This window comes from Orussus abietinus, unplaced genomic scaffold (genome assembly GCF_000612105.2).
Source record: "Orussus abietinus isolate OABI.00-Male unplaced genomic scaffold, Oabi_2.0 scaffold706, whole genome shotgun sequence".
In the NCBI taxonomy this organism is placed as follows: domain Eukaryota; kingdom Metazoa; phylum Arthropoda; class Insecta; order Hymenoptera; family Orussidae; genus Orussus; species Orussus abietinus.
Genome location: NW_019394888.1, coordinates 21782 through 85111, shown reverse-complemented (window position 1 = coordinate 85111; position 63330 = coordinate 21782). Strand labels below are relative to the sequence as shown.

Sequence of the window (63330 nt, the reverse complement as noted above, 5' to 3'; positions counted from 1 at the left end):
ATCGCGCGACCCTGCCCGTGAGCAATCTCCCAACTGATCTCTGTACAGCGACAAGCGACGGAGCGATGAAGACCGAATAAAGCCGATATTTCATTAGCGCTGCAGCGACAAGCGACAGAGAGACGAAGCGCGAATAAGGGGTTTTGATTGGCTGCAGAGAACGTATGGCGGAAGTTCCCGATGGATGTATAAAGGCTAATTTATACGGTGCCAGTAATTCGTACGAGTCACTAAAACCGAGTATTGCTCGTATCGGGTAAACTGCCATTCCAGTACTGGAGTGGAGTACTCGCCCAAGTGCTAATGCGAGTCGAGGAAATAGAAACCGATCCTATTTTCTAGCGCGAGTTGTAACCAGGGACATATGAATATGTGACGGAGCCCAAAGTCCCATCTTGGACCAGGGGGGGGGGAGCCAACGCGTCGGAAAGGGAAGGGTATATTGGTTCTGATTTTTCAGCCTCCTGATTGGCTCATTGGCTCGTAAGAATATCTTACGTCCATGGATTGGCTCTAGACAGGGGCGCGTAATTTCAGAACCACTCTACACTACCTTACCGTTGGTCGTACGTGTTCCCCCCTTACTTACTGTAGCACTCGCACCCCTGGCTTGGGTAGAATTCGAAAATTCTCGGTAACATTAAATTGGAGAAGGTAACTGTGAAACATATTGTAAGTTACCGGGAACATTGAGAATTTAAAAGAACATTAATTTTGTTATTTATACTTTAGGTTTCTTCGTTTAAATAACTTTTTCTTTTCAATAAACTTCAAAGTTCAAGCCATAGAGTAATAATTACTATTAGAAAATATTGATTATAGGGTCGTATTTACCTCCAGCTAAAAATATTCACGTATCTACAACTTCACGGAAAATTCCATGCGATTTATTTCAAATGAACTGATATTTCATTCTGCGACGAAGCGAATGGGAGGTTTTCATTGGCTACGGAGAACGTACAACGGAAATTCCCCTCTACGATGTTTCTCTATAGCTAATCGAAACCTCTCGTTCGATCTGTTGGAAAATTCAAATTCTCATAATTTCTCGATAAAGAAGGCTTTGGAGAAATTACCGATAAGTTACCGGGAATTTCTCTTCGTTTCTGACTTAACTTACTGGATTTAGAATTCTAGGCTTGGGCTTCGTCCATATATTCTTACGTCCATGGCTGTAACCCCCACCATGCGTTTCACTCTACTATCTTGTATACCAGACACGTGTAGACGCGTTTTTCGAGGGCGGCGTTGCGATTGCGGGTATTGATTTAATTTTGTTAAATTCAACCGGCGATGGCAATCGATAATGTGTTTACGGGCGAGAACTAAACTCGGGGGTAGGAGACATCCCGGGATGCGCTCCTTAGAATTAGGCTTTTTGCCCCTGGGTGGAGTGTGAGAGAACCGTGGAGCGAGTGTAGTGGAATGAATATGGTTGTTCCTTTAGATACAGTTAGGGAGGTAGGATAGTTGTCCGGAGTGAACGTCTAAATGCAAGCAGGCAGGAGCAGGGCGGGATCTCTTCCCGGGGGTTTGGGGGAAGATCCTGGACCTGGGGTACTTATCCATCGTTCGCCCCTCCAGAAGGGCGAAGGATGTCCATCCTATGACATACTCGCGATTGTGACAATTTTCTTTCAGGAATGAAATTAATTAGATCGCGCTTGAGAATCCGGATAAATGTGCAATACGCCCGGACTGTGCATCCTCGGATCGTAGGTCGTCGTTTTGCTAGCTTTTAGATTTGCTCGCGGGGTGATTTTTATTTTATACGGAAAATCAGGGGATTGCCAAGCATTCGAGACGTAGGGGGCACTGTCCGAAAAGACTGCAAGAGACGGAGAGACTATTTGCCGAAGCGGCCCTTTAAGAGAAGGGCAACTACGATGGCCTTCCGTTCTTTCGAACAGACAGCCATCCCTTTTTGGCCACATTGTCCCTTCTACATTTTTTCATGTCACTTTTTCAGGATTGACGGAGATTAGACGGCGAACGATCATTTCGATTATATTTTATCGATTCTACATTTAAATGGATTTTTTCCTACTTATTGACATGAAAAATACCAGTTTAGTAAATTTAACGAGATCGATCTACCATTAATATTCTTGACTTTTAGTAACTTATTCGCTGTCTAATCTCAGACTTCCTCGATTTTTTTAAATGTTCTGTTTTACTTGTTCTTTTGTGCCCCTTTCCAGGTTTAGGTGGTTTATGACAGGATTCATTGTTTTTCAAGTCATCATGGGTGGTTCATCGCCGCAGATCTTGCTGGACTTGGTAAGAGATGTTGAACGATGTTAAACGATGATTGTCATCACAGAGATGAGTTGGAAGCAGAAATGAGGAGGGTCCCTGAATTGGGCTGCCATTGGTGGGCATCGGATGGCAAGGGCGTTAGCCGTCCACATCCTCCACCGGGAGGCCGCACAGGACGCAATCACGCAACCCTGCCCGTGAGCAATCTCCCAACTCATCTCTGTAAGTACTTTGCATACTTCAGAAGTTTGTCATTAAGTGGCGCTAAACAGTCATTGGTATGTCGCGTGATTAGCAAATTTGTTACTTACGAATTTATATATTACGATACGATACTGAGCAGAATATTAAATAAAAAATATGGGAAAACATAAACTAAGTATTTTTTCCAATATATTTCGGTACAAAGATCGAGGAAAGGAGAAGCTTATAAATGATGATAGATATAAAGAGAGATTCTGAACTTCACAGAAGTCGTTCTTAAAAGTTCATTTATTACTAAAATCATGGCGAAGTCTTAAATGATACCGAAGTAGAGAAGAATGACAAAGAGAGTAGTCGAGAGAAATATAGAGGTTGTCGTAATAAACGCTATCAAGATGTTTCTTCGTTTTCTGGCTGATCTCAAAGGTCCTCGGAAATCCCTGTGCACCTGAAAAACAAAAGTATTCGTTTACTGATATCGATTATGACATCGATATCATTGATTAAAATAGTAAAGAACAGAGGACAATAAATGAGCCGTGCACAGGCAAAAATGATTAACACCACTTTCAGAATTTCCTTTTAATTTTAGAGTTAAAGCACTTGGTTAATGCTTAACTATTTATATCTATCAATTGTCTTTACTTCTGTTTGCGGAGTTAATCGATTTGGCCAATAATCGGCTCAAATGTCAAAATACCGTGATTTGTAACGTCTGCGTTTTTCTGACTAGTTCTTCCAGTCTTTGACCCCTGTCCACTAATTTTTGAACTCCTTCCATGAGAGCTTTTCGAATTTCCGCGAGCTCGCATTCTAATCTGGGCAGTACATTCGACTCCAAATGATTGTGTTCCTCCTGAGCATGAAAGAATACATCTTAGTAAGGTGGTAGACATTTTTACGTATTTTTTAATCATATCGGTACACGTTTTAAGAATTAAAATACCATCAGCTTTTTCAGTGGAGCCGAGAGGTCGATGATCGAGAGGTCTGAAAATTTACTGGATAAATCTGCAAAAATTGGTATTTCCTTGTAAACGCTTCTAACTCTGTCCAAAAAAATATGACAATACGAAGCTTGACGAGGAGCCGAGGATGAGCATTCCGGACTGCATGTTAAACATGCATATCGAAGCTCGCTTATGACAATGTGCACTGTGTATCTGAAAAGATTTTTTATTAATTTTTACAAGGAAGCACGTTTAACGTGAATTTTAATATAATAATCTCTCTCGCATACTATGTAGTCCTTGTCCGAGTATTACTGTTCCATCATCCATAGATGGAATTGCACTTTGACACTTTTTCTGAATCACGGATGGTATAAGTATCTAGATCCGGTAACTTCATCACGTTGAAGTTTCCGAAAGGACATACATATAATGCTAAAAATACGTAACATATGGCATATCATACCGCAGTGAAAACATTTTCTGATAAGAAGGATCATTGATCTACATTAAACAGTACTTTTATCTACATTAAACAGTACTTTTCCGTTTTCTGACGTCATGGAAGACGTCGATTTTCACATGCTGCCATTTTGGATGTTTCCCGTTCAGGGCAAACGTGTCAGTTGTCAAAACTCAGGGATGAGTTAGTACTTTTGTATCGTTATGTTTTATATTAGAACATAAGTTTTTCCTTACTTTCCCTGCTCCGTGCTGAATTTTTCCTCCGAAGGTGGAGCACTTTCGATCGCTGCTAGAGCGACATTACGATAGGTCAGTGCCTGGTCCACGGGATGATCGGCGACGATTCTGTATCCTGTTTTTTCCCAATGGGCGACCATAGCGTATAAAATCTTTCCTTCCATGATGGTCTTCGTTTCAGGACGGATACCAGTAGAATTCCTTGAAGAAACCGTCCACATTGGTCTGTCCAAGTGTTATTCCTTGACAAGTCATTTCTGTATCTTTCGTATGAACAAACATGGTCTGCGATAGGCCGTCTCGGTTGTGGGCTGTTTATTCTGACCACCTTGGTATCAGTCGTGACCAGTGAAATAGATTTTGATAACGTCATCATTATGCCCAAGAGTTTCTCTGACAGTTGGGATGACTAACGAAATCAGTTTCGAGGACAAGGTCGAAACGCAAATGTTACGTCAGAATTTGACAGCTGGTCTGGAGCTATTTGAAATGCGTTTCATAGAAAGAGGTCGATCGCGTGCTTTTTTTTTTATAAAAATAATTTATATTTAATTTAATTAAATCGTAATTTTCTGAGATGTCTTTGACCTTTATTGATAGATACCGCGAGCAATCAGTCAACGGCAACTTGGTTTCTGCTGCGTTTAATGTCAATCGCATACTTTTACAAGGTTTTACTTTACGAGAAAGTGTTGTTAAAAGATAGCCGAGTATTTATATAAAAATAGTTTTGATTGATTGAGAACTATCAGGACCGGCAGATAGCTGTCATAAGACTCATTTGGACTCATTGTTTAACACGTTCCCTGCCGCGTGGGGCGTATGCGCCCCACGCTGAACTTTCCGTTCAAGCCATTTGGTATTATCATTGTAAAATGAAGAATTTTTTAAAAATTCATTATGCAGTCAATTATGGACATCTTAATACTATTGCTGATGCGCTCATTTGATCGTGGGGCGTATACGCCCCACGCGGCCTGAACGGAAAGTCTTCAAAAAACGGTCTGGCAGGGAACGTGTTAATGGTAGCCTCCTAGCTAAGACTTACACACAAGAAGGAGTAGTTATGGAAGGCACTATCGGAAGACTATGTTCGAACTTCCATCTAAGACATTTTTGTATTGTCGAAGAATGTTAAACACATAAAAATATTCTTGTCTTCTAACATTGATTTTTTGTATAGCTTATTGGTGACGTTAGAGAATATATTAACGTACACAATGTTTCGTATTTTAAAAAAGAAATGTTCGATGAATTAGTTTTAATCCAGAATAATAACATGTCTAAACACTAAAAGATCGCGAATTGTTATATAACCTTTTTATTCTAATCGTTTCGTATTTGATATTTGATAATTGGTCGTCATAAGTTCTTCACGATAAATTGAAAGAATGACTTTATATCTAATACTACAATGATATAGTATGTTTAGGAACGAAACAGAATTCGAAGCGATATTCAGTGCACTTCAGCAAAGCCATTATTTTCGAGCCATCGTGTGATTCTTTGGAGATTTATGCAGAGCCATCGAATACTGTTTTCTGCTTCTTCGATGGCATCTTTCCTTGCATTTGCCCCCGCACCTGCATTAGGGTATTTCTGGAAGAAGGCCTTTGCCTAAAACATATATCACTTCTAGTATATTTCAACATGTATTTAGTCTTAACAAAACTGATGGCTCATCGAACACACCTCTTCGAGTTTTTCTTTATTCTTGAAGAGAGCCACTGTTGATCCTATCGTAAGCCCCATAGACAAATCATTCAGAGTATACTTTTCCACTAAGTTTTCCCAACCGTGTCTAAAAATAGGAGTATAAAGTTTTCGTTCGTTTAAATATATTTCCACAAAATTGTATTCAGTCATCATTTATATATTGTAAATTTTAATACTACCTGAAGAAGTTCCACACTATGTCAAGACCAATTGGATTCAGGGCGATTTTGAAGAGGGCTTCGAAGAAATTCTGTCGCCGTACCAAGTTTTCGTTTGTTATCATATCCAAATATCTGTTAAATAAAATTTTATATTGTCGGTATTTGAGGAAAAATTTACGTGCAAAATAAACTACTAACCTGATTAGAAGTTTACGATCTCGAACGCTGGCCAAGCCATTTAATAGCCTCTCCTTTTCTTGAACATCAATTTCCAAAATAAAAAACTCCCACATCTTGTTGAACATCTTGTTGGTGTCATTTTCAAGTGAAACGAGGCCTACACTTAAAAATAAACGTTTATCAAACTTAACTACCTGCTCTGAAGCTCCTGAAATTTTAAAGTGCATATGAGCCGTTTATTTTGAAACTGGCGTAAGTCTATTTTTCAAACAGATCGAGTTAACTACCTTGATAGTTACATTTTTGCACGATCTTTTCATTCCGAAGCAACTTGTTACTAATATATTTTAAAACATTAAGATTTTGTAACACGAAAATTTGCTGGGTTAATGAAGTGATGAAAAAGTTTATTTTTAAAGTCGTGTAAGTCCCATTGTGAGAGTTCCAAATGGATATGGAAAATATTATGCAACAAAATTTTATGAGATCTCAGCTTTATATTTAAATATCAAAGTAGCAGTTGAATTATCAATATGCAATGAATTTGTTATAAACAATTTAATTTCAAATTTCACTTTCGATCCGCTAACGAATTCATACGGGTCTCCGGATATGCCATTGTAATTTTCAGCAATTTGTTAAGAATTTGTTTATAACAAATTAAATTGCAAAGAAACTGTATAAGAATATTGAATATATTAAAATATCCCAGGAGAAAACTTGTGAATCTTCGAGTATGAATTTCAATGTAAAAATCAAAACTGACGGTGAAAGAGTAAATTCGTTTAAAATATGTTGGATGAGATTTTTGAGAAGCGATCCATATAAGTTGTTCTACAAAACGACAACGAACGAGGATGCACCATTCAAAACATTGGATTTATCACCGCAACGGGGAAACCCGAAAAACTTTAACAATATCAAGTTGGCACCACTGTACAAAAAAACGAGACCACTCATAAACCTAAAATACAAGGACTTAATGGATTTATTACATTATATACCACCTGCACTCCATAGTTATTTTAAATCCCTCCCGCATACACAAACTGGAGAAGACTGAATAATAATTAATAAAACAATATTAATTTTAACGTAAAAATTATTTAACAAAGAATAAAAGTTGAATATTTTTTTGATTTTATAACATAAAAGTGTATACATTTATTTTTATTTCAAGGGAAAGTTACTTTTCCTAAGAACTTGAGCTTTCTTAAGAATTGAAAACGTCGTTTCATTGATTTTGAAAGTGACGTAAGTCCATTTATAGCCATCAAAAATATATTATTTCTTAAATAATGTTAATTATGCTAATTGGGATGGGATAAATTTCACACCCTCAGAAAACCAAAAACATTATTCTACTATGTTATCTATTGCCCATATTTTTAAATTTAATCCAATGCAAACCCTTCAATATCTCGATTCGAACATAAATGGACTTACACCCCTTTCAAAATAAACGGCTCATATGCATTTTTTCACTGGAAGAAGGTTAAAATCCATTTCATTCAAGAATCATTTAATCGTGAGTATGTAATTTCTGTATTATTAATACGGATATAGGTAACCACATTTGCTATATTTACTCACCGTAAGAATAAACGATAGATCGAAGATCAGGATGAGGTCGTCGCGTGCCGTTACTACAGATGAAGTCGTTTAACATATCTTTTGCAACTTTAAGGCATCCTTTATGATCGATATTACAAGCTGCCTTTAGAATCACAGTCCGTAGTTGCCTTTACAAAACAATAGAAATTGATTTGTACATAGCTCAAATCAGAACTACAGTAACCTTTTATTCGATAAATGATAAAAAAATCAATTTAAATAGGTATCATAAAGAATTTCAAGATTTAAAGTGACCTTTATTTTTTCCCTAACTTGACATTTTTGTTTAAATTTGATCAAAGGGAAATGCATGGATGCAATGTCGGACTGACCTTGCGATCAAAAGATCATTGTCATCAACTTTCCAACCAACTTTCTCGTACATGGCGTCAAGGAGGGTTTGCGCATAGCACTGTATGAAAAATATAAAACAGTTGATAAAAATTAGACTAAAGAAGATAGCTATAAATATAATGTCACCTGGAATTGAGGATGAATTTCTGTTCCTCGAAGCAATCTATCCGCATGAACGATCCAATTGACAGTGACAACCCAAGGCTGAAGAGATGTCTCGTCAAACATATAAGTTGTGAGATTCAGAGCTGCACAAAAGTCGAGATGAGTAGCATCAGCCAAAAGGAAAGCGTTGTGAAGCAAATCGGCTCTATCAAGGGGATCCAGGACCTACGATGAAACACAAAATCGCTTTTATAGATTCGCGATGTTTTCTCTAATTTTCAGAGATATTACACGAAAAGAACAACAAATAAATGTAATAGCATAAAAGATAACGGAACCTTGAAGTCATTGATAAGGAGGTCACTAAAGGACCTCCATGCTTCCTCCGTGTAATTAACAATATAATAGCCAACCGAGTGATGATTAAGTTTGATCCACTCTACTGGATCCTCCAAAATTAATTCAGCTGTAACCCATTAGAAACACTGCAATACTTTCAAATTTATCAATTTATCATTAAAATTGAACTCTGGAACTAACCACAGGAGTTGTTCGCCAAGAACCAGCCGAATTGGACCTCGTCCTCCTTCCTATTGGTTACGTATTTTATAGGGATGTCCCATATCAGCCTATACGTTAATACGAATACTTGTATCAGATTATTTGCCATATATCTTATGCATGTGCGACAAGAACTTACTGAGAATTATTGGACTCGATTCCTGATCCAAAGAACCTTTTTTGCGATAGGCGAAAGTTCGTACCGGATGGGGACACATTGATCACAGGAAATCCAGGAAACTTAGTCCAAGTGTCCATCAAATGAACAATGTTAACTCCTATATGTACGTTTCCTTGAAGGATCTCAAGCAATTCGGCCGTGGAAGCGCTACCGAATTGGTACTTCTCCAAGTAATTCCTAATGCCGAAGACAAATTTAAAGTTGCCCATGGCATCCTCCAACATCCCAATGACCGCTGCACCCTGAAGAAATCTCGAGTTTGGCTCACATTAATGAATATCTCTTTTTCAGTTGGTCGCACCTTTTGGTAAGCAATGTGATCGAACATTTGCTGGATCTCGCTGGGGTCTTCTGATCGATGGACGATCGGATGTGCGCTTTCCTTGCTGTCGTACTTCATTGTTGAAAATTTCGTCTCCAGAGCAAATGTATCTCTCTATACAAAAGAACGAAGCTCTGTTTTGTCAAATAGAATTTGTTAAACACTACGACACAATATTGGATTTACTGGGAATTTAATTTCTAAGATAATATTGAAGTGATATTAGAGAATCGATGATAACGTGGTCGAAAATTTGGTCTCTAGGTCGAACATGTCTCTCTGTACGATACAACGAAATTTGTAAGCACTATGCCCTTTTTTGTCAAATAGAATTTGCAAAACAATTGAACACAATATCGGATGCCTTTCCTGGGTACTGAACTTCTAAAATTATTTTGGGATGATACTACATCGATGATAACCTGGTTCCAATCTGGGAAGATAAAATCCACGGCGACGTGCTCCATAAAGGTGGCGAAGCCTTCATTCAGCCAAATATCGTTCCACCATTTTGGAGACACCAGATTTCCAAACCACATGTGTGCGAGTTCGTGTGCCATCGTAAGAGCAACACTTTTCATGTTCCCCGAGGAACTGTGACTCTTGCTGTATAGTATTTCCGTTTCCCGAAAGGTGATCAATCCCCAGTTCTCCATGGCTCCCGCTTCGAAATCGGGAATCGCTACTATATCTAAATTTCGAAAATTTTCTTCACGTTATCCTTCACTTTTACATCGTTTTCTGCCATTTGCTTCAAATGAACTCATGGGGATAAAATAGGAAGCTAATACCGCAAATTTATTTATGTAATTAATATTTAGGTAATTAAAAACATTACAAAGAAAGAAAGAAGTACCAAAATAGAAAATCGGCTCGAGTCTGATTATACCCGAAGAAGGCATGAAGATTAACAATATATCCTGATACCTGTAAATTATACATTATTACTCGAGTTTATATTATTGTTATTAGTTTCTTGCAGAAGGGAGACAAAGCTAATTTTAAAACGAAAAACTCTTGTTATATTAGACGGCCAGATAAGGTGTATCTTCGAAGAAGGGCGTAAAGTGCATGAAATTGTGAGAGGAAGACTCGATACAGAAAAATGTATCACGTATCCTGCGAAACAAATTGACTTTCTCTTAATGCATTCGCGACCGCTGACGTGAATTCACGTCTTTTCAAATTCTATTCTTGGTGGCGGCTGACGTGAATTCACGTCATTTTAAATTTTATTCCTGTTTGCCGCTGACGTGAATCACGTCCCCAGTGAACACTGTTATATAACTGTTAGGTAAATGTTACGTTTTCGAAACTAACATGTTATGTAGCATAAAAGTAACATGGAAGTTAGATGTTAGCTATTATTTCCCAGTCGGTAAGTTATGTTATGTAACATGTTATATTAATGTTATAATTTCAGTTGCCTTAAAATAATATTAATTTTTCATACATTTAATAAAAAAGATCACGCAGTTTTATCCAGAATTATATAATTTTTTACTTTTAATTATTTTTTGGTACTTGACAATAGTTAGATATTAAATGGCAAATCAGACTTTCAATGAAATTATGTAATGAGAAACTATCTGATTTTACTTAAAGACAATTAGGATTTCATTCGACTAGCAAACAATGACCGATAATGTATGTGCGCGTATGAATTAATGTCACATTTTTTCATACGAGTAGTAAACAAAATATGACATATATTAATCTTGTGACATTTGACGATGAATTATGACAATGACGATGACGATGATGTAATAAAATAAATGACAGTTAGCACCAATGTAGTTCCGTTTTGTTATGAATATGTGCTGTATATACACAGTAATATCAGGACGGTAACATAATTTAAGATGAGAGTAACAAAGTTACGCTACATTTATATAGATATGATAGTAACAAATGTTACCTCCATGTTACATAACCGTTAAGTTATTGCATTGTAACAAATGTCATGTAACTAGTTAGCTCTATGTTACGTAACTGTTAGGTTATTACATCGTAACAAACGTTATGCTATTTGTTAGTTTTAAGTTACGTAACTGTTAGGTTTGGTGTTCATTGGGTCCGAGACGATACACGATACAAGTTTGCGGCAACCAATTTCAGAATGTCATTATTTTCGCCGGTACTCAGTATTTGAAACGGAAAAAATTTGCCGGTCGCGAATGTGTTAAGAATATGGAGATATCGACTTCGACATATTGGCCTCGGTCGTATAAACTGAATATTATGAGTCCATTCATTCGAGGTGATTAATACCAATCTTCGGAAGCGGATAGTTGATCCCAAAGACGTTCATGTAGAATTCCATTGCCTGGGTGGCAACGTTCAAAGCAAATTGCGTCTTGTCCTTGTCAGATTTTCTACTGTAGACACTAACTGGAATGTCTGCACCATTGAGATCGGTAACGCTGGATGTGGTAGCTACAAAGTCGCTGATGACGAAAGCTACCAGGTACGTAGACATACGTAAAGTAGCTACAAAGGTGGCTATCGATAAATCGCTGCCTTTCATAGGTTTCTCGACTTTCTAAGATAAAGATAAAGATAGACAATTAAAAGGAAACCGATACGTCGCCGCTACGTGCGCTGAAAGTGAAACTCCTTTGTTACAGAGAATTATTAATTGTTGGGTTATTAATAATAACTCTTAACACGTTCCCCGCCAGACCGTTTTTTGAAGACTTTCCGTTCAGGCCGCGAGGGGCGTATACGCCCCACGATCAAATGAACGCATCAGCAATAGTATTAAGATGCCCATAATTGACTGCATAATAAATTTTTTTTAAATTCTTCATTTTACAATGATAATACCAAATGGCTTGAACGGAAAGTTCAGCGTGGGGCGCATACGCCCCACGCGGCAGGGAACGTGTTAATAACAAGTATTATTAATAATATCTCACTAATGCTAATAAAAACGTTTATGTAGACTCTCTCGGTATCAATACATAAAGATGAATGTAAATGATAATGAACTGTAAAAGTCAATCTTACGCAAACTGTGTCAATACGGAAATATAAAGATAAATGCAGGTAGTAAGTAAATGAAAAAAAGCATTTGACTTTCCAAAATGGTTTCCTTTTATAACATGCAAATTTACACGTACTATCGTGTCATAGGAAGTTTCATACCAAAAAGATGCTTTCATCTCAGAAATCATATCGTTAATGAAATCGCGATAACGTTCTTAAACTTCCTAATTGAGTAATTTATGAATTACCATTAGTGGCATATTTGAGAGTGCATGATAGTCACCGCAAGAGGAGAAAACAATCCGCACGTGAAATATCGCTTTCAAATTGGGTTCGTCGAAGCAGGGAAAAGCTTTCCTTGCATAAACAGGCTCAAACTGTGTCACCGCTAATTTCCTGCGGTATAAAATACAGTTTCATAATCGCGTAATTAGGGCAGGTATGGGGAAAGAATAAGAATTTATTCAACCTTAAGTCTTCATCTTTGTCCCTTCTATAAGTGCTTAAGTAGAAGCCATTAATTTTGTTCGTAAGTGACCCACTGTAGTTAATTCTGAGCGCGAAATCGCCTTGGATTTTTTTTGTAACTTTTATGATTATCATGTCAAACTTGTCTACGGGGTAAACTGACTCTATTGGAATATCGTGGTCCAAGTCGGTCATCTCGTATAACTTCGTAGACGTAATCGTTAAGTTCTTAGAGTGAAGGGCGATAAAATTTCTTGCCTGGAAAGGAAGAAGTTAATTAAAGATTTGGTATATAATTTAAGCGTAAATTGTAACGTTACTACACCTTCTGCACACAAAAGTCGATTTGAATGGCCCCATGAAATTGGTCTTTGAGGAAATCCGGAGAAATTGCGATGATGTACTTCGAGGGGATAACATCTTCTGGTAAGCGACTCGATATCTCAATAGGGTCGGAATCGTTACAGTTTTTCTTGCGAATAGACTTGGAATAGTATTTTAAGGATTTGTTCATCTCCGTGCAGGGTGTAAGGCTTAAAGATAGCAGGGTCCACGGCAGTACCAACAAAAAGGGAATCTTCATAGCTGCTGGAAATGTTCATTTCTAAAGAAATGCAATTTTGACGCGTATTGTCTGACCTTTGTAGTCATTATCTACTAGCGGTTTCTTCAAGTCTGTAATGAATTTGCCACGTAAACTGGTATAATAATGACTAAAATACAAGTTCCTTCATTCAAGGTATTAATTTCAAGAATTGCTATACACGTACGTTAAAAGAAATCCACGCAACTAAAATTCAATTCGAAATTAAAAAACATAATTAACGTAAGAATATATGTAGCGTTTTTACGCACCTGTTTGTTATAAAAATTCTGAAATGCCTTAATTAGGTTAAGGGTGTTAATTGCATTAGATTTCTGCGAACCAGTCTTAAAAACATCGACAGACTTATTTTTCAACGAATCTAGGTCTTTTCTTATTGCTATGTATATTAATCGGAACAATAATTGTTATTTAAATAACCGTTACGGGGTCAACGTCAACTGTGACGTGACGAGATTCCACGATATTGACAGCGTTTCTCAAAAGTGACGCATGACAGACGATTATATACAATTTCACTCTTATCTTCATATCATTGTTACTTGGGAATATCAGAAACATGTTTCAGAGAAATCCTTAAAAGACGAAATAAAAGACGTATTATAATTTTCGTGAAAACGTGTATTTCTGACACAAAAAACAACAATTTACCCGAAATTTCATCAAATAATAAAATCGCATAAATCGAAGGACAGATTCGATGGCATCTAAAGTATTTTCTGCATAAGTGTTGTAACACGCGTTATCATTTAATTGAATTTAGATGCACTTAGCGCAAGCTCGATGCGGATCTGCGTCCACGACCTACGACTTCCCATTGACGCGGTCCAAAAAGAGCGAATCCCGGATTAAAGTGTCACGAGAATCGGAATTTTTTACAAATGTCCGTCCTCGGTCAAGTTCGATGAACGATAGCAATCAGTGACGTGACGAGATTAGTACATTGCACATGGACCGTGAGGCAAGTGGGCAAGCGTGGGCGACCAGACTCGAGGGCGGGCGGTTTCGATTGGTCGGTCGCGCAGGCGCTGGCGACAACAGCCAATCAGCGAGCGCGACCGACGTGACATCATCGACGTCAGCGCTTCACCGGCAGAGGTCGTCTAGCGTCGCAAGGCGTCCTTGTCAGAGGTTTGTTGAAAAAATCGTCGTGAAATTTCTATTCCAGTAGGAAGAATCGCCTTCGAAAAAAAAATTTTTTTTCTTTTAAAGGGTAGTTCACCCCTTTAGAGGGATGCTCCCGTGTCGGACGGTACCGTTTATGGACCCAACGGACACGAAATATATTCGCACCGAATTTCATGTGAATCCGTCTAGTGTTTATATAAAAAACACTAGCCTTGATTAATATTCATAGTGTCAAATAGTGGTTTCTCGAAAAAAACCAAAAGCACGTAAATTCTTTTTTAATGCAAGCATTAACGATATACAGTTTTTATTTCGATCGGATCATTTGTCGCCGAAAAAAAAAGAAAACACGATTGATAAGGGTAGTTTACCCCCGTTGAGGGGATGCAACCGTGTAGGGTGGTATCGTTTCTGGATCCTCTTTACACTAGATATATTTATGCCAAGTTTCATTGAAATCCGTGGAGTGCTTCTATGGAAAGAAAAAAAGAATCGATTGTTTCATCAAACTTTGAGGGGTTGTTTCACCCCCTAGATATAAATCCTAGCACGTAACAAAAAGTATGTGTCCCTTAGATTTTCAGGTTCTACAACATATGTAAAAATTATCAAAATCGGGGTGGACCACTTGGGAATGTTTCCTTGTTAGTGTTAGCTATTCGAGGACGATTTTAAAAGCCGAAAATATAATTTTAAAACGGTTATAAGCTTGCGTGAATAATATTTGTTGTATATAATATTATTAACGTTCAGTTAGGGTGGCGAGAATGCAGTCTTTAGGTGGTGGAAACCTCCTGCGTCGCTCGACTTCGTTATTAGGCGCATGTATTTTCGGAAGATACTACGAAAATATGGCGGCCCGTTTCGGGTTTAAGTACGTTCTTTCTGCTGCATTGTTGTTATTTTTAGAGCCTCGGAACGACATGAACGGTTTTAAGGACCATGCACCCGGCCTCTTTCGCCATTTTTGCAGATTTCAGTTCGGTCTACAATGGACTGCCAATTGCAGCGGATGAAGAGGTTCTTGTTTCGTGTCCTTCGGGAGGTCGTGTATGTACAAGTGCATCGCGAACAATGCATGCATACAAATAAGGATTTCTAAGCGCTGGCGTTCGTCTGCATTTTGGTGCGCCTTTGGATTAGAGTTTGCGATTTATTTGCCAATTAGGTACACCGGCCAAAATCCGGGAACTTGGAGTCGTTTTTTGAACACGCTTAGACGTTAACGCGAATTTCTTCATACCAGACGGCATGTGTCATAAGTCTTTGGTTGCGTGTATGATTTGGCGCTGATTCTTTATAATTCAGTCCAAATCGCGTGACAAAATTCTCTTTATCCCGTTCACGCAGACGACGTACTCTCACAATTAGCAACGGTCCCCTAGTGATGGCAAAGGGTAACATCGAGAGAAATCTGACAGATAAATGGACGTTATGGATGAGGAGAAAACGGATTTTCCTTCCTCGACCCGCTATGATATATAGGGTAAGTCCGGGATAGTTGGACCATGTTTTTTAAAGTCATTTTTTCTGAAACTTCGCAATGTCTAGGATTTGGTATATTTTTTTATAATATATATATATGACCTTGAACAATAGTAAGCACTTCTCCAGCTGTTACACTAATCACACCATGGAACCTTTATTAAAACTCTGTGACTTGAGGCGCCTTTTTAAAGTGGTTTTCAGTATGCCAAACGCTTTTGCTGCAGCATTAACTCCCATTTCCTTATTCTTAACAGCTTTGACTGCATTTTTCAAACTGTTTTCAGACCATTCACCTCTCCCAAACGTGCCTTTTCTTTTATAAAATGTAGGCATTTTTCTATAACAGCAAAAAACCCGAACTTATCAGGATACGCCTTTATATTTAAAATAATTTTTTTATAAGTACCATTCCATTTATATAGAAAGTAAAGCCCTAATAGGAGATATGGTCCCCCTATCCCAGGTTTTTTCAAGTAGTCCATTTATCCCAATTGTCGGGGATAGATGGACCAGCTTCCCGTCCAGACAAACAACGCTACCAGCATGCCATTTTAGGTTAAGATTGTACTCAAGTATACACTTGAGTTATAGGATTGATCTTACGTCGAAATCATTTAAACTAACTTAACCACATATCAAATAAATCCAGTATAACATATTTTTCAACTCACCAAAAGAAATAAACAAAGTTTTTTTCTAAAATACGCATGAAACTCACGAGCAAAACTAAGCGTGGTTCCGTCTACTCAAGAAGAACAACTTCAGACAACGACTGCAGCGCTACTGTGACAGACCAGCAAATATTCGACTAGTCCGTTAATACCGGTGGTCCATATATCCCGGACTTACCCTACATTATTTCTTGAGTTATATTTTATTATTGTAATGTAATAATATATTTTCGTATAAACTGATAAAGTGGGCTTCTCAATGTTTGGGTCTGTATAAATTCTACAGAAATTAGCGACTCGATTGCAGCGCTAGATTTAATCGGACCCGTTTAATGTAAAAAATTAAGTAGTATGCTCGTGTCAAAGTAAATGCATGGCAACGAAGAACATTTATTCGCATACAATCAAATGTATTTGCAAGTAGAAAATCTATTAGCTTCAGAGTTCCAGGTGTATTCGCGCTAATCGCGTATTGGTTGGGAAAAATGGCCGACACGGTTGATAGCGCCATTTATAAATGTCACGTTTTAAAAATAAATAATGCGCAAGGCTTTACAACTTACTTGATTAAATAAATATCCAGCAAGTTGTATAACCCAGTGGGATGAAATACCGTAAGTGATTACGAAATAGGAGGCTCAGATTTCCGTCGATCGTTTCTAGTTTTTCCTTCTGCATAGAGAATGGGAATTTGAAACGTTTAAACAAGAAAAACGTATGTTTTAATATAAAGGTAGACCTTAGAACGGTTAAACTTTTCATTTGCCATATTTACTGTATGAAATAAGAAATTATGTACGGTGAAATGAACCAATGTGAAACGAAATTAGTAAAGATCGGTAATTCTGTAGTTGGTGTGTTATTTCGTTTCCATGCTGATACAAAATAAATATTTTTATAAAAATATATATCATCAACGAAATGTATTTGCATAATAAATAACATGCGCGTAGACGGGACATAATTAAGACATAGGTAAATATGATCTTTTAGATGATTACTCACGATATTTTTGACATTTGAAGATTTCTATTACCTACACATGTATACTCACTTCACATCATACTACGATTACTCAAATATTTACATGTTACTCTGAATCGCTAATTTCAGAAGTACTACATAGTAATAAACCTGTAGATTGTTACACAATACCTTCCACTAATGTAAAATACCAGATTACAAAATATCGTTTCATTTAAAAATGTATAAATTACAAAGTATTAAGCTCCGTTCGTTCTTCTGAGGAAGAGTACTTAAGAACACCACTGTCACGACTTCGTGTCTACACAATTATCCACTGTACGTTAGGAAAGTTCTTGTTTGACCCACGAATTGTAAATATTTCTCCTAAAACTAATACAAAACGTTTTTATATTCTAGTTTGTACTACTTACATCTACGGTATAATATGCTGAGCGATTTGATAGAGAGAAAGAATCTCTTTGACCAAACAGTGAATATTCGAAATGACTCGGTTACATAATCATTTTCCTGAATCTGTAGAATTTCTCTCGCGAGGTAGTTTAGAGAACATATGTTGAACATCGCGGAGATCAATTGCAAGAACATGATGGACAGTAACACCCATGTATAAGTAACTTATTTTGTGCGTGAATGGTTTCACTTCGAATCTATATCATACAAAGTTCTCTAGAAACGAACACAATTGTACGAATAAAGCGCAACTGTATGGTTTACCAAGTTTACTTAAAAACACGCGTGGAAGTTGATAAAGTGCAACAGTTTGTACATCCATTACTTATTCTGCAGTGGCGAATAGGAAATTGCAAAAACCTACACCAAACTACTAAAATACTGTTGAACTTGCAATCGAACATGTCATTTTCTCTCTGGAGGCATAAATACGTTTAACAAAAGGAAGCGCTCCAGCTCAAACAACTTATGACATAATGACACTAAGAATTGTGCAGCTGTTCGTGGAAAGTTAACATGTGAAGGTGACTCAAAATATTCCGAAGTTTTTCCACGGATTCTGGAGACCGGTATAAATGTATATATTGATTAGTTTCCACGTATTATGACTCGTATACTACATTTTTACGAAGTATGATTTTACGTGTCTATAATCTTATGTTCGTGTACATTTAGTATATTATGCGCATCGTATCTTATTGTCCTAAGAAAAATTGCAGGGTGGGTAGCAATTACCATTTTGAGAAATTGTAAATTGATACGAAACCAAACATGCACGTTTGTTAAGTTGCAGAACATTTACAAGTTCCATACTACTGTTTATTATAAATTAATACGCAGAACAAACGGTCGTAATGACAGCCTATAACAGTTGTCTCTTCAGTGCACAGTTACTATGCACCAAATTAATAATGGGAGAATATAACATTAAAAGTATTAAATTCTCTTGTGTTATTACAGCCATCGTTCGCTAGCGACCAAATAGTGGTAGTAAGTAATATGTGATGTACGTATTGAAATATTTCAATTTCAAGCATTATAAGAAACTGATGTTCCTTCTTATACAGTCATTGAGTACGTAAAACGCGTACTAAACTCCGCACTTCATCACGGCATAATCTGTTGCATTTTTGTTGGGATGAAACGTTCAAAACCAATTTCTGGTAACTACAGCGAGGCCAAGCAAATATAGCGTTTTCAAAATCAACGCTTCATTTCAACGACACATTCGTCAGCTTAATATACTTTGAATCGAAATATTTCAAAGCATAAATCTCTAGGAATGTCTAATATTAAATCGTCGTATAAGTGTAGGACCTGCGGAAAAAATTGGCACCGGGATGAAATCGAAACTCGACATCAAGAAATGTCTGAAGTACATAGGTTATACGCTTACAACCTCACAGGACAATTCCTAGATGGAGTCTCCGATTCCACATCCTCATTTTTGAAAACTGACCGTCCCAAGTCTTGATACGTTTCATTCTCTTTGGCTACTATTCATACGGTCGGGGATCACTTTCAAACGACGTGGAGAAAATGTTCACAATTAGGAGCCAACGGCAAATCGTGGTTAAACGTATCTTCTATTTTTTGGCGTTTTGCGACACCTTCGCCTTCCAAAAATTGCAATCACGCAAATCGTTACCGTCGCCACCAAAACAGCTGCTACCGCCCAAACTGCTTTGCTAGTATTCATCTTTGGTTCCTCCTCACTTTCGTCATCCATGTCAAAAGATTTTGACAGATTTTCATAAGAGTTTTCATTAGTTGTCGTAGAGTTTGCAGCTTCGACGTTGCTCGGCTTATCCGCTTGCTCGTTGGTTACTGTTTTAGAGTCGGATTTTAAGTCAAGTGGTGGTTTAGTTTGCGTCTCGCTGCTTGGAACTGCTTTTGCTGTTGTCGTTGTTGTCGTAGGTGTAGTGCTTATCGTCGTTGTTTTTGGAGCAAGTGCTTGTTCGCGATATATCTGTTCCAGCCTCTGAAATTCCCGTTCTTGATCCGCTGTGATGATTTTCGGCAGATCTTCGAGCTCGTCATTCGCCCTTTCAATGTATTCTTCCAATGGTAGGAGGAATGAAAGTAGGGATTCTACCGAGATTTCGTCCAGTTCTAGGTGCTTCTGTATAAGATCCATCCAATTCTCTACACCACCATACTGAATCATTTTTCTGCACAACAAGAATTGCAGATATTAAATATAAACAGGTTAAAAGATTGTAGGGAACTTACTTGGAGGTCAATGAGTTAATTATGAAACATTTAGCCTTCGCAACACCGTGATTATTCTGCTGATTTCTCGGTTTACTGCGTAGTAAATCATTGAACGTTTCGCTATTTAGATGCGTCTAACAATTAACTTATACTTACACTAGGGCGTGGTTTGGACGATTTGCTTCGACGTGACTGTATCGAACTTCCGTGGATTCCATTATGTACTCATACAACTGGAATGCGAGAATCGTCCCGACCAATTTCCTGCAAAAACATATCCATTTAACTTCTCTATTTTGTGTAATTCATCGTTTGAAATCTACTGAAATTAATCACCAATTTTACATTATTAAATATAAATTTATCATGGAACGAAGAAGCACAGCTTATGGCACATACGTACAGCCGAAAAAGAAAAACGTTTAGGCTGTTTATGAAACGTGTTCAATTGGATTGAAATCTAATACGTACGGAAGATAAGGTTTGTTACTAATGATGTAACTGTCATCCAGAAAAGTGGGTGGATCCAGTGAGTCAGATGCAACGCCCTCGTATTCCGACCTTTGATCAAATTAATCACCTTTTAATTTCACGCATTTCGCAATATTTTTATTCTTTTCAATACTTCAGATTACATTTTTACAAAAAGACCTACCTGTGTCTCCACCAAGAATCAATAAGATCATCAGAACTGATAGTTTCATTTTCTAAAGCATTAATTCTCCACAAATCCGCGGACAAGTAATAAGCAACAGATGGCAAAACATCCAAAGCTGTGATCATCAATGACAACATCTGTAATTCTTCGGTACCGTTGGTGCTCCTGATTAAACCCAGAGATTGCAGTTGAGCAGGACTCACTGATAATATCGCGAATAATTGGGCCATAGCTTCCTCGAGAGCTGTTTAGAAATGAATGTTAATTAATATGATAATAACTAAAAATGTGTAAATACCAAACTAGAGAAAAACTATAGAAACATTTACCTGAATATCGATTAGCAGTACTTAACATTGACGCATGATCTGCCATCATTTGGTTCACCAAGATTTTTGCAACGTTCTTATGAGCATCAAGGTAATTACTGATGGATGCTTCAGAACACGTTGAAACTCTGAAATTACATTAATATAGTAATTACATTAGTGTTATGTATATGAATTCATTATGAAGGATATTATCATATTAAAAAGATTTCATTAGGAATATATAATTCCAGTGCAAAGGTTAATGCAGCATTATTCTCTTGCTAATCTACTGGCCATCTGATCAGTACACATAAAATATCAAAAGAAATTTTAAATTGTGTATACGTACCGCATCTCTCCGTCTCGGCAAAAACTGATTAATTCCGATGGACAAGTGCCGTTAAACTGACTGTTTTCCCAAAACTCAGCTTCGGGTACTTGATTTAATACAGCCGATCCAATAGATGAGACCGATTTGTACAAAGTTCTTCCAATAAGTTCCTGAAGATGTTTCATCGAATTAATCAACAGAAACTTAGAAAACAATTGAGTATTATTACACCCAAATGTCTGCGGTACAAATCACTGATAGAAACCACCAAATGTAACTCTTACCTTTTTCCACAGATTTTTCCGTATTTCATAGGTCAGGTTAGATTGGGGCATCAAGTTCATTATATTCGTCCAGTCGAAACCTTGTAGAGATCCTGTCGAGCATACCCTGAATTAACTTCCTACCGTTTAATACAATGACAAACCACGGATTCCATTCTCTTACCGAGTAAATAAGCCGGAACCGTGTTGTTTTCCAAAGGAAGTCCGTATTTCTCAGAAAGCCGCGACCGCACAAAACCTACGATCTTCCCATGAAGGCTTAACAGTTGCCTCCACTGTTCCTCGGCGTTTTTGTACCCATTCGGATAACCAGACAGCAGTTCCCAGTAGCTTCTCTCATCGCTCATACCTTAAACGATAATAATCGGTAAGAAAATGAATCATTTCAGCAGATACCTTGCTTATACGATTAATGCTAAACAAAATAACGCAATACACCGTTGAGAATGTATGTTTTGACGCGGAGTGACAAGAGCATCGTTAACCCGTCTCAATAAAGTTTCACAATGACCAGCAATGGGTAATCAACACGGCGAATAGAACTCGAATCAGCTCAACGAGAGACGTATCTCTTTTCCGGGTTGAAGTGCAAACTGTCCTGCGTTATGTTGGCCAATGGCTCGTCTTAGATTGATTCCAGGTCATGGAAGCACGAACCATTAACTTTGGCAGCTTCGCGGACCAGGGTCAAGCTTCTAGAGAAATTAGTCGTAATCGGTGCCAGCTGACTGTGCCAGGAAGACCAGGCGGCTCGTTTCTCTTTGACCGTTCCGCCGTGAAATAACAAACGCTCCACGTCTGCAAAGGAACGAAAGGGGAGGTTAAATTAGTCTAGGGAACTAAATTAGGCTCGTGATTAAGATTACCATCTTTCGGACAGTTATCGCGAGCCTTACCGTCCCTCGTGAACTCCTTCCCCTCCTCCGTGTACCTGGCGGTCCTCCGTAGGAACTCCGCTTCTCCGATGAAAAGGACCAGCTGAAATCGAGAAACGGCTATCGTGAGTCTAGAAGAGGAGAAAGAAATGGAGAAAACGAAATTATTCCCGAGCTTACCGATTTCCAGTCCTCGTCGTTCAACAGGGCATCGCCTGGTTTCTCGGCCAGCTCGTGCTTGTACTTCAAGGATTCATTGGTCACGTTCTTGATGGAGTTTTCGAGGATCTCCTGAGTTTGGTTCTTCTTGAACAGGCCATAATTCAGCTGGGCAGTTGTCTAAAATCAGGAAAGGCGATCGCTCAAGTTTGGACTGAGAAATGATCAGACGCTCTTAAGAGTTCGCAGACGACTCGATGCGTCCTTGCGACTTTAATTCACTTTTCAATGGCCCGATTAAGGAAAAGTGAAACACCCTTCAAATCAGTCGATTCGAATACAACACTTTTTTTTAAGGGTATTAGACCAAACCGTCCGAAAATTTGACACATCACTCCTGATCATCTAAGAATTGTCCTGACACATTCAAAATTTGGATTTTTGAAAAGAATTTTTTAACTCAGCCCAGACCAGAACCAAAATGGCGTCGAGCTCTCATATTTCGATCGACATATAATTATCGAAGGCTCCGATATGAGAATCGAAAGGGTCAGGGCAATTTTACGACAATTTAGAACACTCTGGTAGTCGATAAACTCGCATTTGAACGGGATAAAGGCAAAAAAAGTGTTGTATACGCTTCTACGCTAAAACGATGGTAATACGAGGTCTCGGAGTGAAAATTTAATTGACCTGGAAATCACAGATGGCGCAGGGGGTCCCTTCGCAGTCAATTGGGGCCCCAGAAAGCATGAATCCAGAGGATTTCTAGAATTTTACTTCGATTTCTTGATAATTATTGTACGAAAACGACAGGTGGAGTACGCCATTTGGTACAATACCCAATATAATTCGATACAGCTGTCAATATAAAAACGAACGTCGGCAACGTAGGCATTTAGAAATATCTTCTTTATCGACGTCGATCAAGTTCCTCGACGTGTTTCACTTCACCTTAAGTCGGGAAAATTCATTCGTGGAACTGCTCGATATTCTCACCCAATTATCGCGGCTTCTGTCGTCCATGTCGTTGACGAATGACCACTCGGCTTTGGCAGCCTCCAGGCAGGCATCTTCATAAGCCAGCTCGGTCATCTCGATGAACGACTCGACCTCAAAGTCCCGCAAAGCCGACGAGAAGACCAGCAGGCTCAGGATTGCGCACGTCCATTTCGGTAGCATGCCTATGACCTGTGGTCAACGAAGAGCACGTCAATCGGAATCGATTACCCCCGATAAAGCGACGCCAGAATCGTACGCAACGTGGAATCGCCTATAACGATCCGAACCATGGAAACCAATGGAAGGTACCGCCCCAAATAATACGTCCAATCAATGATCGGAATTTACCGGGATTCACGGTATATCTCCCTCATATTTCTACGCGATGCATATTCAAATTCATCGTGATTAATTCCATCTGTCCGGTTCATACTTCCAGTATAAAGCCAAGGTAACTCGAGTCATGAGAATTGCAAATTCATAAATACCGTAATACGTGCCATCGAGAACAATAGGATTTTGATTACATGAGTCATATTCCCGTACCGACAGAAATGCAAATGCGATATTAAATATACGTATGCGATTGGACTTAGTCTCCTTACAGTATTTTTTTCTCTCCAATTTTCTGACTTAACGTCTACGTTATAAATCAATGCGATCGTCAAATTATTTTATCTAGGTTCTAATAGAGGCATTATCCAGCAATTCAAATGCGATAATGATAAATTGTGCATTTACGACTTTACAAGGAATAATTATAATACTTGATTACTCGAGTAGTGGAAGCGTTCAGGCAATCAGGCTGATGTTTTGTCATGAAAAAAAAAAAAGTACGATCAAACATGATAAGCAAGATAGATCATGGAGATAAACGCATTCTCTGATAACCCGAAACTTGGAAAGCTGCAAGCGTCCTAATTTCACTAATCGGTAAATCGATGATTCACGGTAGAAATTAAGGTAAAAGTCCGAAGATAACGTTACTTGAGAATTTTCACTGATCTGCTTATCATGGTAATACCGCAAGAATTAATGAAAGTGACGCAAAGAGTCCTTAGGATGCATCGAATGCTGTTTCACGAGATCCCATGTTTTCTGGTGGCAACCAAAGCCGTCGGTAAATGAATTAAATCATGCACGATCAATGGCGCCTATCGGCAGGAAAACGTGACCACCGGGGCATCACTTTCAATTACGACTGGACAATTAAAATTAACCGGCCATTTGATTCGATCGAATTTGCGAATCGCCGACCTGCGACTTCGGTTGAGCTCATTATCAAGAACGAAATCTGACTTACAGACCAGTTTTGGTATCCTGGCACAAGGTCCCGGGGGTCAGGAATATAAATTATCGTGTGCAGAGTGTCCAGGGGAAGCAACGAACGCACTTCCTGCACCGAGGGGGAGGATTTGTTGCGCACTGGAACCGGGGTCACGGATCGCGACATAACTTTTGCATACAAGGCGAGTCTGCACGGGCGATATTGTTCTCGGTTTTCTGGAAAATTTACAGGCACGTAAAGGCATCGCCGAAATCGCCCGACAAAAAGAAGTCTCCCTTCACCGCGGGTAACATTTAAATTTTTTACCATAATTTCAGGTACGTCAACCGAGGCTACTTTACTGACAAGGTACGCGAACCTGGCAGGCGGGGTAAGTTACCTTAACGAGCAGGGAGTAACGATCACCCGAGCCGCAGGGAATTCAAATTACATCATGCTGATCGATAAATCGCATTACGCCGATAATGGTGCAACCAGCATTCAGGAGATGGGTGTACGTGCACCCTGCTTCCGTAGCAATAATTACCGGAAATTCAGTTCCCGTGCAATATCTGTGTTAGGGGTAAACGCGAGTAATTGAAATCCGTCAATGCCTTTCCTCGTAGACTTCCACTGATTTGAATCCAGTGGAAAAATTCCCTTAACCATTGGGAAAAGTCCATTCCATTTATTCATTCGGTGAAATTTCTGGATTACATTCTAGACTCGCGTTCTACTAAATTCACGTCCTTACCTCGAGTTAATTTCTTCTTTTTTTTTTTTTTCTAATATTAATAGTTCTCATTGCTCATCCTGGGTGTATTCTCCGAATTTATTGTAGCTCCGTTAACGTCATATTCGACATGGATACATGTAGAAGGATTTATACATTTTTCCTCGACTACTCCACCGGTAATGTCGCTTGCATCCCCCAGGGAGGCCATTTCCTGGCATTTCCCCTCGTCGCTACAATTTCGCTAATTTCTCCGGTTCGCCGAGCACTTTGAAAGGACGTTGGGGTCTCCCGAGGGATTTCTCTCCCTAGCCCGCATTACGAGATCCCTCCCGGTCCCTCTGTTCCCTCCGCAGCTTCAACTCCATACACTCGACACTTTCATCCCGATTCAAACCGGGTTTGATTATCGCACTTCCAGCTGCCGACTATAGGAATTACGTCTTAATTCGCCGAGATTGCCCGGTAGGTTAAGGTGAAGTGAAACACCCTTTAAATCAGTCGATTCGAATACAACACTTTTTTTTAAGGGTATTAGACCAAACTGTCCGAAACTTTGACACATCACTCCTGATCATCTAAGAATTGTCCTGACACATTCAAAATTTGGATTTTTTAACAAAATTTTTTAACTCAGCCCAGACCAGAACCAAAATGGCGTCGAGCTCTCATATTTCGATCAATATACAATTATCGAAGGCTCTGATATGAGAATCGAAAGGGTCAGGACAATTTTACGACAATTTAGAACACTCTGGTAATCGATAAACTCGCATTTGAACGGGACAAAGGCAAAATAAGTGTTGTATGCGCTTCTATGCCAAAACGATGATAATACGAAGTCTCGGAGTGAAGATTTAATTGACCTGGAAATCACAGATGGCGCAGGGGGTCCATCTGCAGTCAATTAGGGCCCCAGAAAGCATGAATCCAGAGGATTTCTGGAGTTTTACTTCGATTTCTTTATAATTATTGTACGAAAACGACAGGTGGAGTATGCCATTTGGTACAATACACAATATAATTCGACCCAGCTGTCAATATAAAAACGAACGTCGGCAACGTAGGCATTTAGAAAAATCTTCTTTATCGACGTCGATCAAGTTCCTCGACGTGTTTCACTTGACCTTAAAGGAAAAAGAAAGGGAATATAAATTGCAAGACCCAACGTTACCAAGCAAATATCAATAATTCTGAAAAACCCATAAGGATGTTTTCTTTTATTCTTTTCTTTCCAAACGCGTATAAATCTCCGGGGCTGTAAGTCAATAAGGCAAGCTAATAAGGTCAATTGGCTGTGAAAATCGCGGTTTCGCCATCAGAATCCGGTAAATTGCGCTAAAATTACCTAGCGAGTACCGCGCTCACGGTAAGAGGTTGTACGCGTGAAATAAGTACGCGTACGGTCTATGGACGGGCGTAAACATGAATTGTTTCTTTTTTTTTTCTTTTTAATACAGTAGTTATGGCAAGAGCTTTCGATGTTACCAAAGGAAGCGTTTAGCCTTTACTACGGTGTTTACGATAAGATTGCGATTGAGCGATCGGACCAGTACTCGCTAGCCTCAATTCTTACGCATGTCTTGACCTTAACGTGACGCAAGTCAGTTAAAGCGCAAGGTTGGCAAGTAACGAGAATAAAACATAGAGGTGTAAGGGTCTGCGATAAATACGCCGGAGGAATTAAAGGCCGAAAATTTCGTCGCCGCCGCGAGCGCGATAACCTTTTGCCGTGTTACTTGTTAACTTGGAGCCCTCGTAAAATCAGATATTCCGCTTGATTTATTCCCGCGGAATAATTTATAAGGAAGTTTCTACAAACCAAGGGATTTTTAAGGAATGCCCATCAATAATGTATTAAGGTGAAACACCCTTCAAATCAGTCGATTCGAATACAACACTTTTTTTTAAGGATATTAGACCAAACTGTCCGAAACTTTGACACGTCACTCCTGATCATCTAAGAATTGTCCTGATACATTCAGAATTTGGATTTTTTAACAAAATTTTTTAACTCAGCCCAGAGCAGAACCAAAATGGCGTCGAGCTCTCACATTTCGATCGATATACAATTATCGAAGGCTCTGATATGAGAATCGAAAGGGTCAGGACAATTTTACGACAATTTAGAACACTAGTAATCGATAAACTCGCATTTGAACAGGATAAGGGTAAAAAAAGTGTTGTATGCGCTTCTATGCTAAAACGATGGGAATACGGGGTCTCGGAGTGAAAATTTAATTGACCTGGAAATCACAGATGGCGCGGGGTGTCCCTCTGCAGTCAATTGGGGCCTCAGAAAGCTTGAATCCAGAGGATTTCTGGAGTTTTACTTCGATTTCTTGATATTTATTGTACGAAAACGACAGGTGCAGTATGCAATTTGGTACAATATTCAATGTAATTCGACACAGTTGTCAATATAAAAACGAACGTCGGGAACGTAGGCATTTAAAAAAATCTTCTTTATCGACGTCGACCAAGTTTCTCGACGTGTTTCACTTCACCTTAACGCATTACCAACTCGAAATGCAAGTAATCACTTCACGTTATGCGTTTGCATGAAAGTCGACGGTATGGGGGTAAGCGCGTGCCTTATGTAGAGCAAATAGAGTAGATAGAAATTTTATCTACTCCTAGGCAGGGCGATAAGGAGAACGTTTAAAACAATTCTCGAGATATCCGGGAAAGAGGTACTTTTACGAATTCTTATATTCTTTTTACTTCGAAGAAGTGGAGTGGTTTCGTTATTAGGCGTTGTTAAGCTGAGGTTTCGGAGAATTCCAGGTTTTTACAACGGCTTTGACTCGGTTTGCTCATATAGAACACGTCATACGGAAGACGGTCTCATCCAAGCATGAAAGTGGACGCGCCGACGTCACTTCGACTGCTTATTCCATTGGTCGGTGCTGAACGCGTGACAGTCGTGTCAGAATTCAGCCAAGTATTCTTTTTCGCAGAATAAACCGAGCTCCTCGACTTTTAAGCCACTCTACCCTGGATGATAAAAATATCGTTAAATTTCTAAGGAATCTTCGGTGCAATTCCCCTAGATAAGTTAATTTCTTCGGAAACAATTCGTGTCATCAAAAGGAATAAATTCAATGCAATATTCCCCTAGCGAGTCTACTCAAAACGATAAAAAATTGAGGAAGTAGTTTACATATCTAAGTACTCTTCTGTTTATTTAGCCGAATAAACTGATTTCATTGGAAATATCTTATGTCAATGGGATTAATGAATTAGCACAAGTGTTTTACATTGTATGATCGGTGAAATTGTAAACGAACGTAACTTGCGAAACAGGATGTAGAGTTTATAAGTCAGATCAATGAATCTTCTTTACGTGCATTTTCATTTCCTAAGTAGTCCATATCTAGTCAGGCATAATAAGATTATCGCGCCAAAGGCTTAGAATTGCGACTGAAGTTTGTTGTTCTTTTTCAAGGGATTTAAAACAAACCCATCAGTTTTCTTGTCTTCCATGTTGACACCGTGAAACACCTTACGCAAACGTAAAATGACTTTGTAAGTGATAAATTGCTGGGAATGATTCACGTCCACCTTTCCATTATAAGCTCTCTAATGACGAGACTAACTGTTAATTACTACTGTTATTGGAATATGACTTTGTAAATTCAAACTTCATATCTGCCTTTTCTTGTAGCTATGAAGAGGAATTTTTGCATATGCTAGAATACTTTGTAATATCGGAAAAAAAAATAAGAATAATAAGTTTCTTCGTTAAAACCTTGGAATAAAACCAGAGGTGGTCCGATTGTAAGTGTCTGCTATATATTTATAAAAGCATTACAATACAATGTCTTATTTTTGGAACATGTAGATGTCTATCGAGTCATAGGACGAGTATTCAAAAGAGAGAAGGAATCAACAAGGAAAATGCATATTACCGTTCTGAATGAATATTTAACTACAGGGTAAAGAGTACGTGACCGGTGTGTAAAAGTGTCTTTATTTTAAATAATATATTCCTACCACGAATGAATGTTTTTCATTTTATTTGAACTCTTAATCTAACCCGTTTTTTTTCATAAAGAAGAAGAAATAATATATAAAATTCAAAAGTTTTCAGTAACTTTCATGTGGAGACTCTGTTATAATGGTTCTTAGTTTAGCGTTAGTTGAGATACACTTAAGTTTTACTACCGTTTTTGTTCTCACTTTCTCTTGTCCAGTACTTACAATGGTGAAAACTGTTTCACTCCCACGCTAATACTTAACGCAAAATGTCATTTTTTTTGTTTTTTTAAGTGAACTATTATCTGTTAACCATTCTTGACGTGGATTGCAATTAGAAATAATAAGGTGTACTACCGAAAATGTTCGATTACGTGGCCATTCAGAATATAGTTCGCACATTCCCAGGACTGTTATTTCTTCTCTTTTATGTCAAATCTCACGGCACCTCGCAATCTGGAGTAAACTTTAGACCAGACATCATAATCAGTGAATGCGTAATTCACAAATTGCACGATGTTTCACGGAATTCTCTTGTACATTGCGCAATGGATGTCATCGTACGAATGAGCAATCTCGAAATTCAGACTTTTGATCAGATGAGTCAGCGAGAGAAAAATTCAGACTCGGATAAGAGAAACACAAGGAAAGAAGAAGCGCCGAATTTTACGTCAGCTGATTTATTTCAGCAATCCAATGTAACTAAAAATAATTGACGTGGGAAGTTGGGCATCAGTTCAAGCGTGCAACATGACGATATAATGTTGCACCCGCGACTTTGGAAAAGTTCCATAAACAAATTTCTCGGTTTGCACATTTTGAGTCTGACTCGCAAAAAAATCATCGGCGAAAAATTAAAGTTAATTCAAATAATTATTCCGGAAGGAAAGGCTGAGTGACCTTGCATGACGTCAGGTGTTAATAATCACATCAGAGAAGGGGTGTGTTCGCAATATTGCTCACATCCTGCAATGATACCTGCTTTGTTCACTGACCCCGTAAATGCATAATGGCATACTGCTGTTGCAAGTACCTATAAACAGCATTCCAAAAAGTTTTGCAGATTTCCGCGATAAAAAAGAAAATCGGGGGCATACAAATTTCATTCCCTTTTTTCATTTATTGACCACGTGGCGAAGACAACAAACTTCCGATATTTCCGTAACATTTTTCTACTCGAACTCAAATCCGGAAACAAGTCGTTAACACGCACACACATTACATGACATGAAACTAATTTTACTCGATTTGAAGATCAGCCAAAATCGAAATGCTTCCCCGGATAAACACGTTTGATATTTACAAATAATTTCGAATACATATTTTTGCAGACATTTCCCTCCTTTATTTTTCAAGCCATCCCTCGAGACTATCCATCCCAGACAGCATAAAATATTTAAAGAATATAGAAAAGAAGTTGGAAAACATTCCTCATGTATATTCGACATTGGAATGATATTTTAAGTACAATATTAGATTATGTACATATGATAATGTTTCCCAGATATGGTCCAAATATTTAATGTTTTATATATATACACAATATTGGTTCAGCATGTCATTTGAAATATGGAATACTATTCTATAAATACTACAAGTGTTAGAAAAGGTTTGTAATATAACATTGAAATACCAAAGTTAACAATTATTTTATACATTTTCACATACACCCTTATTTTAAAAAATCAAAACATGCTAAGTAATTCGTGCGATAATAATAATACATTATTACTCTATTTTGAAAGCACATACGTGGACCAATTCTTTAAATTTATATTCCCTGGGTGAGTACTTTATTTATACCACAAAAGGATAACTTATCCTTTTGTCCACAAATCAGTGAAAAATTAGTCACTCCTAACCCAGACAGCATAAAATATTCATAGAATGTAAAAAAGATCACGCCATATTATTTCAAACGAAATTAATTCAATGTAATTTCGAAACAAAAAATACATGACTTAGTCCACTTTCATAATTATGGGCACATATCTAAGTACTCTTCTGTCTGGGATTCATCTTTTAACCGGATGAAACGATCTCTAACTTTTTAGAATAGTTTCACTCTTCTCCCTTTTGCCGCGATCTCTATGCCATCCTCTAAGGCCATGACTGTGAATGGCTGTCAGCCCCTTGACCATGTGGCGTTAATCATTCCCCATGACGCTCACGTTTCACGAGCATTTCCTAGAACACTCGGAGAAACTCGACTTCATTCACGTCGAGGGGTAATTTCCAGATAGGCCCGGTATTCATCGGCTTCGAGGGAACGTAAAGGGTTCCGATAAAAGGGTCTGTGGCGGTCATAGCATATATATATTAGAAGTTCTTCCTTCGACACGGGCCTTCGAGAGCCCAGCGGTTACGCTCACCGCTCATACCATGTAGTCTCTCGGGTTCAAATCCCGCACAGGAGAGATTTTTCGGTGTCTAAGGCAGGGTCTGCCTGATAGCCTTACTGACGAGTCCACACACAGGCAGACCCGGGACGAAACACAACAAACAGGGCACACACACCATCATTCCACACCCTAAGCTCAAAGGTCAAACCGACCCAAGAGTAACGCCGTAAACTGTGCGTGCATGACAATCGCATTGCTCAATGGCACCTCGTGTGAAAGGGAAAGGAAAAATGGCGATCGTGATCTTCGTATTTACTATTGTTGCCATCGTCCCGCTATTGCCGGTATTTCTAGCGCATAAGGACGTCATTACAGTGCCTGATGTGCAACGCGGCGTAATCGCTGCATCAAAAAGTGACGCGTGAATGAGTGAGGCAATAACCTGCTCGTAAAGTATTTTTTACCTCCGAGACGATAACAATTACACCTCCGCTTAAGATTCCAAAGAAAGTGATTTCCATTTTTATATGCACGGACAATAGGCAAAAAGCTCTAAGACCATGTCATATTCCGTTGTTTATCCCCTGGATTTAATCTGAAATTAATCTCGTCTCGATAATCCACAAATGACAAAACATCGTCATTATTGCATGTATAATTACTGACCTAAGCCAGTACCATAATTTTCCTCCGTGCAACTTGGCAAAGCGATCGTAATCAATTTGACAGCGCACGTGCGAGTCAATAGCCTGAAAACATTCTCGAGTACATTGATAGAAAATTACGTAAAGAAAGTCCGGGAGTTATCAGCGGCGCATCGTCGCTCGCTCTCTCTACCCCAGGGTTACAGATTAGAATGACATCACAATGCGAGGCACGTTGTCATCAAAATCCATAAACACATGCAACGAAGTTACAGTAGCTCGGTCACGTTTCAACATTTTTTTCTCCGACCCATAATGGCCATCGAAAGAAAAAGTCGTTTTACGAGTCCACGCTAAGGCGGGTAAGGCACGAATTACGAACGATAATAGTCTCTTCGAGTGTCCGCGATAATCGGCGCGATAACCTGTCTTATTTCGTCGACAGACCTGACCGGTGTTGTCGCTAATAAAAAAGAAATCATTACTGAATTTTCGGGGATTTCGGAACGAGTTTATGGGAAATCGGGCGAGGAGGGACGACGAGTCAATTTAAATGGCCAGCTCGCCTTACCGTTGATTCGACGTCGATTTTCGAAGATTCCGGCGGGCCCGTTTTCGAACCCGCGGCCCGCGTCTTCCGTCCTGCTCGCCGGCTGCCCCGCTATAGGGAGGGAGCGAGAGAGGCTTCCAAGTGTGGATTGCCGCTCCGATTTGTTGCAGTGCCACTCTGCCGCGAGCCAACTTCTGAAAAACCCGATAAAGGGCACACGAAACGCTGCTGTAACGTCCGCCGGTTTATCTCGCTCGTACCCTGCGAGTGTTCGTTCAAAGTTCAAGCGCTCCGAATTCCCTCGTATCATACCGCACCGACACACGACACGCGACACATCTCGATGACAATAGGACGAGCCGGACTACCACTGCTCACCGCTGCTTACCTCTGCATGAATGCTTGCGAGATCGCTGATAGAGAGCTCCGCGACGCGTCCAGTGCTGCGCCCTGGTGGTGTTATTGATACTAAGCTGACGTGGCGCCATCTAGCAGGGCGCGGGTTAACCGCATAGCCACTGGTCGGAACTCGCCGGTATTGCTAGCTGCGAGCAGGTTTGGGTAGAGTTCGAAAATTCTCGGTAACATTAAATTGGAGAAGGTAACTGTGAAACATACCGTAAGTTACCGGGAACATTGAGAATTTAAGAGAACGTTATTTATACTTTAGGTTTCTTCGTTTAAATAACTTTTTTTTTTTTCAATCAACTTCAAAGTTCAAGCTAAAGAGTAATAATTACTATTAGAAAATATTGATTATAGGGTCGTATTTACCTCCAGCTAAAAATATTCACGTATGTACAACTTCACGGAAAATTCCATGCCATTTGTTTCAAATGATATTTCATTCTGCGACGAAGCGAATGGGAGGTTTTGATTGGCTACGAAGAACGTACAACGGAAATTCCCCTCTACGACGTTTCTCTATAGCTAATCGAAACCTCTCGTTCGCTCTGTTGAAAAATTCATTTTTTTCATAATTTCTCGATAAAGAAGGCTTTGGAGAAATTACCGATAAATTACCGGGAATTTCTCTTCGTTTCTGACGTAACTTACTGGATTTAGAACTCTAGGTTTGGGTAAGTAAAATATCTTAAGTAATTTACGTAATGTTTTTACGGTAAATTACTAGGCATTTTATGTCACGCGTTTTGTACGCGATGTAAACTATTTGACTGGACTTCCCTCTTACCAATTATATCTTCATAAACCTAGATACGTTAATTCCGAATCTTAAGGTAGGATCTGTATTTTTTCAGGATACTACTTTTACATTAACATCAACCAAGAGTATTTTTATGCTAAGTGTGGGGAAATATTTACATGTTGATGCGTATTAAAAGACGTTTACACCTTGCTGAGTACCGTGTCTCGAACATACACAGTAACCGTTATATTAATCACATAATTTACTGATTTTCTACGTTCTTTGCGGTAAATTATTTAATTTACACAACATACGTCGAAAACCTTAAATAACGCGTCAATATGCACCTCTGGCTGTGACGAGGAACACTCGTGGCGCCCTCTCGATAAGCGATTTCTCACGAATGTTTGTATCAACTTAAAGTAAAAGAGCGAAGACATGTATACATTTACACGTTTTCGAGGTAGATGGCGGAGGATAGTATACAAGATTCCACAAGCTTCCTTGGAATCTCGCGCGGAAGCTGCAGGAGGCTACCGGGGAATCTGCCTTTCTACTTCTAAAGTGGGTCACTCGTTACGTTGGGTTAGTCATTTTCCTACAAGATTAATTTTCACCAGAAGCTTAAAGACACCCTCTCAACTGATACCTGTCAATATGCCATAAAAACCGAGGTGGAAGAGTCACATATTTCCTTAAGATATTTAAATCGAATACGGCGGGGTAACGGAAGCGAAGCCCGGGCAGGCCTAGACCTGCAGCCAGTGGCTGGCGCTCCTCGCATCAATAAATCTCTAGTAGTCTTCTACCCGTAGCGCGGAGGCGAGGAAGGGGAGGAGTCAAGAGTTCGCATACACCTCCCGCATCTATCCATCCTTCTCCCACCCTCGCGTCCCGTTCGGCCAGGTCTTCCGGTCGCCAGAGAGGGGGAAACGACTAGGCGGTCTCTGCGCCGGGCCGCGCAGCGTCGGCGGAACTTCCCCACTCGGTCACCAGAGCGCGCGGGCGCTAAGTCGGCCGTGCGGGGCGTTCGATTCGCCGGGCCGGCGGCGAAGATGGCCGAGTTCAGCCGAGGACGGCCGATGGCGGGCGTTCGCTCGGTCGAGCGGCGGGGGACGCGCGTGGCGCCACCTGGCCGGGCCAGTCGTCGGTCGTCCTCGCGTCGAGGTGCAGGAGGTTCGCGTTCGCCATATTTGTTGTTGTCGTCGATGGGGCAGGCTAGAGAGGAATCGAGCAGCGCGGCGGTGGCTCGGTGCTTCGGTTACGACGCGAGACTCTCTCGGCGGAGCGCTCGCGCGCGCGGGCCTGCAGGAGCCAAGTCGGCGCAGTGAAGTCGGTCGCGGCGGACCTCGCGAGATGTCTCTTACATAAAACTGGCGGGGCACTGGTGTCTCAGCTGTCCTGTTGGGAGTGCGAACGTGTGCGCGCCCGTCGCGGAGGGGTCCCTGCCTCGCTCGACGGCGGTTCGCGCCGCGGTGGCGGCGGCGGACGCGACCAGGGGGTGAGGTAAGCCCTGGGCGACTCGGAGCGCGCGGGAGGGTCGGGGTGCACGGCCGGACGACGCGGCCTGGGCGAGCGCGCGCGGGGCCCGGGGGGCGACTCCCCCCGACCGGCCCCTCGGGGTCGTCGCACGTTCCCGACTCGACGCCCGGACGGCTCGTGTCGGCCCACCTAACCTCTTCTTCTCTCTCTCTCTTTCTCTCTCCTTCACGGTCCAGTTTGACGTTTCCGTCCGTCCAAGCGTCGGCGTCCTCCTCTCGTCCCGGACGCTGCGTTTGACGTTTCGACGCGCGTCGACCGACCCGCCGAAGGTAGGCGGGCATCAGCTGTTCGCGACTCGTGGTGCCGCGACGCGACGCGAACCTCGGCCGTCCATTTCGGAGCAATCGCGTTTTACGATACCTTTTCGATCTCGAATCTCACCCGATACGATTCGTCGTTAACGCGCCGTATGGGAAAGTAGAGCCGTGAGACGTGGAACGATCTCCTCGAAGATCGACTCCGATCAGCTGTTCGCGAGTGGACCGAATCGAGCTTTTCACATTTCTTCCATTTTATTTCGGGAGCCGAGCCCGATTCTTATCGACTTCCGAGGTAGATTGACGATTTCCGGGAATAACGCTCCCGGATGGGCACTTCCCGGTCTGGGGACCTGCTAGAGGAAAGACGCCGATCAGCTGTTCGCGACTCGGACTCTCTCTCTTTCCCTCTCCCTCTCCCTCTCTGTCTATATAGACGTTGAGCTTGCATTACCAGTTTCGCATTCGCGAACGGATTTTCTTATTTCCTTTTTACCGAGTATCGGGAATTGCGCTCGCGGGCCTCCATGAGCGCCGCGCGGACAAAGAGACAAAGGCACCTCCGTTGTCATTTCCCGAGGCCCCGTCGAATCTAGGGATAATAATAGAGATATTTGAGAAGGGAAATCGAGGAGGGTAGAAAATCAGAGGGGAGGGAAATATCGTCGGGACGCGCTCGGGAGATTCTCGAATCAGCTGTTCGCAACGTGACTCTCGGCCTCGAGATTTAACCTTTTTTTTTGTTTTTTTTTTTATTCAATTTATCTCGCGCTCGTCGGAAGACACGGAGGGGAGACAAAGAGCTGCAAAATCATCAGGTTGGACGTCGAGAAAAAATCGCGTTATCGCCGACGCTCGGATCAGCTGTTCGTGCTGGCGGCGACGCGTTTCGAGACTCGCGATCGAAAATCTCGCCGAGAGACGTTTTTTTTACCCGGGATTTGAATATAAGTCAAACGCGTTCAACTTTTACTCGCGAGACTTGGGAACGAGAAGGCGGGCAATTTGACGATTTGCGGAATGGAAAGTGAGTTGCGACATTGCGAGGGTAAAATCGGAGTAGTCGGTTGAGGTGGGGCGGGATTTTTTTCGGAGCCCGGTACCAGCTGCCGCGAAACAGCTGATCGAAGCCATATCGTGCAGCCGTTTGTTTGGGAATTATGGGAAAAATAGAAATTTCTGGATTCACGAGGATGCGCGAGGAAATGAACGATACACGATGGGTAATACACGTGAGGTCGGGTCTTACCGCCGAGAGAAATTGTTCTTTGTTCGAACGTCCATGATCCTCCGCTCTTTCGCCTTGGCCGGCACTTCCGCGGATTGCATAAATCCCGGAAGCGTGTTTTTGCTTTTCCCGCGTACCTACAACAGATTTTGCAACGAGCTCCGTTTACGCGTATCTCCTGCTTATCGCGCGAAATTAATGTTTACGGATCGAGTTCGCGTAAACGACCAAAACGGTCACGGCCAAGTCGATTATTCGCGACGGTGAGAAGTCTGAGGGCGTTTTTAATATATGATTTACTCGACGTTGAAATTATCGGTATTCGGGTAATTTATTATTACCAATTTGGAGCTCTTAGAGTGGCTTAGTCGACGTTCTGGATTTGCCTGCACCCGAGGAGTTACGATCGCACCCGGTTTTCGCTTATATTGTCCTCGGGTTATCCCGTGCTGCTCGATCGGCGGCTCGATAACTGCAAGATAACCGAAACAAAGGTCCCGATTGTCTCAACGACAATTGGCCGGCGATAGCGCGCGAGAAGAAACGGTTTACGGTCGTGTTTACCTCGGGATGGGATCGTTCGTGCACCGGGGTGTCGATGTCGCAACCTCACCCACGCTCTGACTTGTGGCCGCATAAAGTTTGCCATTTACTTTGTATCGGGACCGTTCTTTCCTTCTCAAAGATTCCCCCCAAGGAACGCTGCAACCGAGCCTCGGGAAAGATCTTTCAAATCAGTTTTTCACGTGGATCTTTTTGCACGTCATTTGAGCAGGCGTCTTTGCGTCGGAAGCATTTTTTCCACTTCGAAAATTCTCTCCAAGGAACATTTGATCCGAGCCTAGGAAAAGAGACGATTGAAAATTTTAAATATAATCTTTTCATGGAAATCTACCTGTTCACGTCTTTCGAACGTCTGTGTGAACCTGGAATCCAGTTTGAGGCACAAGCAAAATTAACAAGCTTTCTGGAATGTTTCTGTGATGTAGACATGTGCCATTTTTTTTTTTACAAAAACCAGAGCTATTAAAAAAAATAAGTTCCCAAAAGGACCATTTTAAGGTTTTCGAGGTTTTGGGAGGCTCTGAATTTTCCTAACATCAGAGAAAACATTATAGTGAAAACTATAATTAACCTAACATTAGAGGGAAAAAATCCAAATTTCCACGATTTCGGAATTTATTTATCTTTTTGATCAGCTCTGGTTTTGTAAAAAAAAAAAAATGCCACAAACAAAACAATATGACGCACCGTCCACATCACGGAAACATTCCAATAAGCCTGTTAATTTTGTTTGTGCCTCGAACTGGATTCCAGGTTCACCCAGCTCTTTCGAACGAGCCTTCTTGTGTCGGAACTGTAATTTATTTCTCAAAAATTCTTTCTAAAGAACGCTACAACCGAGCTTGGAAAAAGGGACAGGTGAAATTCATGAAATAATTTTTAATACAAATCTGTTAGTTGGAACGTCATTTGAACATGAATGACATTCACCGTTTCACGGTCCTCGACCTTTACCTGGCCGGGAATAATGTCAGTGCAAATTAAATTACGCAAAGCCCCCGGCGTATTATCTACACGGCTGAAAAGACTTTCGGAGTCCCGCTCGAGTTCCTCCCGGGGGGTGGGGAGAAAATCCCAGTTCGGAAAAGTTCTCGGCCGGGATGAGACGGGAAAAATCGGGTTCCCTCGAAAAACCACCGGCCATTTTTGTCACCCGTTAGATCTTGGGAGTCGACGCGTAAACGGATTGTCCGAGCCCCTTAAGGTGAAGTGAAACCCCCTTCAAATCAGTCAATTCGAATACAACACTTTTTTTTAAGGGTATTAGACCAAACTGTCCGAAACTTTGACACGTCACTCCTGATCATCTAAGAATTGTCCTGATACATTGAAAATTTGGAATTTTTAACAAAATTTTTTAACTCAGCTCAGACAAGAACCAAAATGGCGTCGAGCTCTCATATTTCGATCAATATACAATTATCGCAGGCTCTGATATGAGAAACTAAAGGGTCAGGATAATTTTACGAGAATTTAGAACACTCTGGTAATCGATAAACTCGCATTTGAACGGGATAAAGGCAAAAAAAGTGTTGTATGCGCTTCTATGCTAAAACGATGGGAATACGAGGTCTCGGAGTGAAAATTTAATTGACCTGGAAATCAGAGATGGCGCAGGGGTCCTTCTGCATTTAATTAGGGCCCCAGAAAGCACGAATCCGGAGGATTTCTGGAGTTTTACTTCGATTTCTTGATATTTATTGTACGAAAACGACAGGTGGAGTATGCCATTTGGTACAATACCCAATATAATTCGACCCAGCTGTCAATATAAAAACGAACGTCGGCAACGTAGGCATTTAAAAAAATCTTTATCGACGTCGATCAAGTTCCTCGACGTGTTTCACTTCACCTTAAACTTGGGAAGTCAAAAACGCGAGTGCTCGGGTCTTTAATTCGATTATATTTATCGCGTTAGCGGAGTTGAGATTCGAGGTCTCGACGTGTACGACCGCCGAAGTGTCTGCGACCTACCAAAACGGAAACAAACTCGAGACGAACGTTCTTAGCGTAGAATAACGCTTCTAGGAAGTCTTGGGAATAAAAACAAGGGACTAAGCGAGTAGTGGATTTGCTCCATATTACTCTGGCCTCGAACAATGGTTTCGGCACCTACAAAACGGTCGACTCTCGTCCGTCGCGCGTGCATCGTGAAATCGGTTAATAATCGACGTGTTTGTAGATGAATAATCGAAACGGGTGAATGTCTATTTATCGTTCATTCGAAGTGCATCCATTTGGGCTTCGGGTAGCGTGACTCGCGATTCCGTTTATCCGTGACATAACGTTCAGAATGAACATAACATTCAGAATGAAAAAAGAAATCACAATAAGGTCTGATAGAGTTCGATAAGGACGGGGTCAGTGCTCATTGGGATCGGCTTGGGCCTCGGGTACCGGGCGTCGAGGCAGATTTCATGAAACAATATGTTTAGACGCGAATGAGAAAAAAGTCACGAAATAATGCCCGATAAAGTCCGATAAGGGCCCTTGTCTCTTGATTTCAGTGCTTGTTGGGACACCTCGAGCCCGGATATCCTAAATCGCTGCAAGTCGCGATTTCGCTTCTCCATGAAATAATATATTTAATCGCGCATGAGAGAGAAGTTGCAAGACGAGGTCCGACAAAGTCTGACAAGGGCCCTTGTCTCTTGATTTCAGTGCTCGTTGGGACAACCTCGAGTCCGGATATCCTAAACCGCGGCAAGTCGCGTTTTCGCTTCTCCGGGAAATAATATATTTAGTCGCGCATGAGAGAAAAGTTGCAAGACGAGGTCCGACAAAGTCTGATAAGGGCCCTCATCCCTTGATTTCAGTGCTCGTTGAGACAACCCCGAGCCCGGATATCCTAAACCGCGGCAAGTCGCGATTTCGCTTCTCCGTGAAATAATATATTTAGTCGCGCATGAGAAAAAAAAGTTCCAAGAAGAGTTTCGACAGAGTCTGATAAGGGTCCTTGCCCCTCGATTTCAGCGCTCGTCGGGATCATCTCGGCCCGGGTACCGTGAGCCGCGGCAGGTCGCGGCAGCCCGTCGTGGAGTCGGGTCACCGTCGTGGAGCCGGGTCGTCGGCGGGGCGGAGGTGCTGGGGTGACCAGGAAGCGGGGCCGGCCGATCGGGTGGGGAGGAGGAGGTGGTCGCGGGGTGGCAGCGACGATTAAAGCTGGCGGGCAACCTGGCTCGGTCCCCCGTGGCGGTGGGTGGCAGCGGTGGTGGCGGCGGTGGCGGTGGTGGCGGAGGTGGCGGAGCTGGCGGAGGCGCCGCAGGCGGCGGGGCGGCCCCCGGGACGGGGGGCGCCGAGGATGGGACTCGGCCGGGGGTGATCATCGATTGGGAGGAGACCGATCGGTTCTCCTTCGAGGACTCCGACCGCTTCGAGGAGGACTCGATGTGCAGCTGGAGCAGCGAGCCCGAGTCCTTGTGCAACAATTGGCGCGGCTGGCGGAGGCCGCCCGCGGGATTCACCACCTCCAGGAAACCCTCCGAAGGTGAGTCCTCTTTTCCTCGTTTTTTTAGAAACCCGGGTATAAAAGGAACGCCCGACCGCGCGGGCGAAGGACGAGCCGATGCTCCCTTGAAACGGGGCGAGTGGACCGAGGAAATCGTAATCGCTAAAGGAGAGGACCTCGAGGTGGTCCGCCATCGGAGGAGACCACTACGGTGGTACGTCATTTGGGAAGAAACGTTGACGTCGGGGATTTATCTTCAATCGCGATCGGATAGCTCCAAGGGGCAATTCGGGTTGTCCGGAGTTTGTATTATCGACCGGGGAACCCAGGGGTGGGTTTCGCGTCTCGTGACGTGGCGTCGTCCCCGGGTCCCGCGGGCCAAGAGATGCCGAGCAACGACCCCGTTAATTCCCCTCGGAAATGTCAATTTTTCGCACGTCCTCGCTAAACCCGGCGGGCCACAAAGACCCGTGGCTCTTCTCCGCGGCCAATTAGCGCCGGCACGAAGTGTCTCCGAATTGCTCACTCCGCGATTTACATCCCTCGAAACGCCCGCGCCGCGGAGCTTTCTCCGGTCCCTTTCTCCCTGCGAGAGCGAGAGAAACGATTTCGAATCGAAAAAGGGAAAAAAGTTAAGAGGAGGTACGCCAGCGAGTCATCCCGAATTCGCGTTCTCCCCGTCAAGGCGAGGAAAGCCGAAGGACCGCGAGGTGGACTCGGTCATCGAGAGCGAGAGAGACGCCGCCAGGCGGCGCGCCGTCGGAGGGAGCGGGATGGAACGAGAGAGTAAATAAATAAACACGCCCTCGCGGTGGGGTTAGGACGCGCGGAGGAAGAGAGAGCGGGAGACCGATGGAGAGAGGGAGCCGACGAGCCGCGAGCACGGAACAAAGGAGCCCGGTAGAGGGGAAACCAGCGGGCTCGAATCGGCATCCCGGAGGATCGATATTCGCGGACCTTGTCTCTCGCTCGGGCGTAAGTCAGGTCGGGGCGGTTGTACTCTCGTTAACCCGCGCCGGACCGTGCTCGTAAAAAAGTCGACCTTTCTCGGAAGGAGCCTCCCCGGCCTCCCCCCGCCCGGCCAGATGTCGCCGCGAGGACCCCTAACCCCCTTCTTAACTTCTCGTCGGGGAGCCCTCCTTTTCTTCCTCCCCCTGGGGGACTTGCATCGGGAAACGATCTCGAGTGAACGACGACCCGGGATCCTGGGATCCTGGGTCCTCGAGGGAGGACCCCCTCCCCCCGGGGCCGCGGCGTGAGATCCTCTCGGCCGACTCGCGAATGTCGCGAATCTTGGATCGCTCCGACTTCGGACTCGATATCTATTTTTTTTTTTTTCTCTTCAATTGATGGAAATATTTCGAAGAGGCAAGCCAAATTATCGGAGGTCCATGGGTGGACCTATTCCCAGAATCATGGGCGAGGAAAGGCGAGAATGTTTACAAGATAGGAGCATGGCCAAAACGATTGATACGGCTAGACCAAGACGGTCCCTGCGAACGGTGGACGGGACGGCACTTGGTCAAAAATCTTAGAACGGAGCACTTGGATCCATTTTTTTATATACGCCTCCTCGAGGATCATATCTACGGTTTTGAACAATAATTCAATTAATGTTCTGTAAATTCTACAACAATATAGACTCATTAACATTGGTTACGCTTCGGTAATTTCATCTCCTACACAATTCTCAAAATTATCTTTCGCCAGAGGTTGCCGCGTCGACTCTCCTGTCTCGGTATCCTTTGGAGAATCCGCACATTTTGCTCGTACCCTATCGCGCTCAATTGCCCGTTTATCCCCCAAAAAACGCGAAGATGCAGTCGCCGATTTCGCGGGTGTTTACTTCTCCGACCGTAGGATCGAAAAGTCGCTCGAGAAGAGACGGCCCTGACACGCGACAAGGCCGGCCCGCCGTTGCTGGAGGGGCCTGTATAGGACCCCGACCGACAGGGGCCCGAGGGGGGCCCGTCGTTGCGTTTCGAGACTGCAAGGCAGACTTTCCAATCGCGCCGGCCGATTGCCGCCGATACGACCGGCAGACGGGAGGGTCCCCTCCTTTTTTTTTTCTTCTTTTTTCCCCTCTTCCGTCCGTTTCGCCGCTCTTTTTGGCCCCCTTCTTTTGGGTCCCCCTCCTTCTCGACGGTCCTTGCTCCCCGCGCGACCGGTCGCCTTCGGCCGGTTTTTAAGCGGCCGGATCGCGCCAATGTAAATATCCGCGCGATTTAAGGTGAAGTGAAACACCCTTCAAATCAGTCGATTCGAATACAACGCTTTTTTTTAAGGGTATCAGACCAAACTGTCCGAAACTTTGACACATCGCTCCTGATCATCTAAGAATTGTCCTGACACATTCAAAATTTGGATTTTTTAACAAAATTTTTTAACTCATCCCGGACCAGAACCAAAATGGCGTCGAGCTCTCATATTTCGATCAATATACAATTATCGAAGGCTCTGATATGAGAATCGAAAGGGTCAGGACACTTTTACGACAATTTAGAACACTCTGGTAATCGATAAACTCGCATTTGAACGGGATAAAGGCAAAAAAAGTGTTGTATGCGCTTCTATGCTAAAACGATGGGAATACGGGGTCTCGGAGTGAAAATTTAATTTACCTGGAAATCACAGATGGCGCAGGGGGTCCCTCCGCAGTCAATTGGGGCCCCAGAAAGCTTGAATCCAGAGGATTTCTGGAGTTTTACTTCGATTTCTTGATATTTATTGTACGAAAACGACAAGTGGAGTATGCCATTTTGTACAATATTCAATGTAATTCGACACAGCTGTCAATATAAAAACGAACGTCGGCAACGTAGGCATTTAGAAAAATCTTCTTTATCGACGTTGATCAAGTTCCTCGACGTGTTTCAGTTCACCTTAATGGGCAAGTGCGAGACCGAAATTCGAGATTTTCAATTCCCCTCGACTCGCCGCTACGTGCAATTACGTCCACCGGAACGCAAAGGAACTTTTAGATTGGACGCGCATTCGCGGAATCTGTCTTTACTTTTTTTCCGCCCGCGGAACGAAAATAGTTCCATAGGCGAAATTGTTGTCGGTTAAGTCATGGAACGTGGTTATACACGGCAAATGTTTGGTCGACGTGACAATATTCATTGGCTATAGTACCTCTTGCTTGGTTATATCAAATATTGCGGTAGATCGCGGCGAACGTTAAAACGGTTCGGTACGTTTGACCGAAATATTTGAGTTATTGGCTATATTATTATCATTATTATTATTTAATTAACGGAACGTTTTGACCCAAGCATTTTGGTTAATCGAAGCTAACGAGTTTCGTTGAGGGGGATAAAATTCGGTTTGCTCAATTGGAACGTTTATTTGAAATGAACCAAGTGCAGCTAGTCGAACCGTTTTGTTATACGAACGTAATTTCTTCTCTGCGGGCGATAACGTGGAGTCATTAGATGTCTTATCACTTTTTCCGGGGATCGTTCCACAATGGCGATCGCCAGGATCACCGGGGCCGAATTCGCATTTAGTGCGACAGTTTGAGATACGACGCGGTCCCGGGATCTTCCTCGCCATCCGGATTGCAATTAGACCGATGCACCGGGAACGGCGCGTCCACGTATCCGAGTCCTCGGTCCCGGCGGTGCATCTCACTTGCATAAGTACCCGGGGCGCTATCTTCCGCCAGCTTCGAGGTGGGGACGGATTTTAATTACGCGATTGCCGGGAATACCGGCCTCGGCTTTTCCGAGGGGGTTAACACCGCGACGGCCGCCGCAAAGTGCACCCGAACGAAGTTAAGCCGCCCGGTGCATCCCGGTGCATCCCGGTGCATCTCGGTGCATCCCGGTCGACGGCAAAGGGTTAGGCCCCGTCCCCGGGTCGTCTTTCCTGATCTTCGGACGAAACCTCTTCCCCTTGGATCTCAAAAGTCAGGCTTCTCAATTTCCCTCCCACCAACTCCCTCGAATATACTCTCGCCCGGAACGCGAAAACATTTAACCCTTTCGTTACCTTGGACGAGATATCTCGCGACCCAATACTGGCCGATGAACGCTTTTGACGAGATATCTCGCGACCCGGTAGTAGCCGATCAACGCTTTTGACGAGATATCTCGCGATCCGGTAGTAGCGGATTAACGCTTTTGACGATAATCTAGCTTTCTAGCACCAATATTTTGACATTCTAGATGAATATATTTTATAACTAATTCTATTCGTATAGCTAAAAGGAAGAAATAAATACGGCTACTACCGGATCGCGAGATACCTCGTCGAAAGCGTTGATCGGCTATAACCGGGTCGCGAGATATCTCGTCAGAAGCGTTGATCGGCCAGTATCGGGTCGCGAGATATCTCGTCAAAAGCGTTAATCAGCCAGTATTGGGTCGCGAGATATCTCGTCCAAGGTAACGAAAGGGTTAAAGCCCCTGGAAAAGAGGAAATGGAATTTCACGCGGACAAAATTCGGAATTGTTATTTTCCGCTATTTTGGGACGATATCGAGAGATATGGGTTTGCCCTGTCAGATATATTCGTAATGTTCGTGCTCTTTTAGTACATAAGTCTGGAGTAGATTTATAAATTTAATGTCCCAAAAGTGAATTAGTACACATTTATTGCAAATTTCTTCGTGAATTTATAAATTGCCGACGTCACGTTATAATTTTGTTAAATTCCATGGGAACATTAATACACTCGTGTACTTAATTTATAACACATTTTATGAATTAATCGTAAATATTGTATAAATTTAGTATACCGTGTCTGAATAATATTGCCGGCAATAATATTATGAAATTATAATATATCTTTTTTTTTGTAACGGTGTAGAATTTTATTAACGCATCGTAGTATTTCGATGAGTCTCGTGTTCTCGGCAGCCAACAGCATTCGAGATTTGAAGGGACCTCGATCCCTCGAAAACGACGTCGAGGAACACTCGGGGAAATGTGTCGGCGGCGTCGAGTTCGATTTCTCGGCCACCCATCCGTTTGCTGACCGCGATCGATGGTGCTTAAGGTGAAGTGAAATCCCCTTCAAGTCAGTCGATTCGAATACAACACTTTTTTTTAAGGGTATTAGACCAAACTGCCCGAAACTTTGACTCATCACTCCTGATAATCTAAGAATTGTCCTGACATATTCAAAATTTGGATTTTTGAAAAAAATTGTTTAACTTAGCCCAGACCAGAACCAACATAGCGTCGAGATCTCATATTTCGATCGATACACAATTATCGTAGGCTCTGAAATGCGAATCGAAAGGGTCAGGATAATTTTACGACAATTTAGAACATTCTGGTAATCGATAAACTCGCATTTGAACGAGATAAAGGCATAAAAAGTGTTGTATGCGCTTCTATGCTAAAACGATGGGAATACGAGGTCTCGGAGTGAAATTTTAATTGATCTGGAAATCACAGATGGCGCAGGGGGGTCCCTCCGCAGTCAATTAGGCCCCAGAAATCACGAATCCAGAGGATTTCTGGAGTTTTACTTCGATTTCTTTATAATTATTGTACGAAAACGACAGGTGGATTATGCCATTTGGTACAATACCCAATATAATTCGACCGAGCTGTCAATATAAAAACGAACGTCGGCAACGTAGGCATTTAGGAAAATCTTCTTTATCGACGTCGATCAAGTTCCTCGACGTGTTTCACTTCACCTTAACCCCGGGAACCGGACTCTGGCGAGGCTTCTTTATCGGCAACTATCAACAGGCCGATACGACGTCTGGCTGTCATCGATTCCCGCCAATAAAGCGAGAGGACGAGTGGCGGCTTTCGGAATTATCTCCGCGTTTTCCCGATTTTTTTTCCCTGCCCCGAGCGAGCCTCGACTCGAACGCTGACGCCGCCTTTTCCCGTAATTCATCTTACTTAATGCCTCGCTGCTTTACTTTCCCCGTCTACGCATAATGAGGCGGAGTGCCGAGAGCGCTCTCTCTTTCTCCCTCCCCCGTCCCTCCCTCGCGCTCCGAGGAAGGCAAATAAAACGAGGGCGTTTCGAATCGCGTTTCGCGTCCGAGAGCGGAAGTTCCCTGTCGCGCGGGCTTTCTTCCGCCCCCGGGAAGCTCCCCGGCTCCGCGTTTTCCTCGGCAGTTGGCCATTGTTCGAATAATTTCCTCCTTAATTAAGTATCCGAGTTGTACCCCCGCCCGTAACTTTGTTACTGCCGATATGCGCCCGAGGAGTTGTTTCTTCGGGAAATTCCCCACGGTTCTGGGGATTTTTCTTGCGATTCTTCGCTTCGACGAATTCGACCCAGCGGGTAATGAAGGACTGCGAGGACGAAATCGTCGGATGGGACACGGTTTCCCTTTTATACCATATTTTTCGTCGATTTTATTAGAACGAACCCTGCGTTGAAGGAACAAAAATAATGTAAACCCAGGAATTGGAAATTTTCCTCGGGTGCTGTACACTAAATTTGTAATACGCCCTGTGTAATTTTGCGGGGCAGGTAATTTCAAAAAATGCCCGACAAAACGTGAAATTTGAAATCTCCTCGTGCGTGTATCAGGCTAATTTAAATCGTCATTTAAACTCGTAATTTTCATGGAACTTTGTGTACTTTAATTGCATGAAATTTATAAACGCTTTCGGCGATGCAGCCACGGATGATAATTCAGGGGTATAGAGTAATTTGTACTTTCTTTAATGCTTGCTTTTTAACCCGGAAGGCTTTAATTTTCTCGTTTGGGGTAATTTTGAGGTAAGAAGAGTAGACGAGGTCCTTTTAATGGCGATACCTCGCGCATGATCTTGCCCACGCATGATTGCAGGACGGAGACACGTGGTAGCCGCATGGCACGGCAGTTAAGTCATTTCCGCGTGCATAAACATGCAAATCGTTCTCTCGGGTCCGCAAACGGCACCCATGGAGGCCTCGGATGCACCGGGCATATTGATGCAAGTGCACCTTCATTGTGCACCTCGGGTGCGCGCACCTCCCATTCGCTCCTTTCCTAAGGAAAACGCGTTACCGCCATCTTCTGGGCGCCGCGGCACCGTTAGGAGTTGTTTAAACAGTTAGATTTACCGTTGGTTATATAATTACACTCGGCGGTTACCCCGTCCGGTTAGGCGAGTACGCGCGGATTAATTAAAAGGTCGTACCCCTCCGGGGATTCGAAAAATTGTGCATAAAACATCGGTGCAACCGCGCGGTCCGGATAATTCGCGTACCACGAAAGGAAATGTAACTCATAGAAATAGCCGTATGGATAAATAAAAATAACCGTAAAAGTAAATGAAAATAAATGCTGGATCGTTGATGTTGCGAATGTTCGAAGGAAAGTCTGAACGCGGGTTGCACTGGATGTGAGAGCCAAATTTGAAGACTGATTAATTCTCGACGAAATCTCGAGTCAGGTCGGTTTTATGAGTTCGGGCACATGACTTGAATTCCTAACAGAAATAGTTTATTAACGATAACGAGTAAGTCCGATAACAATTGTAAAATATGACACTATGAACGGCGGCGGTCGCACGGTACAAATTAGCGGGTGACTATTTGGAGTCGCGGTGAGACTTGATTGTCTCTGAGAGCAGGAGATGTCCGTCTCTCGCGGTGGAAGATTTGATTCTAAAGATGCCCAGACGAACTTTGGTCCAGAGCGCTTTCGGATGCTGTCCTCTAGGGCGGAGTTTTTTACAAAGCGTTTACTGATAGGCGTAGAGAAATTAAAGTGGGATCGATAATCGAAAGTGATTGGTTAATGAGAACTGAGAAGGGGAAAAGTTAGTGTTGTTTAAGAAGGCTTAGGTGGGGAATGACAAAAATGGGCTATAGGACTAGAAGTAAACGAATCATGGGCTAAAGGACCGCGGTAGGAGATAAGAGAGCGAAGCGCTAGAGTTTCTGTTTAGACATCAATTTAAATTATGAGTATAATACGTGACTGAATCAATGGTGCTATATGACATGAGAGACACGAGAAAGAATAAACGGAACTTGAAATACGGAATAAATAGAACGCCCAGATTGTTGCAGAGAGCATTCCAAATAATTCTAGCGTTATAATTGTTAAATTATGGATTAGTCCTAACAGTTGTAAAATTGTCCTGACCTTTTCGATTCTTATATCAGAGCCTTCGATAATTGAATATCGATCGAAGTATGAGAGCTCGACGCCATTTTGGTTCTGGTCTGGACCGAGTTAAAAAATTTGATAAAAGAATCCAAATTTTGAATGTGTCAGGACAATTCTTAGATGATCAGGAGTGATGTGTCAAAGTTTGGGACAGTTTGGTTTAATACCTTTAAAAAAAAGTGTTGTATTCGAATCGACTGATTTGAAGGGGGTTTCACTTCACCTTAACGCGAGCCGGGGTCGTATCGATCCCGAAGCGTGCAATAATATCCCCCGGATGTTTCCGGCCTTGTTTGCCACCAGTTCACCGCGAGTGCCTCCGTACACTTTGCACTTTATATTTTAAACTAATTTCCCGCGCCCTTTGGCGAGGGCTTCCCTCTACCTCTCCCCACGGGCCCATTAAATAATTCCCTTTTCGACCCGTTTCTCGCGCCTCGGCGCTTTTTTAAACGCCACCCCGTCCCTGCCCCCTGCCCTCCGAAACTCGGCCGTCCCTTTAAACTCACCACCCTCCCTCATCCCGCCCCACGTGGAGGCCCATCGATTCGCCCCCTTCAGGGGCCGTCCACCTTTCGCGGTCTCGCGGAAACTTCGACAATTCGTCCCGACGTTGCCGCGAAACGGAAACCGCGTTAACGACCCCCCTCCTCGAAGCTTTCCTCCGAGTTTTCCGCCGTGACTCCCCCCTCCCCCCAATCGGCTGTTTCGCCAACGGCGGGGAAAGTCGGCGGATCCGAGCGAACGTCGTTTGGCAACTCCTGGGGTTGCAAATTGGGTACAGATGTTGCACGACTTTTTGTTTTTCGATGCGACGTACGAGAGGGTGGCGGAGTTTTGAGAGCTCTGGAGAGAGGGTAGGTGGCGGGGCGTATCGATGGGATTCATGGTTTAATTTCCTACCGTTAATTAGGCCTCCCGGGTTAATGAGAAATTTTTCGGCAGATTAGATTTTATAATCTCCGTTGTATGTATGCGGTGTTGGGTGAATTTGATAGAGGAATTGTAAAGGACAGTGGACAGAGAATGCTTGTAAAAAGAACTTCTGAGTTGGAAAAATATATTAGATGATATTAATTACTCTTTATTATTCTTTCAGGAAATTGCTCTTAGGCGGTCGGTATTCGTTGTTTTGGGCGTACTTATTTATTCCTTTATTTTTCAACCGTGCTATTTATTTTATATTAAATGTCAGTGATTACCCGAGAGACGACACTAATGAGAAGTTTAACGGAAATTGGGTCTGCATTAAAGCAAAGATGAATTTGAGTAGGAGTTGATTTAGATATAACAGTTTCATTTCATTCAATTTCCGGATCCCTTTCACGACGTGCAAACTGATACGCATTACTGTGACGTAAGGAGCTCCAGTGGAAAGATTGAAAATTGTTAAGTGTTGCCTAGCCAACTTAAGTCACTATTTTCGGGGGGAACGTCGAAGCGTTCCGAAATGGGTTGCCTCGTGTTTCCCGTTTCGCCCTTAACGGAAATTGTGTCTGCATTAAAGCAAAGATGAATTTATTTAGGAGTTGATTTAGATATAACAGTTTCAATATCCGGATCCCTTTCACGACGTGCAAACTGATACGCATTACCGTGGCGTAAGGAGTTCCAGTTGAAAGATTGAAAATTGTTAAGTGTTGCCTAGCCACTTAAGTCACTATTTTCGGGGGGAACGTCGAAGCGTTCCGAAATGGGTTGCCTCGTGTTTCCCGTTTCGCCCTTAACAGAAATTGTGTCTGCATTAAAGCAAAGACGAATTTGAGTAGGAGTTGATTTAGATATAACAGTTTCAATATCCGGATCCCTTTCACGACGTGCAAACTGATACGCATTACCCTGCCGTAAAGAGCTCCAGTGGAAAGATTGAAAATTGTAAAGTGTTGCCTAGCCGCTTAAGTCACTATTTTCGGGGGGAACGTCGAAGCGTTCCGAAATGGGCTGCCTCGTGTTTCCCGTTTCGCCCCTTTCTCGGCTTTCCCCTCGCGGAGCATCGATGCGCGAAAAACTAGGAGAGGAGAGAGAAAGAAAAGGCGAGGAGCCAGGGGCCGAAGGAGCGTTGCTCCGTTTCGCGAGAGACAATGGGGTTGTTACATGCGCGAGCGATGAGACTCGGCCGCGGGAGCGAGAGGGAAGGACCGGCCGGTCGGGCGGAGCGAGAGAGACGAGGCGAGGGAGGGAGCCTCGCGTGGGCCGCGTCAGCCGGGCGGGAAAGAGACGGCCGGATGGCTCGGAAAGGAGAAGTGACGGAGAGGGACGAGCGACGGGGGCGCAGGCCGAGTGGGGCGCGGGTCGATGTTACCAGGGCTGCGTACCGAAACATCGGGCCATCGGGGCTCTGCCAACCACCTCTCGCTCCCTCTCTCTCGCGCCCGCGCGCGTTCCCTTAGCTCCGTCTCCCTCGCGCTCGCGAGCCGCGCTCCCGAAATGTGACGTTCCGAAGCACCACCCGGGCCTTCGCCGTCCCTCCGGCGCGCATGCGCGGGCCTACCGTCTACGTACGCACACCCGTCTCGAAGTTTATAATACATGGGTACGGACTGTGGGGAAGTATGGAAAAAGGAGCCGTTTCAGAAGGGAAAGGAGGATCGGACGGTCCATGGAGTGTGCTCGGAAAAGAGACGTCGTTTTAAGGCGCCCGAAGTGGCACTTAACCTCTAAGGTCGCCTAGACGCGTCTCCGTGCCAAGTCGCGCGAGAGCTACTCGCCGGGACGTGTCCGACTAAATTCGCCTCGTAAAATTATGGAAATGCGAGACCGCACACGGAATTTACTACGCGGCATATCCGGAGGGTGAAATTTATTTTCCGGTAATCACCCCCCTCCCCCCGTGAATTTCGAGGCCGAAGCAATCCTCGTCTTACGAAAGTGTCTCTTAGGAGGTGGACGTCGAGGAGTTGTTGCAATTTTTTTTTTTCTTTCTCTTTCAATATCGAACGGCGTACACCGTACGTACACTCTGTACACCGCGGATGGGATCGTTCACCTCCACGAGAAACGCTGCGTATCCCCGTTGAATTTTTTCGCCCCCTCCTCCCCCTCCCCCTCCCCCCGCGAAAATATTTCCGACTCGATCGTGCGGGAATATTTTTGGGTGGGGAACAAAAAAAAATTATCGGAAAAAAAAGAAGAGAAATCGACCGCTCGCGGCGGACGTTAACCCGAATTAAATCATAGGTGCATTTACCTGGTGCTCGCGAGGATGCACGTGCAGGTAGACGGTGCAACGAGTGGCCCGAAACGAGGATTATCGACGTTCGTCGATAGAAAGGAGGCCGCTTTTCTTGTTTTCATTCCTTGTTGACGCAGCTTGCGGAAAATGAGCGCGCCCGCGATATTCTTCCGCGGCGGAGTTTCGCGTATGCAACGCCGAATTCGACGGGGAAACTCGCGGATGAGTGCGTGCCCTTTCACGGGGAGAAAATGAAGTTTTCCCTCCGGAAAGGCTGCGCGGCAGAGATTGCACGGGAAATGCGGTTTTCTTAGCAAGTCGAAGGAAAACGCGGCCGCGCCGTTCTCTTTGTCGGGGAAAAAGAGTGGGAGAGGAATATTTGGCGCGTGCGGAGTTACGCCGAATCGCGTCTCTCATTCTTTTCCTCTTTTCTTTTTTTGTTTTCCCCCACCGAGCCGCGATATTGCGAATCGTTTGCGAAATTCGCCGCAATCCGATTCTCACGCGAAACGAAACGCTGGCGCGGCCCGAATGCGGAAGCCGCGCGCGGAATCGCGATTCCTGGTTGTCGGGGCATTCGTAGCGACTTCTTCGGGCATGCATTGAGAATGCATTTCGCGGGATATCGCTGAATGCATTTATTCTAGAAAAATCGTAAATAAATCATGGCTGATTTCTTACAATTTATAAACGGCGCTCGATTAATCCAAGGTACCCGACTCATCGTTGATGAATTGTGCCCATAATTATGAAAGTGGTCTGTCAAAATAAAAAAAAAATGAGTTTATCGGTTATTTCACGCCATATTATTTCAAACGAAATTAAGTCAGTGTAATTTTGAAACAAAAAATATATGACTTAGACCACTTTCATAATTATGGGCACAATTATGCGAGCGCCTTTTCGGGTACGTTCGCCGAGTGGTCGCGACCAAAAGGGTTCCCTGGAAAGTGAGGCGAAACTCGGGTAATGATAACGGACGAGGCGACGCCCGCGCTCTTATCGCGCCGCGCGCTCCTGGGCCTAATGAGGTCCTTAAAGACGGATTTACTCCCAGCTTGGGCATTATCGTCGATCGCGACCGATCGGTGCTGGGCACCGATAATGAGCCATAAATTTAATTAAGCCCGTCCCCGCGATCGCTGGGCCTTCGGGTCTTACCTGTCTTACCTCCTGCACCTGTCTCCACCGCGTTGTCAAGGTCCTCGGTGATCTCTCCGCCGCGTCCTTGCGATCGCGGCCTCGACGTACACCCTGGAAGGTAATTTCTCGTCGGAAAGAATGGGCGATTAAATCATGAGAATTAATTTATAACCCGTCTCGTTAAATAATGGATCGACGCGTTGCGTCACGTTACCGCGAGATCGGCGCTGTTGCGGATGTTCGAAAGAAAGTCTGAACGCGGGTTGCACTGGATGTGAGAGCCACATTTTGAGGACTGATTAATTCTCGACGAAATCTCGAGTCAGGTCGGTTTTATGAGTTCGGGCACATGACTTGAATTCGTAACAGAAATAGTTTATTAACGATAACGAGTAAGTCCGATAACAATTGTAAAATATGACACTATGAACGGCGGCGGTCGCACGGTACAAATTAGCGGGTGACTATTTGGAGTCGCGGTGAGACTTGATTGTCTCTGAGAGCAGGAGATGTCCGTCTCTCGCGGTGGAAGATTTGATTCTAAAGATGCCCAGAGGAACTTTGGTCCAGAGCGCTTTCGGATGCTGTCCTCTAGGGCGGAGTTTTTTACAAAGCGTTTACTGATAGGCGTAGAGAAATTAAAGTGGGATCGATAATCGAAAGTGATTGGTTCATGAGGACTGAAAAGGGGAAAAGTTAATGTTGTTTATGGAGGCTTAGAGATGGGGAATAACAAAAATGGGCTATAGGACTAGAAGTAAACTAATCATGGGCTAAAGGACCGCGGTAGTAGATAAGAGAGCGAAGCGCTAGAGTTTCTGTTTAGACATCAATTTAAATTATGAGCATAATACGTGACTGAATCAATGGTGCTATATGACATGAGAGACACGAGAAAGAATAAACGGAACTTGAAATACGGAAGAAATAGAACGCCCCGATCGTTGCAGAGAGCATTCCAAATAATTCTAGTGTTATAATTATAAAATTATGAATTAGTCCTAACAGGCGCCACGTTGAAAGCTGCACGTTTCGACCTCGAGATTTGTTTCATTCGCGTTGGGGACAAGCTCGATAAGGGGAGATATGTAAGTAATGAAGAAAAGTCATGTACAAGAGCGAGTTGGATTTTTTCCGTTCTGGCGATAAGGGGACCAGGGGTGCGCCCGACGTCGAGAGTGTATTTGTTTGTTAAGGGAATCATATCCCGCAAACGTCGAGATAAAGCCGGGAAAAAGGGGGACGTCGAAGAAGGCAAAGAGCGGTCGAGGATTTGGCGAGTTTCCAGCGCGTTAATCCGAGACTTGATTGTAAAAAATAAAGGCATCGTCCGCCGAGTCCTTCCCTCTTTCTCCGTCTCTCTCTCTTTCTCCCGTGCGTTGTCTCTCTATCTTGGCCTCTCCTCCTCCCCTCTTTCTCGACCTCATCCTCCGGGGGGCAATAGAAAGTCCGGGATCTATTTATCATCTTTCTACCGAGTTTGTCAGGACGCCCTCCTTCCAGGACGATAAATACGCGCGGTCGACAGTAGAAAGAGGTGAGTGCTCCTTCCCCCAGGGTGGCCGGCCCTGGAAATGGGGAGAACGCGAGACTTCCGGCTACGAAAAGTTGCGACGAGGAATCGCGGAGTCGAGTTACGTTCGATCCCGCCGACTCGACGGGAATTCTTCATTATCTTGGGAAATAATTAGGAGCCCCGAAGTTCGCAAGGAAATTGGACCTCGGTACCTGGCCGAACTTTCCGGTAAATAAGACAGAGTATATACGTATCCGCCATGTTTTAAATGAAATTTTGTTAATCATTGGCGGAAAGATTTGCATATCTTGGGTACGGAAAACATTGCAAGGCAATCGGCGTCCCGACGTGTTGCATTTGTTACCAGCGATCTACTTTTTTCCAACCCCTTTTTTTGGTTTTAAATCGTGACAAACGATCCCTTTTCCTTCGTCGGTCGTCCCCGCCGCAAAATCCGCGCTAAATCGCGGAATCCCATAGACCGTCGAATTTTAACCATAAATCTGAGGACAATTTGGCCGCCATTCTCGCAGCTCGACCATCGCGCCGTAGACTCTGGGCCGACCGCAGGATCTGCCACATCCATTAAATTTCACCCCGAAACGTGTGCAATATATTTGCTCGTCTTTCCCCCTGACCGAGCGTTTCCGTCACTCGCTCTGCATTAACGACAAAACTCAGGGGAAACGATTCGCCTACGTATTCTTTTTAAACCTTTTTCTTCGGAATTTAGTTCACCGTCACTCCTTTAATGGACAATTCCACCTGCAGCACGCTGCGCGCCCTCCCATTCTCAGTTCCTTATACCCTCACCTAGATGTGCATTCACTCCGGGAAAAAAAATTAAATTTCCTACAAATTCGATGCCATTTCAAAATTCAATCGATTTTCGCGCCTTCGTAGATAGCCCCTTCAATTTTTTGCGGCGCCTTTAAGGTGAAACGAAATACGTCGAGGAACTCCATCGACGTCGGTAAAACAGGTTTTTCTAAGTACCTACGTTGCCGATGTTCGTTTTTGTATTGACAGCTGTATCGAATTATATTGAGTATCGTACTAAATGGCATGCTACATCTGTCGTTTTCATGCAATAATTATAAAGAAATCGAAAAACTCCATAAATCCCCTGGATTTATGGTTTCTGAGGCCCTAATTGACTGCAGAGGGACCCCCTGCGCCATCTGTGATTTCCAGGTCAATTAAATTTTCACTCCGAGACCTCGTATTCCCGTAGTTTCAGTATAGAAGCGCATACAACACATTTTTTGCCCTTATCCCGTTCAAATGCGAGTTTATCGATTACCAGAGTGTTCTAAATTGTCGTACAATTGTCCTGACCCTTTCGATTCTCATATCAGAGCCTTCGATAATTGTATATCGATCGAAATATGAGAGCTGGACGCCATTTTGGTTCTGGTCTGGGCTGAGTTAAACAATTTTTTTGAAAAATCCAAATTTTGAATGTGTCAGGACAATTCTTAGATGATCAGGAGTGATGTGTCAAAGTTTCGGACAGTTTGGTCTAATACCCTTAAAAAAAAGTGTTGTATTCGAATCGACTGATTTGAGGGGGGTTTCACTTCACCTTAACGGCGACACCCAGTGATCCCATGGGGTCTCCTTCCTCGATGGAGTCTGCAACGTCTCTCGGCAGATCGTATCATCGTCGCGTTAGCTCGTACAAGACTCGGTACTAGTACCTATTACTCGGTGCCGAACTAGTACACGGAACAATGGAGTGGCTTCCCCCATGTAATTACCCAGCAGCTTGCCGACGAACGGGGCGAGGGTCTTCCCTTGCCCATGCGAACTCGTAGGTGCACCGTGTACCCGATGCACGTAAACGGCGGTGCACGTAAACGCGCTATGCACGCAGGGGAACCGCGGATACGTGTACGGGTGCACGGCCGCGTACTTATGGGCCCGCGATATGTACTCGCACGTACCGTCCACCTTCCAGGCAACGTTATGCACTCCCTGCCATTATCGGGGCAGGAACAGATGCGTGCATATTCTATGGGCCAACGTGGCCGGGCATTGTGCACGCCTCGGTATTGCTCGATCGGTGCTCGGTAACGGTAGTGCGGAATTGCGATGGCAGCGTTCTTCCACCTGCCCCGGTGTTACCGGACCTGAGGTATAGCCCCGTAATTTTCGCGATTTTTTTTTCCACCGGGAAGTAAAGGTGAAAAGTGGCGACCTGGTCTCCCGGGAGGGAGGTTGTCGTTAACCTTCGTGCTCTCTTTTCCTTTTCCACGTGTACTTCCTTTTGTCATACTTCTTTGGCATATTTTAAAAAGTTAAAAATCTCTTCTTTTTTTTATGGTCGCGATTAAAATCACGATTTCTGGAATTATTTTAAGGATTTTGGTATACACCTTGTTTAAAGGGTTAGGTTAAATCGGTATCGGGATTGATGAAAATCATGATATGTTATAATAAAATCACAAATCATTGATCAAAAGAAATTAACTCTGGTTGTGGAGTGGCGATGCGAAGTGTTGCGATCACGCTATGCGGTACCTAAGCTGTTAAAATAATTTTGACTTTTAGAAACGAAGATCAATTAGATAAAATGGACGATTTTAATCGGACGTTTCTCAATCTTGGGTATTGTTATCTTCCCGCGTTTTTATCGTCGCCCCGTTTGAATCCGATGGCGGTAAACTATAGGTGCGTAAAGCTGGCACCCCCACCTTTACAAAATTCAAATTTCTTTGTCTTAACATTTTGTGCTCTTTATGTGCTAATTATGTGCTACATTCGCAAATTTTGTGCTAACTCGGTTTTTGAAAAAAAATTCAATTTTTCTGTGGGGGTGCTGGGTACTAATAAAGCTAGCACCCCCACCATTCAAAAATGTGTTTAAATAATCAAAAATAGGTAAAAATTTATCAGCAAATTATGTGCTCTCCGAAAATCATATTCATAAATTAACATTTCCACCCTTAAGTTCGAAAAACCACCCCCATTCAAAAATCCACAAGAGGTAACTACCCGATGGCGAGGANACCTCTTGTGGAATTTTTTATGGGGGTGGGTTTGAGACGTTGGGGGTTGAGCACAAAATTCGGCGCCATGATATTCGAATAGCACATAATTCTGGGAGTAATTTAAGTATAAGAAGTTTCAATTTTATCCACGCCATCGGGTAGTTACCTCTTGTGGAATTTTGGATGGGGGTGGATTTGGGACGTTGGGGGTTGAGCACAAAATTCGGCGCTATGATATTCTGATAGCACATAATTCTGGGAGTAATTTAAGTATAAAAAGTTTCAACCTTTTCCTCGCCATCGGGTAGTTACCTCTTGTGGATTTTTGAATGGGGGTGGTTTTTCGAACTTAAGGGTGGAAATTTTAATTTATGAATATGATTTTCGGAGAGCACATAATTTGCTGATAAGTTTTTACCTATTTTTGATTATTTAAACACATTTTTTAATGGTGGGGGTGCTAGCTTTATTAGTACCCAGCACCCCCACAGAAAAATTGAATTTTTTTCCAAAAACCGAGTTAGCACAAAATTTGCGAATGTAGCACATAATTAGCACATAAAGAGCACAAAATGTTAAGACAAAGAAATTTGAATTTTGTAAAGGTGGGGGTGCCAGCTTTACGCACCTGTAAACTATGCGGAGATTGTGGAACATTCGGAGGCTAACGCGAGGGCATTTTTGTTGTATTCATTTTGTCTTTGCACGAGGGACCGCGCTCGCCCTCAACTTTTATCAGCTCGGTGATAACGCGAAGTGGCTCGTGCGAATTCGATCCCCACCTTGCGCGGGAAGAGGCTCCTCTAGGAAAGTGCGAGCTCTTCGCATTCGCGACACTCGTCTCTCGAATCGCTCCTAGAAGCGATCCGGCACTTCTAAGCGAAGTTCCCCGTGTCGCTATTTCGCGAAGCGGCTCATTCCTCTCTCTCTCTCTATCTCTCCTTGCCATTGTTCGCGGAGAATCCGCAACTGCAATTAGTTAGAGCACGGCGAGGCTTAATTGTTCCGGACGGCGCGGACGAGGTCTGAAGGCACTCTCGTCTATCGGGGACTGCGACAACTTTGGCAGGAATTTGTGTACGCGGTGGAACTGTGCCCCATAAACATTCCATAGCCGATGTCGGTATTAAGGTGAAGTGAAACACCCTTCAAATCAGTCGATTCGAATACAACACTTTTTTTTAAGGGTATTAGACCAAACCGTCCGAAACTTTGACACATCACTCCTGATCATCTAAGAATTGTCCTGACACATTCAAAATGTGGATTTTTGAAAAGAATTTTTTAACTCAGCCCAGACCAGAACCAAAACGGCATCGAGCTCTCATATTTCGATCGACATACAATCAACAGAAATTAGGTTCTTCTCGGAGCAATTAATTAGCAATTAATTCCCACGTGAAGAAGTAGTTCGATTCTCCCATGTTCTTCATGTTCCTGTCCTGCGATCATCACTAGTGGTGGCGATTCACCCCTTTAGGGGTGCGCAAAAAAAAATTGAAATTTGGTTTTTCTGCGAGCAATTAATTAGCAATAAATTCTGGTATATAATTCATCGATGAACGTTTACTTAATAATTATTTTTTATTGTGGCCATCTTAGCTTTATATAAAGCTAACATCGCCACCATCTTTCGGAAAAGTATAAGAGCAAAAAATTTGTTTCTTGTGCAATAAAACAGCAATGCATTAGCATTGAATTTTGCAACAAATTTTATTGAATTGTGATAAAGTGGCAATTCCAGCTTTATATACATCGGTAATTGCGATATTCGAGTGAGGCGAATCTAGGATCGAAGACTTCGAGATATCGCCTATGGCGTCGCCCGTTCGAAGATGCAGTCGGTGTTGATTATGTAAAAGCATGTCGGACTGCATAACGAGTGCATCCTCCGGTACTCGTCCAGTTCGGTCGTTTTCGTTTTCTATTTTTTTTTTTTCCGCTTACGGGGAAGTCATCGGACGAAGCGTCATCGAGCGGACTCGTTTGCGAGCTCTCCGCGTCCCACATTGCCACAAAGGCTCGTGTCGCCGGTAACCAAAGGCCTGTAAATACGGATCGATCGATCCCCGATAACTCTCCCGCCGTTCGTCCGTGGCGAGATTTATCTCCGAGATCCTTCGGATTGCGGGAAGCCGCTCTCCCTCGTTTCCGCTGACCTCTTTGAGCCTCGCGTGGACGTTTTTGTCGTCCAATCGTAGACCTCCGCAAAAATGCCAGGCATGGCCTTCGTCCATTCGATTCTACTTACAAAATGATAGAAACATGCCCACAGGGTGGACTAAAAAGACGTTCCCATATTTAATGGAACAAAATGAAAATTACGTGCCGTCCAATTAACGGGGAACACTTTGATATGGGTTTTTATATGTATTATTAAAATTCGATTTGGATGTAGTTTGTTCCATGATTAAGATGAAGTGAAACCCCCTTCAAATCAGTCGATTCGAATACAACACTTTTCTTTAAGAGTATTAGACCAAACTGTCCGAAACTTTGACACATCACTCCTGATCATCTAAGAATTGCCCTGACACATTCAAAATTTCGATTCTTGGAAAAAATTTTTTAACTTAGCACAGACCAGAACCAAAATGGCGTCAAGCTCTCATATATCGATCAATGTACAATTATCGAAGGCTCTAATATGAGAAGCGAAAGGGTCAGGACAATTTTACGACAATTTAGAACGCTTTGGTAGTCGATAAACTCGCATTTGAACGGGATAAAGGCAAAAAAAGTGTTGTATACGCTTCTATGCTAAAGCGATGGTAATACGAGGTCTTGGAGTGAAAATTTAATTGACCTGGAAATCACCGATGGCGCAGGGGTCCCTCCGCAGTCAATTGGGGCCCCAGAAAGCGTGAATCCAGAGGATTTCTGGAGTTTTACTTCGATTTCTTGATATTTATTGTACGAAAACGAAAGGTGGAGTATGCCATTTGGTGCATTATCCAATACAATTCGACACAGCTGTCAATATAAAAACGAACGTCGGCAACGTAGTCATTTAGAAAAATCTTCTTTACCGACGTCGATCAAGTTCCTCGACGTGTTTCACTTCACCTGAATTGCAGGACATCCGATCGATGAAAGTTGCCGAAAGAACGATTTGAGAAGGTCCCATTGTTTTCACGTTTCTATCGCCACTTTTCGTCGACTCGGCGTGTCGTTGTTTCGGTTCTGCCGAGACCACTCGAATAGTACATACGTATGTACTATTGTGTGGACGTATAATCGTGGATTTGGGGCCGGGCCAAATGCAACCCTTTCCTCGGAGTTTTTCCTTCGCTATTTCTGCGATCCTAAACATGTCACTCAGCCGCAGGAGAAGTTTCCTCTTTTTATAAACGAACGCGGGACTCGTTGTCGGCCGCAGCTCTCGCAATCGGTCGCCTTAACGCAATCTCTGCCTACTTAGGGACATCCGGCGACAATGGAATCGATTCGTTCGTTCATGCATCCGTTATTAAGTGAACGATATACCGTTCAATTGAATCGCACCGTCACGTTGACAATCGTATTTATATTTGTATTTCTTTTCACCAGTCAATTCACATCCGATAACAGAACTTAAGGCAACGCGAAAGTTGTTTCGTGAGGTATCAATTTCTTTGGAAAACCTTCCTCCGAATTGGATGCATCGAGTCGTTTGAAGCTTCGTCGCTTAAACCCGAAGGCCTTAAAAAAAACGGACACGGCACCCATGAAATTACTTTTTAAAGAGGTCTTAACACATTCGCGACCGGCAAATTTTTTCCCTTTCAAATACTGAGTACCGGCGAAAATAATGATATTCTGAAACTGGTTGCCATAAACTTGTATCGTGTATCGTTACGGACGTGATTCACGTCAGCGGCAATCAGGAATAGAATTTCAAATGACGTGAATTCACGTCAGCGGCAAAACAGGAATAAAACTTGAAAAGACGTGAATTCACGTCAGCGGGTCGCGAATTAGTCATCCCAGATTGGCGTATAAAAAAACCATCGATCCAAGGGATCTTTTCTAATCTTCTTTTTAGTCTTCTTCGATATGACAGCTGACGATGTAAACATAAATGTCGGGAAAACGGCGCGCTGTTTCGGATGGTATATGGGTAAGATTTTTTTTTTTACCGACGTCGATTAAATTTCTCGACGCCTTAAGGTGAAGTGAAACATCCTTCAAATCAGTCGATTCGAATACAACCCTTTTTTTTAAGGGTATTAGACCAAACTGTCCGAAACTTTGACACGTCACTTCTGATCTAAGAATTGTCCTGACACCTTCAAAATTTGGATTTTTGAAAAACATTTTTAACTTAGCCCAGACCAGAACCAAAATGGCGTTGAGCTCTCATATTTCGATCAATATACAATTATCGAAGGCTCTGATATGAGAATCGAAAGGGTCAGGACAATTTTACGACAAGTTAGAACACTCTGGTAATCGATAAACTCGCATTTTAACGGGATAAAGGCAAAAAAAGTGTTGTATGCGCTTTTATGCCAAAACGATGGGAATACGAGGTCTCGGAGTAAAAATTTAATTGACCTGGAAATCACAGTTGGCGCAGGGGGTCCCTCTGCAGTCAATTAGGGCCCCAGAAAGCACGATTCCAGAGGATTTCTGGAGTTTTACTTTGATTTCTTTGTAATTATTGTATGGAAACGACAGGTGGAATATGCCATTTGGTACAATACACAATATAATTCGACACAGCTGTCAATATAAAAACGAACGTCGGCAACGTAGGCATTTAGAAAAATCTTCTTTATCAACGTTGACCAAGTTCCTCGACGTGTTTCACTTCA

At 42.8% G+C, this 63330-nt stretch overlaps 3 protein-coding genes across 3 annotated transcripts; all 3 read right to left on the bottom strand.

Moving 5' to 3' along the window:
- Positions 1-2750: 2750 nt before the first annotated feature.
- LOC105702639 lies at positions 2751-4320 on the bottom strand. Its single transcript, XM_012430344.1, has 4 exons — positions 4113-4320; positions 3410-3626; positions 3164-3319; positions 2751-2911 (listed from the first exon to the last, which is right to left on the bottom strand). The coding sequence occupies exons 1-4, from the start codon at positions 4277-4279 to the stop codon at positions 2777-2779; spliced, it is 675 nt and encodes a 224-aa protein (XP_012285767.1). The 5' UTR covers positions 4280-4320; the 3' UTR covers positions 2751-2776.
- Positions 4321-5485: 1165 nt separating this feature from the next.
- Positions 5486-13788, bottom strand: LOC105702637 (glutamyl aminopeptidase). Its single transcript, XM_023433435.1, has 16 exons — positions 13091-13788; positions 12767-13023; positions 12546-12693; positions 11581-11851; positions 9732-10000; positions 9289-9423; positions 8946-9229; positions 8786-8874; positions 8584-8711; positions 8267-8470; positions 8119-8198; positions 7766-7914; positions 6191-6329; positions 6011-6124; positions 5808-5916; positions 5486-5732 (listed from the first exon to the last, which is right to left on the bottom strand). The coding sequence occupies exons 1-16, from the start codon at positions 13346-13348 to the stop codon at positions 5574-5576; spliced, it is 2793 nt and encodes a 930-aa protein (XP_023289203.1). The 5' UTR covers positions 13349-13788; the 3' UTR covers positions 5486-5573.
- Positions 13789-17499: 3711 nt separating this feature from the next.
- Positions 17500-33818, bottom strand: LOC105702640 (angiotensin-converting enzyme). Its single transcript, XM_012430345.2, has 13 exons — positions 33463-33818; positions 23925-24116; positions 22947-23105; positions 22788-22869; positions 22549-22689; positions 22055-22240; positions 21892-21983; positions 21626-21777; positions 21295-21422; positions 20963-21209; positions 20779-20868; positions 20464-20571; positions 17500-20264 (listed from the first exon to the last, which is right to left on the bottom strand). The coding sequence occupies exons 2-13, from the start codon at positions 24105-24107 to the stop codon at positions 19667-19669; spliced, it is 2166 nt and encodes a 721-aa protein (XP_012285768.1). The 5' UTR covers positions 24108-24116; positions 33463-33818; the 3' UTR covers positions 17500-19666.
- Between the last annotated feature and the right edge of the window lie 29512 nt (positions 33819-63330).

Bases quoted from the DNA above. Each gene is read 5' to 3' on its own strand.
- LOC105702639 (XM_012430344.1), bottom strand. From the start codon at position 4,279: ATGGAAGGAAAGATTTTATACGCTATGGTCGCCCATTGGGAAAAAACA. The intron at 3,320-3,409 runs GTATTTTAATTC...TTTCATGCTCAG, and splicing joins CTCCACTGAAAAAGCTGATG to GAGGAACACAATCATTTGGA. The intron at 2,912-3,163 runs GTATTTTGACAT...TTTGTTTTTCAG, and splicing joins CGCAGACGTTACAAATCACG to GTGCACAGGGATTTCCGAGG.
- LOC105702640 (XM_012430345.2), bottom strand. From the start codon at position 24,107: ATGCTACCGAAATGGACGTGCGCAATCCTGAGCCTGCTGGTCTTCTCG. The intron at 23,106-23,924 runs GTGAGAATATCG...TCCTGATTTTAG, and splicing joins ACAGAAGCCGCGATAATTGG to ACAACTGCCCAGCTGAATTA. The intron at 20,869-20,962 runs GTAGGTCTTTTT...ATTTGATCAAAG, and splicing joins GATTCTTGGTGGAGACACAG to GTCGGAATACGAGGGCGTTG.
- LOC105702637 (XM_023433435.1), bottom strand. From the start codon at position 13,348: ATGAAGATTCCCTTTTTGTTGGTACTGCCGTGGACCCTGCTATCTTTA. The intron at 8,471-8,583 runs GTTCCGTTATCT...GTTTCATCGTAG, and splicing joins TCCTTATCAATGACTTCAAG to GTCCTGGATCCCCTTGATAG. The intron at 5,733-5,807 runs GTGTGTTCGATG...TATATGTTTTAG, and splicing joins ATAAAGAAAAACTCGAAGAG to GCAAAGGCCTTCTTCCAGAA.